Source organism: Ambystoma mexicanum, chromosome 9 (assembly GCF_040938575.1).
Source record: "Ambystoma mexicanum isolate Mex_15411 chromosome 9, UKY_AmexF1_1, whole genome shotgun sequence".
Classification (NCBI taxonomy): Eukaryota; Metazoa; Chordata; class Amphibia; order Caudata; family Ambystomatidae; genus Ambystoma; species Ambystoma mexicanum.
The window spans coordinates 1,198,490,600-1,198,562,688 of NC_090931.1; positions in this window are offsets into that span (position 1 = coordinate 1,198,490,600).

A 72,089-nucleotide genomic window follows, 5' to 3' on the forward strand; every position below is an offset into this window, starting at 1 on the left:
TGGGTACACGTACATTTTTTACACACCCAAAAACACATATTGCAAAAGTTTAAAACTTCAAATGACACAAGGTTAGAGATGAAGACAGGGAATCAGAAAGACATTTAAAATTGTGTGATGTAACATCCACAAAATAATATGACTACTGTACAGAATGTTTTGTCCTAATACGCGTGGCAATAAGCAGACACTTATAGCTGTGTCTACACAAGATGCCAAAATACATGATGCCCATTTGTCTGATGACAGCTGCAGGTAAGAAGGCCTGCTTGTAGCCGTGGGTATGTGAACATTTTTTATGCACTCAAAAACACATATTTCCAAGGTTTCAAATTTCAAATGACATAAGGGCATGGAATCAGAAAGACAAGTAAAATTGTGTCCTGTAACAGCCCTGAGATAATATGATTACTGCACAGAAATGTGCGTCATAATAGCTATGGCTTTCACAGCAGTTATACTCGCGGCTACACATGCACGCCAAAATCCACAATGTCCCATTGGACTTCTAATACTTGTGGCTTTAACAGCCTTTGATACGGCATGACGTTTCACTGGCTGGAGTTAGCTGCGGGCATAAAGAAACCCCTCTGTAGCCGGGATATATGGACATTTCAACACAGGAAGAATCACATATTTGCAGAGGTTTCAAACCATAAGATTAAAGGCTAGAGGTGAGGAGCCAGAACAATCTTGATATGTGAAATTTTGACTTCCAACAATCAAAAAACGAATACATCCATTTGATTGAAGTATCAAGGTACCTGCGGCTATAAAGAAATATGCAATAGATAACATTTTAATTTTCAATGATATTTCATAACTTCTATGAGTGGCTCTTAAAATAATCATTGTGTTTTTGTGACAATATATAATCCAAAAATATCCTTTCATTCAGACAAGTCCTCCTCTCCTGTATAATAATTCAAAAATATATTGATATACGTCTCTATGTGATGCCTTTAGATGACTAATACATTTTATTTTGCCAAAGAGAAAGAATCCTATCCTCCCAGTCAACAATATTTCTCCACAATTTGAGCATGCACGTGTCATTTCAAGTACTCCATCTAAAGTAATATTATAAAACCAGAAAAACGTACTAAGCCAATGCTTTTGATACACATCACCTATGTCCTCAACATCACTATTAGATCCATTCTCAATGAGATTCATCACCAGACAATCCACCCACATAACAAATTGACACAATCGCCTTCTGAGAGTACCTCAATTTCTCAAATGTCCAGTAAAAATAATATCTATATCCTCTAACTCCACAATCTGATAAAAACACATTACTCTCTCAGGAAATACCACATAACTATATAGAAAACATTTAAGATTATAAGGGTATAGAACCTCCACATTAGTTTGTTCAGATAAATGTCACTCAAAAAAAATGACAGGGAGCCTCATTACAAGTCTGCCGGTCTGGAAACAATGGTGCTGGTAGACTTACCGGCACCGTTGTTTGTGGAACAGTACACTGCGGGTTTGCCTGCCAGGGCTGCTGTGCTCGACAGGGAAGACCCTGCCGGACACAGCAGCCATGGTAGGCGAGCCGTCACAGAAGCACGGGCACTATTAATAATGGTGCCGGTGCTTCTGTGGTCCCCATTCCCATAGATTCCCATAAGACTCTATGGGGATGGGGACTTACAAATCACTGGCGCCTGACTTCCCGTACAGCCAGGGTTGTAATCCTCCGATATTACGGGGAAGTCAGGCGCCAGTAATTTTTTTCGGGTCCGGCGGCAACCTGCGGGTATCATCAAAGCAGCCACAAGAAAGTGCAGGGTATTCTGAATTTTGTGAGATTATTCTTTATGATTATGTAAATGTGATATCAAATATCATTCAGCATACAGGAGGGAATGCCTTGGCATTGTAAACAGAATACTATTCTCAGTTATTTAGGTGACAAATTGTTTTGCACTATAGCTTATTTTTAAGCTATACATAACTCTTAATAATAGTGCCAGTGGCACTTAAAATATACCACTGCAATAATAGTAGGAAATATAACAAGGCAGAAAAGATTATTGTTTCAAATAATCTCATGTGGTAATTTAAGTCATTTATTGCTTTGGGATCAATAAGCTAATGTCATATGTTCTATGAACTAATTATGAAAAGTGATAATAAAGAGAATTGTGCTTTTTACTACAATAATGAAATACAAACAGTAATGAAAGTTAAATGTGTCACTCAAGTTATTAGAACTAATTATGTACATGATTTACTCTTAGGCAAAATGTGCATGTTAATATGTGTTCCGTGGAAAAGAAAAAAAAGTCACCAACATGATATGAATAAAAACACTTACTATATACACTTACTGTTTTTAAATGTCTGTGCTACCACAAAAGTACTTTAAATTCAATTATCTCTTCAATTTAAAAAAAAATATTTTAAAATATTTTTTTAACAGATGAAGACGTGATTCAATTATCTAGAAGGATTAAGAACTAGCCACCTGAGGAATTCCATAAAGAAGTGAAAGATACATATTTGTTTTTTTTAAATGATATGCAATTACTGGAAAAGGACATAAAAGACCAGAAACGAAAAATAGATAGTAAAAATGAAGACACATGGGAAGATCTTGTTTTATCTGTAAGGATATTTGGCGTGTTACAGTACAGAGTACAGTAATACTGCACAAGTAGCACATTTTTTTTGCAGCACCACCACCACAAGGGTGCGGTGCATTGCTATATGGGTTAGCAGATTAACAAGGAAAGACAGGCTATTCAGTCAAAAACGATTTTAACATATAAGATGCAAATCTATTTTTACAGTTAAAAGCACACGTGTTCATTTAAAAATGCACACTATTTTTCACCTGAAATGCCTATGGTGCGAGAGACACATTTGAAAATTAACAGCTAACCTATTAACCATTAACCTGACTAATAAAACCTTATTTAATATAACCCACTAATAAAATGTGTTCTCCACTGCAGAATTAGGCATACTCTGAAAACCATTTAAATGTGTGTGCAGATTTTTTTTTCTCTTCTCTTCTCTGCCTGATTCTCCGTGTTTTTGTGCACATAACTGCAGGAAGAAGGAAGTCAGATTTGCAACAATTGCAGATGTATAAGCGAAGCTATTGTTGAAGAGTAGGAGGATGAGAGATGATGGATTTCATTGGGACACGTCATACAGAGGGCTGAGAGGAAAGTTTTAGTGGGCAGTATCAGGGAAAAAGACAGGCAGACATCTTTCTGCACTACTGGGGAGAAGACCTGGCTGTGGGGTCCTGACTGAATGCAGATTCCTGTGTCCTGCTGCAGTCGAGATTGGGGAGAGCTGAAAGAAAAACCTTTCCACTGGCTGAGGCATTCCTATCTGAAAAAGCTGAGAATTCCAGGCAATGACCCCGGCTTGAGAAGGCAAGCGTTCCTTTTTGCTGGAGTTAATCCAAGAGAGCCACATTCACAAAGAGAACAACTAAAAAGATAAGGTAATGAGAAGTGTGGGAGCTGAGTGTGTACGGTAATATGCAGTCAGTGTAGGATTCCTGTGCGTGTCTTAATCAAATACCAATGTTGCAATTTGAATTCTGTTCTCCGCCACGCTCTTTGCAGTGTGTCATAGACAATGCTTTGACTGTACCATTTTATTTATTTCTGTAAAGAATGAGATCGTGTCTAAATGCAGCTTTTATAATACAGAAAATATTTGAAAACAGACGGGTGTTTTATTTTCTATTTACCATTACAATGCCGATGATGTGGGGAGATTTTTAAACAGTGCAATGGTCATTTTAAGACAGATGTGTGCATGTCAGAATCAGTATGAATAATTGTGAGTGACTGTAGCATAGCTTGTTGGAGGTACATGAGCCAACGGGAAGAGAGACTCTCTGAACATAGCTCCCTACCGTATATAAGGTAGTGGAAATTACCACAAGACTACCACATATAGCTCTCTGTCGTAAATAAGTCAGTGAGTTCGCCCATGGTGGCACACCAACACTATCACTGGAAATGTGGTATTCCTAGAATGCAGGTCTGAGGTCTCTCTAGTGATCACACGAAAAATCTAAGCAAAGATAAGGGATTCTGGACATTGGGGCCACAAATAAAACAAGGAAATTATGCTCACCAAAATACCACCAACCACGTATACCAAATATGCAGGTCTGGGTGCTGAAATAATGCATGTCCATTGTATTATTGTTGCACATGGCCAAATCTGAATACAAAGAGTGATTATTGCTAAGTTATTTTTCGGCGGTAATAAAATACCGTCAGGCCCCAAATCTCCACAAAATACCCTACATATCTTAATCGCATTTGTAGAGCGCAACATAGGACCAAAGGTATGTTGGCGCTGAGCTAGAAGGTAGCGTCAATCAACCCAGCAAGACGAAAAAAGTTCTTCAGTGCCCGGCGGAATGGCAGGTGAGACTCAATATTGCGTAAGGAAAGCAGGAGAAGATTAGAGGCTTTCACTGCTGCCACTGAAAAGGCAGAACTGCCCATTCGTACAAGCTTGACCCTCGGGGCTGGATAGTCTTCAGTGCTTGCGAGCGCAGCGGCCTGCCAGTTTTGTAGATACTGAACTTTGTCTGCAAAAACTCTGCTCCTGATTTGTGCACAGGTTTATGCTCTAAGCATAGTGATTTAAACTTAAGAAGCTGCTCCACAGGAAGCCAATGAAGTTGACGCAAAAGTGGGGTCATCCGAGTGCCAGAAGGGGATGAAGAAAAGCCCTGGCTGCTGCATTCTGCAATAGCTGGAGGCTCTGAAGCAGATAGTGTGGAAGAGCAAGATACAGGGTGTCGCAATAATCAATATTGCTGATAACAGCCTCAATGAGTCTCGGAACAATGACATCAGAAATGGTCTTTAATACAGAGAGCGGGATGGAGTCACTGGGTGACGCTGACCTGTGACTTTTAAGAGCTGCCAGCACTTCCCTATCAGAGACACTGGAAAACAAGACCACTCTGCAGTTAAAGCAGGTACAGGGCAGGTGGGGCAAGGAAAGGGTATAGGTTGTGTCTCCTGGGAACAAACCCTATCCATAGCTTTATGGGTGGTGATTATCTCCTCATCAGAGAACGCAGACAAGGAGTTGATGAAGAAGGAAATCCCACAACCTCTTCCACAAAAATGTTTACAAAAAATGTTGTTCTCTCCTCCCACTTGGGGCCCCTTTGCTCTCCAACTGAGTCAGCCCCAGGACTGCCAGCCTCCTCTGGCATCATTCAACCGATCACGTGAATGTCAGTCACTGCCTTTGCTTCCAACTTCATCCCCCCTCCCAACCCTGCCTCTGAGTCTCCTTCTGATGCTGTCCATGCTAACCTGCTCCTCTCCATCTCTAACATCCTCAATATCCGTGCCCCTGTCATGAGGATCTGCCTAAAACCTGCCTCCAAGCGCAATGGCTGGTATGATTCTGATTTATCGTCTCTGAAACATAAGTGCATAGTTGCTGAAAGGAAGTGGCAGACCTCAGTTTCATCCTCCGACAAACTGGCCAGCCACCTGCTCCAAAGGCAATATTGTTCCTCTAGCTGATCCAAGAAGAGGGCCCACCTCAAATCCAGCATCTTCAGAGCCACTAAAAACCCAGCCTTCATAATATGCAAGGAATTTGCCAATCCAACTGCCGTCTCTATCTCTCTCCTTTCTTCCCAGGCTCTCTGTCCCACTTTGGCCTCCCATTTCATTTCTAAAACTAAGGACATCGCGGCCTCACTCTCCTCCACCCCATCTCTGCTCCTGCTCCCCTGCTCTCCTCCCTCCTGCCCATAGCACCAGATGAGGCCTCTAAAGTTGTCTGCTCTAAGAAGGTCTCCTCCAAACACCTGCTCCCCTGCTCTTCCAGAACCATTAAGGACAACATCTCCTCTCTTGCCTGGCTCTAACCGACTTCTGTAACCCCTCCTTTGCCATTGCCTACTTCCCTCTATCCCTCAAGCACTCCCCTGTGCACCCTCTCTTAAAAAAGCTGTCTGCTGACGCCTCCTGACCGGCTAACTATTGCATTATATCCACTACCCCTTCCTGGGTTAACTCTTGGAGAAGTTGGCCCTCCCCCAACCATATCTCTATACTGAATCAAATTCAAGTCACTCTGCATCATCTACAAGGATTCCTGGGGCCTGGGACCACGCTATCCCCAACTTTCCCTCTCTGAAACCTCCATTCCTCTACTTCAAACTCACTGCTGGTCAAATGCTTCCTCAGGTATAGAGTGGGGGACAGGTCTCTCTCCTCTCTCTTGGCTGGTGCGCTCCTTTGGAACAGCCTTCGTTCCCCTCTCAGACTTCAACCAGAACTCCTTAAGTTCTAGAAACTTTTTTCTACCCCTTTCCCTTCTTCCCTTCCTTGCTTATCAACCCACTGCTGCTTAGACTGGTGGCCTGGTCCTCATGAATCACTCAGGATCCCACAGCTTCTACCCAGTTGACACCAGCACCCTTCACCCCCACAGCACTGCCACCTGCGGGCTCCCTGTCTGGCAAATGTGCATCTCTCCCTGGTGTTCATCCACCCTAGCACTTAGCCTGAGGCCTCCTCCCTGGCTCCCCTTGGCACTTCTCTCCGCCTTGTCCACCAGCACTTGTCGATTCCTTCCCCGCTGCTCCCCAACCACTCCTATCTCCTACACTTCTCTTCACTGCAATTGCATTTCCAAATGCCACAAGGCCTAGTAATACCACCATTGTATATTTACTGTTCTTGACAATGCTATTTAGTCCTGTAGTTCCCTCCCCATTTTGCTGTGTGGCTCTTGGAGTCACTATTCTATTGAATAGGAGCCTAACAAATGGCTGAGGTGACAGTAGGGGTAAGATTGCTACAAATATTAATTTTCTGCCAATTTCTGAACTAAGGATTGTTTCATACAAACATTTAGGAACGAGGGGAAGGAGGCAGAGGCCAGGGAAAGAGGTAGCTAATGCAAACTATGCTGGCAAAGGTTCTACCTCTAAGTATGGCGAAGAAGAACATTGTGGTAGAAGGAGGCAAAATGCTCTGTACACTACATTTTAATAAAGGGCTAAGTGTCAAGATGCCAGGGCTGGTGTCTTTAAAGAAATGTTTTTAGATTTCGCTTACCATGTCTCAATAAGTGTAGGGCCTCAAACAACCATAACCTTTGCATGTTAGTGAATTAGAGGTGTCAGGGTTGTGCCTAACTTATTTTGCACTGCATTGTTCATACATATGGAGTAATTGTTTGAAAAGCTCCCATTCAAGTGAAGATATGTTTTGGGTTAAAGATGAGAGGATCTGATGTACAGGATTGTGTCAAGAGATTGTGTTTTTAAACAATCCAGAGACGATTAACCTCATCAATGTTCTCTTAAATGTGTGAATCTGAAGGAATTAAAGGAGCTGTAGAACATTTCTCTGTTGATACATACAGAAAAACAGTACCCCTTAGCTAGATCAGAACAATCAATGCTGGATTCCATTGAAATAGATTCTCAAACTAATTGCAATTCTAACCTAGGCAAAACATTCGATATAACATACATCTTCTGTGTTAAAGAGACATTTGTTTCACGCTCAAAACACTGTTTGCAGTCAGATTTTCATGACCGGTAAAGTTCTCAATGGTCAGACCAGTCGTGCAGAGCAGCACCTCCTAGCAGAACAGGATGCTGACAATGGTCCCGTCATTAACGTACCGGGTCCCGCGAATGGGAATTACCTGGCCCGCAAAGGTCAGAATGGCCTGGTTATTCCCATTTTTCGGGACCTGGACCCGAGTTTGGGGGTAGCCATGCCGCTAAAAACGGAATGGCTACCGCCAAACTCGTAATGTGGCCCATTGTCTCTTCCATTCATATGTCGTTTTGTGCCTTATTTGCCTCTCCATTATTTATAATGTGTGATTCAAATCATATGTTATTGAATCTAATGATATAACATTTGATTAAATTAAGTGGTTAATCTTAGATATGTATCTTTAAATGCATAAGTTATTTCCAAATGCGTTGTTATGTAAGGGAAATCTCTTAATCCTTCATTATCTGAATGAATTCAATTCCTTCACTAGGCATTGCTTCAGTCTAATCTTATATCCTCCTATCTCACTCACCAAATCAGCACATGACTTAATAGATATGTACAGAGATCTGCTCTTCACTATATGTGAACACTAGACATTTCATCGCAAAAGGCACCTAATATTCCCAATATCGAATTTATCTTAAAGAACAAATCTGAGAATTGGGACAAAGTTTGTAACACTGAGGAGAAACATTGAATATTCAAGTCAAAGTTTTACATTAAACACTCTGCGAAATTACTTTACCAAGCTCTGCTTAATTGAACTTAAAGGTTTTATTTTATATCTGCTCTTAGAACTCCTTCAAACAAGGGAACATGTTGGAACATGGGTGGAAGTTATAATGGAGGATAGATTGTGTTGCCTTTGCAGAAAATATATTGAGACAAGCTGCCACACTCTGTCCTCCTGCACTATATTAAAAAAAAAAAACTATTATGTGAAGGTGTTATGGTAATTTTGTTAGGAATCTTGATCAGATTGAATCTGATCAGTTTTGGAGCATGTTGTTTAGAGCTGAATCTGTGGTTATTGTTGCATCCGCCCACAACATTCGGAAAGAAGCTTTAAAGCTGATTGACACTGGCCAGATTCATAATTAGTCTCTATGAATGTTTTATTAATCATTTTGCATGCTAGCCCAGATATGAATTTACGTTTTTTAAATCTTGGGAACCCTCAATTTTAACAGTGTTTTTATACGATATTAATAATTATATGCTAATTATGTAATTGCAATTTCGAAAAATATTTGTAAGCTTTTCCTAATCTTGTATTTTATATTTGTGTTTGTATGTGCTTAAGGCTTGTTTAGTAGCCAAATGCACACAAAAAATAGACATGTATACATGAAAAATACATTTTGACAAATATACAACTAATGAAAATAACCTACACAAAAAGGTTTCAACTTATTGCAAATATTTCTAATATTACTTAACATTCTGAATGACATTCAACTTTCAAAAAATTGAAGAACACACCAAACTATGTATGTATCTTGTCACTTGTATTCAATTCACATACACAGTGGCATACTCATACTTGCACTCATTCACACACTACACTTTGACATATTAATATTGCATATTTTGATATACAGCCTATGTTTTCAAAATCGTGTAATAAAACTACATTTCATGTTTTCTATTGTAATGTCCCATATGCTAATGTGAGCACTCTCATATAATATATTTTATTGTGTTATCATGTATAGTAAAGTTTACACAACATTCTATATATATATACATAAGTAATACAAACATATACATTTATAATCTTAAAACAAGAAATGTAACCATAGTAAACAATATTAAATAAACAAATCGACATATAGCACCAACACCATTTCAACCAAAGCCACATTGCAACTAGACCAACTCCCTCTAATCACCAAGCTTACAAGTTCCATAATGCTTACAAGTTCCATAATGCTTAATCTCTAAGGCACAGAGAGATCTTTAAGTGTGGGTGCAATACCTAGCCATATGCAGAATAATACTAGATGGACTGAGACAGTATTCGTGTTCATGCAATAAGTCCAGAACTATGTTGTTTTAATTGATTCAAGGTTGTGTAATAAATTGCCATATACAATAACATATAAGTCCCCTAACTTGGGGCAGCTCGTGAATACATGTCTCATTATTTCCCTATTAGACTGACATTCGCAAATTCTACAGTGCCTGGTTTTTGATGATAGCGTCCATCTGGATTCCCAAATTGAGCATAAGGGAAAGTGGTTCATTCTCATCAGCAGACGCAATCTGCGGACCTTCCGGATTAGGGCACTGTATAAAATAATGTGGGGGTTTCAAGATGACATGAGTCACCATAGACACTGCTGCATATTTTTTAGTAAGGCCAAATGGTCCAGATTTTTAATCCAGTCCCAGTTGCATAAATTCCTCAGAAAATTCTTTTTGGAAGTCTCGAAATTATGTCCTAATGCAAAATTACAAGCCCAATTGATCCTTGCAAAAAGGTTCACATTGAGTTCGGCAAAGTTGAAACGTCCCAGATTTGATTCTACCAACATGCCGTCCAGACTGCTTCTAATAAAGCAGAAGTCGAATTTAATCTGGCTTTAATATAGAAGAGTCCACGCCCCTTCAGTGCAAGGGTCCCTAGAGATGCAAGTCCTAACTCGAGGCGAAGATATTCCATAAATGGAGAGGGTGGCAATCCCAGAATCTTCTGCGAAGAAAAAGGCTCAATTCGATAAAGCTACCCATAGTCCTTCATCTCGAGGGCTTCAAGTCCATATAATATACAGGGACAAAACCACTGTTTATATATAGAGTTAGAATCTCAAGAATTGAGCAGCCAGCATGTTGTATCGAGAATTTGTGAATCAAGGCTATTAATTGTTTTGCTCTCCTGATTTTTGATTCAGTAATCTTTAAATGCCAATTGCTTCCCAGACCCAGATATTTATAATGGTCTGTATGTTCAAGAGTTGCCAAACCTGAATGAAGCACCACTCTATTCACTTTTTTATGGGAAAACAGCCTTAGTCTAGTTTTTACTAGATTGATTTTAAGTTCATTTTCCATAGTGAAGTTCTCTCATTTGGCAAATAGCATCTTCATGCCCATAAATGTGTGACTGAACAAGATCAAATCATCAATATATAGAAAGGAATTGACTATAATATTGGCAATTTTAGGAGAATGCTTGGCTTTCAGATCTAATCTGCTTGGCAAATCAGCAACAAAGAAATTGAAAAGAAGGGGCGGCAATGTGCACCCTTCTTTACCCCCCTGTTTACGTGCAGCTCATTCGACAGCGCTCCACCATTCCACAACCAGAACCTGTCTGTATGACCACTGTGAAGTGGCACAATGATTTCCAGTAGACCACCCAGACAGCCCATCTTCTTCAACACAGGATATTCCTATTTACCAAATCAAATGCAGAGTGGAAATCAATGTACACCACATAAAGTGGAGAGCTTCCTCTGGCACAAGCACATAGGGTTAGAGCATCCAATAGCCTAAGATTATATGTTGTGCTTTCTCCCGGGCAGAATCCCATCTGAAATCAATGGAGTAGATTGTTGGAAGAAGCCCAAGATTGCAATTCAGCAAGCTCATAGGATGCTGAAACCTTCCCAGTAATATCTAACATATAAAGTAACCTATATTTGCCTGCTACAAGTCTATCACCTCCCTTAAAGACAGGGACTAACAATAATGTTTGCCAGGACTGGGGGATTACTCGTTCTTCACATACCTTACTGAACAGATGGAACAATACCTTGGCCCAACCTTTAGGATATTGCTTCAGCACCACTGCTGCCAGGCCATTAGGTCCAGGGCCTCTTGAGCTTTTTAGCTTCTTAATACTGTCACATAATTTCTGCCAAACAAATGACAATATCCAAGCATAGTTACCAACCTTTGCTGATTCCCAGACACTTAAGCGCAGAAGTTCACTATACATTTTCTCCCTAATAAAACTCTCCCATGTCTGCTTTGAGATTAGGTTAACAACATGTAGTTCTGTACGCCCCTTTGCCAAAGAGAGAGTCTGCCAAATTAACTGGATGTTCTTTTTGCACTAGACACCCACCATATGTTGCCAATTTAGATTACGATTTTCTAATTTATGTCTTTTCACTCGATTATGATACTCATTTTTACATTTCTTAACATCCAGTGTGGTAAATTGCATCTTATGCCCACTATCTTTTATCTGGTTGATTGCTCTACAGAGATTACACTTCCAGACTAGTATCACTGGATCATACGTACCTTTTACTGAATTTGCCTTAAAACCATGCAGCTTACCTTGCCTAATTCCCACTCTATGAGTCATGGCATAGACAAGTTCAAACAAGCTGGGGAGGAAGGGTATCGAATAGATGCTCAAGCTTTCTGAATATTTCCAAAAATGACGAGATGATACGATTGTTTGCATGGTTTGTGCCCACCTCCCCCATCTCCTTGTCTCACAGCCTCATGCAGCAATTTAAATGCACACTAAGCAGTGCATGGTCACTATATTTAGTTAATGTGACATCAAAGTCTTTCACACATTCACACAAGACATTATTACCACATCAATAGTCCAAGGTGGCAGATTTCTGACCCATTCGCCAGGTAGCCTTCCCAGGACAATCACTGCAAGACCTGCTGTTTAGGAATGACAGCTCCCAATCCAACATAAAGTGTACCCACTTAGACCCCAGTACATTGCGACTCTTAAAAGTCATTGAACTTATAGAAGACAACTCCGTAAAGGTCACCGTAGTTGGTGTCATCCCACACTGTGCATTCTAATCGCCCCCAATCAGGATCAGATCTTTGCTATAGTGTATGCCCCAAATTGACAGAATCTCATCAATACAGTCGTGCACTTCCCCTGTCAAAACCCTGCCCTGTGGATCATAGATGTTAATAAGCAGCAGCGACTGCAATGACTGCAATTTGTGGATAGTTACCTCTACTGCCAATGCATTTTTACAATCAATTGTTCAATCCTCCAATCCCCTTTGCCGGCAGGCGAACGCGGGCCAACCCACTAAGGCTACCCAACAAGGTGGTCCTCCTGTCCCGAGCCTGTCCAGAGTCGACAGAGGCCAGGGCCAGAAACGTTGTGCCTTTCATGCCGTGCAGCTACTTGGTAAGAACTATCATGCCTTTAAACCGATGCTGCTTGTGCTTGCTCACGCTAACGCTCTGAACGCTGCACGTGCCACATTACTGCCATACTCCATTGTGCATGGTCTCTACTACGTTCTATTCTGTAGTTTGTGATTGCCTCCTATCGCGCTACGCCCAGCGTTGCTGTTTCAATTATTCAACCTCCCTCTGCGTCGTAATCCATTGCCAAAGACGGTACCGTATAGTGTTTACTTTGTTGCATCGTCTGAAGCCTCTAAATTTAATGGTGCCTATACCTCAGCCGGCAACCTGTGTTCCCACTTGCTTGATGTGACTGTGCCTCACGTTTATACCTTCTTTGGTCCTGTCTTAGTTAGTCGCTTCATTAAAACAAACTTCCCTGTGAAGTTGCTAGTTGTAAGCACTGAGTTACATGCAGCAAACAGCATGCTGCCTTACCCAATGATACACCAATTCTATATTGCTGAATGCGCCAAAACCCCACTGTCCATTTTAGTACCACTTTCTGTCTGGAGTAACTATCTTGCTAGCACTCACAGTAACCGTATGCGCACCACATATCCTCTGCGCATAGTATAACCTATTCTTACGGATGCTAACTCCTTACCTATTTAAATCTGCACTCTTTACCAACTTGAACGCACAGCAAACTAACCTAGCTAACATTAGCACCTGGACATTAACCTCCCTGTCCACACTGCTCCTAGCCTGCTTAACGCAGCCCACTATGCATGCTTTCATTGCAGCCTTCTCAAACACATAGCACTAGCCCGTCTATGACCTCACCAACCACAGCAACTCTAGCCTAATTTAGCTATCTATGATTCATGCGTGCTAGCCCACGGTGAATTATGCTTTTAACCTCACTGTGAATCAGTGTGTCCTCATTCTATTGAATTGTACTTCGTAGCCCACTGTGAATCATGCTTCTAGCCCCACTGTAGACTTGTGCTCTCAGCCCATTGAATTGCCAAATGCTTATAGCCTCACTCTTAATCTGTGCTCTCATCCCATTGAATTGCCCATTGCTTTTAGCCCACTGTGAACTTGTGATTTTAGCCCATTGAATTGCCCAATGCTTTTAGCCCACTGTGAATTGTGCTCCTAGCCCTATTGTGAATTATGCTTTTAGCCCACTGCAAACAGTGATAGGCTAAGTCCCTAACCTAACTATTCTCTGACCGCACACACGCCAACCGGGCTCTGCCCCAGTCCACATTACCCCATCTCCTGTTACCGACATTAACCGTTGCAGAATGCATGTCATTACAACTCTGCTGATATCTGCACCCTTGCTGCTTCTACAAGTAATACTGGTAACCATGGACCAAATTAAACATGCACCTTGCCCTACTTTACATAGAAATACTAGGCTTTGTGCTAGACTCTCCTCCTTCTACGAACCTAAGCTTCCCAGCAACACACACTTAAACCACCGTACCAACCCTAAAAACCCTACTAGGAACATGGTGCAAGCATATCCACAAGTATCTGCTGTTGTCATAGTCAAAGAACCCACTCCAGTAATCTTAAAAACCAAAAGCCTACCCAAAACAACTACAATAGCGGCTGCACTGATCAATGCTTGATCCGTCGTGGCCCATGCCACTGAAATAGCTGATATCCTAACATCAGATAACCTCGACCTTCTAGTCACAGAAACCTGGCTACATTACGCAGCAGGTCCAGCGCTCTCCCTGGCGATACCTAAAGAGTACCAACTACTAAGATTGGACCGTCTCAACGCCAGAGGAGGTGGCTTAGCCATCATTGCCAAAACCAATTTGGATCTAAGGCTATCGATGCTATCCCCACTAAAATCCTGTGAACTACTGTCAGCGAAACTGCCCATATCCCCGTGTCGTACACTAACTATTTATCTCATATATAGGCCATCTGGGCTCCTAGGCTAATTCGAAGAGGACTAAACTAGCCTCTTAGCTAGCAATACAAAAAAGTCATCCCAGATAATGATCCTAGGCGACCTCAACTTAGGGCTTAACGACCCGGATGGCAAACAAGCGCAAGCAATAGCTACTATGCTTGACGAACATGGCCTCACCCAAAAAGTCCTCACCCCTACCCACCACAAAGGGCGGATACTAGACTGGGTTGCCACCTCAAACTGCCCCACCACGATCACTAAAATTACACCCCAACCTTGGACTGACTACTTCCTAATTGATTTCAGTTTAATACTCAACAAGGAAGCAAATAAAGAAAAACCTATGGTACCATCTATCCCTACCAGATCAAGGAAAAACATCACCCCTGACAACATCCTACCCCTTCTCCTTCCAGTAATTAATGCCCTGCCAAGCAACTCTGACCCTGATACAATGGTGGACTTATATAATGGCCAAAGCTTTAGAAACGATTGCCCCACTCAAGAACTGTAAAAGCAAACAACAGACCCACCTCAACACTTGGTTCACCCCCCCCACCTAAAAGAACTGAGAATGGAAAAAGTAAGTTAGAAACTATATGGCAACACTCCCCTATGGAAGAAAATGAACTAAAATTCAAACTCTGTGCTACCAACTATAAGAAAGCAATCATCCAAACTAAAAAAGAAGTTTATAATGAAAGAATTTCCAAAGCATGCTCCAATATAAAGGAACTATTTTTGATCCTGCAAGAACTAGAATCTTCCATACCTCCAACGGATAACGTACCCAAAGACAAGCAATGGTGTACTAATATCCAAAATGCCTTTGAAAACAAAATAAAAACATTACAATCCAAAATTGCAAATAAAAAAGGCTCACTTCCACTCAGTGAAACTCCCATCATTTCCACTCCTATTAACAAACCCAACCTAGCACCTTTCAAATTCTCCAAAGTCTCCATTCATGAAACTGAAAAAATCATTGCCTCACTAAAACCATCTAATTGCTAAGGCGACTATTGCCCGGCCCAAATAATCAAGGATGCAGCTAGAGACTGTTGGGTATTTTTGTGGAGATTTGGGGCCTGACGGTATTTTCTTACCGCCGAAAAATAATTTAGCAACAATCACTCCTTGTATTCAGGTTGGGCCATGTACAACAATAATACAGTGGACATGCATTATTTCAGCACACAGACATGCGTGGTTGGTATGTGTGGTTGGTATGCGTGATTGGTGGTATTTTGGTGAGCATAATTCCTTTGTTTTATTTGTGGCCCCAATATCCAGAACCCCTTATTTTTGTTTAGATTTTTTTCGTGTAATCACTAGAGAGACCTCAGGCTTGCATTTCAGGAACACCACTTTTTCATTTTTAGTGTGCCACCATGGGCAATTTCTCTCTGTCTTATCTACCGCAGCGAGCTATCATGTGGTAGTTTTCACTATCTTATATACGGTAGTGAACTATGTCCCGGGCCTCCCTTTTTGTCGACTCATAGACCTCCGGCAGACTACAACACACACAGTTGGTTATAATTGCCCATACTGAATTACATTGTGCACACAGCCGCAGCCAAATCTTATGTTTAGCTACCTTGAAAATGACAATTGCACTGTCTAAACATCTCCCCACATCATCAGCACTGTATTGGTAAATATAAAACACACCACCCGTCTGCTTTCAGATATTTTTGTGTATTATAAAAGTTGCATTTAAACACGATCTCACTCTTTACAGAAATAAATGAAATAGCACAGTAACAGCATTATTTGTGATACACTGAAAAGAGAGTGGCAGAGACAAGAATTCAATTTGCAACATTAAACATGTGGGTAAAGCACAGGAATCTCCTTTCCTACACTAACTGAATATTCTCGTACACACTCAGCCCCCACACCACAGCGAGATAATTACCAGGCTTATTCAGCATGTAACTTCTTTGGCTGTTCGCCTTCTGGAGGGATTCACCCAGCAAGGACAAGCATCTGCCGTCACTCGAACTTGGACTTGTTGACTGGAAAAGCCAGTCTCTGCAACCGAGTTGAATCTGCTTTAGGAATCAGGCCTCCCAGCTGTCAACCCCGTCCTTCCTCGAGCTGTGTCAAGATGTCTCTCCCTTCTCCCCCAGATTCTGCAGCAAAAACACTAGTCACAGCCTCTAACATGATGCTTGATGTGACGTCCTCCAATCAGAATCAATCATGTTCTATCCTCCTACTTTTAACAATTGCTCTTCTTGTACAGTCGCAACTGTAACAAGCTGATTTCCTGCTTATTCGAGGTCTTTGCTTCCTGCAGTTACTGTGGACAGAGCACAGGAAGGCAAAGAAAAAAAAACTAAAAAAAAAAAAAACTTGAATGTGTGTTTAAAACTGATTTTCAGAGTCTGCCTCTTTTTGCAGTGAAGACACATTCTTTTATTAATGAGTTATAATTATTAGTCTTGTTAGTGAGATTAGTTTGTTAATTACCAAATGTGTCTCTTGCAACATAGGCATTTCAGGTGAGAAATGGTGTGCATTCTGAAGGTACAGATGTGTGCTTTTAACTGTGAAAAATGCATTTGCATTTTATATGTAAAAATCGTTTTTGACTGAATAACCTGCCCTTACTTATATGTCCATGTTACACTGGCAACACATGTCTTGCTGTACCACATTATATCAATGCACCAAACCCATGCAGTGGCGCTGCACTTCAAAAAAAAAAAAAACATGCTATACATTGATCCTGTGCATTGGTGCTGTAATCTGCACCCCCAAAACGCGCTAAACACTCCTACATATACCCTCCTTTTTTTTTAACTTGGCTACGATCCAAGCCAATTTCTAAAAACAAGTTTGCCCCCGTCTTTCTTTTAAAATGTATGTGTATTGAGATAACTTTCTCTTCCTGACGTAGCTACCAGCATCAGCGACATTTTTATTTTTACTGATAGCACAATCAACCATCCACCCATGATTAGCACCAGGACAGCCAAACTCACTATTGAGCGTTCCCCCCAGGTTCCCCAATTAAATCTTTCCACTTCTATTATCCCCAGATTACTAACTGTAATATTGTTTTTTCTCAAATTAATTTTTATAACATGTCTTTCTTTGTGATTCAATAAATATTCCACATCCGGATCTATTGGAAAAGTGTCCCTTTGAAAAAAATCAATATTTTCCACTTGGCTTTCCCAAATATCGTTTGTTACATGAAACAATGTTAACCCTCCAATTGACACAATTGTATCCTTTGGAACCTGTAAATAAAAAAAACATTATATTTCACCTGTTTAACCACATATGTTCCATGGTTCAAATGTACTACTGTCATGTTCTTTAAGCAGGTGCTGACCAACCATTTACCTCTGACCATCTTAACCTGTGCCAGTTCTTCACTCCCCATATTGCTAATAATCACTTCACATCCTTCTGATATACTTGGGTCAGATTTCAAACCACAAATAGCATCTGTGGCATCAGGAACAAACGGTTTACCTGGACACATATCATTTTGTTCTTTAAATTTGACACATGTTTCCAGGTTTGGTATTAAGTAAACCTCAGGTTCCCATGACTGAAATGCCACCACTTCTGGAGTCTTAATCTTAATAAATGTGTCCTCTTGCCAAAATCCCACGTTGTGTACCCACTTCGTTCAGGAGCTACATATGGGATGCATAGCAAAAATCCAATTTCTAGTCTTTCCAAGTCCACATATAATGGCATTGCATTACCCATTTCAAATGCAATTTTTACCTGTACCACATCAATTTCCCTCCTGGTCAATCTTTCTATCATTTGACGAATAATATCCTGCGAAACAAAATACAAGGGGATATGTCCTTGAATCAATTGTGAAACTGCAGTTTGAACTTCTCTCATATAATTCGTTAATAGTCTATCAACAGGACTCATTATGTTCAATATTTCATTTAAAGTTCTGTCATGCTTAAGAATTAGCTTCGTTGCCCGTTGCATCACATCCGCTTGTTCATTTAGAATGATTGCAGTTTCATTTATGAATCTTACTTGTTCATCCAGTCCCCCTCTAATCCCATCTAATGTTTTTTGTATTATTTCTAGGTCAATACTCAGTTGTTGCGCTTTAGTACTCAGTGTTCCTACCGAAATAGCATTGGCTGTTGATATTGTGGTACCTATTATGGCTCCAACTATAGACATTACCAATGATATCGCGAGCATCACCGCACCTCTCTTTCCTCTCCTCTTCTTAATGTCTGCTGAATTCACAAATGTTTTCTCCAATTGCATCAATATATCTCTTATCGACTGCTTAGCGTCCTCTTTTCTTTTTTCCAGCCACTCTTTAGTCTGTTCAATTTTAATTCCGGTATTGTTCAAATGTTTTTCAATCAAAATCTCAGGATTCAATGGTATGTAGATATTTTGGAAAATCATCCTTCTATCACTCATGATGAATCCTGGTGCATCTTCCACCGCGATACCAGATGCTGGTCCAGGTTCAATGACCACCTGTGCTTCTGAATTCTTGAAGATCCCTCCGAATATCATCATCATTAAACATATTGTTGGTGTCATCTTCAATGCTGATCGCTTTGCAGCCTTGGTCTTCACCCCCCTTCGGGGCTTTCCCAGAATCCGTCCAAGTGGGCTCCAGGACTCCATTGTCTCCCGTGGCCTCTGATCCCGGAACCTCCGATCAAATAATGCTAATTTTCTAAATCAAAATAGAAAAGAAACAGATTAAGTATATAGCACACTACTAACCACCCTTTTGCTAAAAATAAAACATTTTTTTTCTGAAATTAAACACAGGTTAAAAAGAAAATAAGCATACATGAAACAACATTTTAAATTCAATGCATTTTCATTCTGCACACTGACCATGAGCTTCCATTATATTTTTTTTTTTACTTTTTATATTATTTATTTATTTACATATATTACAGTGTTTATGTGCCATTATAATAATCAACTTTTTAACTTCTCTGTCACTGCCTCCTGACTGTACCCAATTATTTTATCTTTTTGTGTTCAACGGACTTTCTGTTGTATTGTGTGCATCAGTGGGCAGTAGCCCCAGGGCTTTCTGTTTCTACATGCTCAAGCCGCCTGATCTCGTGTCTGGGATGGCATGGCTTGATCTAATTTACATGGACAAACTGCTCTATCGCCGTTTCACCTTCATTTTTCAAAATTTTATAAACCACAGGAGAGACCTTATCTATAATTCGAAATGGCCCCTGCCAGGCTGCTAGAAATTTAGAATTTTTCTATTTACTTTTTCCAAAATGAAACTTGTACACCTGATCCCCAACACTGTATTCTCTCACTGATGTTCTTTTATCATAGTATGTTTTAGCACTGTCAGCAGCCCTTTCCAGATTTCTCTGCACAAAAGCAAATGCTTCCTCAGTTCATCAATGTACTCATGAACTGTGGATGCACTCACAAGTGTCTGCTCATGTGTTCTGTATAGTAGGTGTTGTGGTAACACCATTTTCATACCCGTCAAGACCTCATGCGGGCTAACACCTGTTGCTTTGGCAGGAGTTGATCTGATTGCCATCAAAACCAGCGGTAAACGTAAATCCCAGCTGGAACCTGCTTCTGCCACGAATCTCTTTAAAATATCCACAACAGACCTATTGCTCCGTTCAACTCCACCTGAAGAGGCTGCCCGATATGCTATATGTAGTTTCCTTTTCACACCCAGTATTTGTCATACCTTACTCATTAGGGTACTTGTGAAATTACTTCCTCTGTCTGACTCAATTCTTTGTGGCAACCCAAACCTTGAGAACACATGGTTCACCAGCAATGTGGCTGCTGTTTGCGCACTACAATCTGGCGCAGGAATACATTCATTCCACTTCGACATCAAACATATCACACTTAATATGTAATGGTGTCCTCTGCTCAACCTTTTTAAAGGGCCTACATAGTCTATTTGCAAATCTGACCATGGGAGAGTTAGGCCTCTTTTCATCAATGGTGCTCTATGCATTGGTGAAGCAGGTTTAAATTGGGCGCATACTAGACATCCCCTAGTATATAATTCCACATCGTGTGACATATGTGGCCAGTAAGCATAATCTTTCAGTATTTCCAATGTTTTTTGTGAACCTCTGTGGCCTGCAGTTATTGCATCATGTGCATGTTGTAGCATTAGCCCTCTGAATGAAAGGGGTACCATCCACTGTATCTGTCCTGTTATGGACTCTCTAATCATGAGTCCATCTTGTAATCTAATTCGTTTTTTATTCTTTAATAGTACCCTCAACTCTTCTTTTCCCATACAATCATTTTCTGTTAAATGGTTTTGTTCAGGATCTATCAAATGATTATAATAGATTCCCAAAGTTCGATCATTAATTTGTGCCTCAATCAAATCTTGGTCTGGCGTGTCATGGCCCCATTGCACCACTGGTTGATCTACCTCCTTTGGTGCTTTAGAACGTGTTACTGCATCAATCTGTATTTCACCCAGTAAATCATCAATAGGTAGCAATTCTCCCATCACAGCCCCAATTTTAGCCAGGTGGTCTGCCCTATCATTTCCCTCCTTATCCTCTCCTGGTGTTTTTAAATATCCACAAATTTTTCTCCAGTATATTGTTAGATCATTCTCTGACACCAATTTGTCTATGGCTTGTATCATTTTTCCATGTTTAAGTGGCCTTTTGTTGTATGTAATCATTCCTCTTGCTTTCCAGCCAGGTACATATTCCACAAAACTATTCCGTGCATAGTCAGAATCAGTCACCAGGACAATATCACTGAACTTTCTATCAACTGCAGTAGTAATTGCTTTATAAATGGCTGCCAATTCCGCCACTTGACTGCTCCTAGATCCAATCCTCATCCCTATACTGGGGACTCCTTCACATTTCAACCCGACATTTCCTATTCCTGACACTAATTGTTTAGTACTGTCATTTTCAATGTGAAAAGCACAACCATCCACATATACAGTTAGCAAATCCTTGCATGTTTTTTCATCAAAAGCTTTGTGTGGTGATTGTTCAAATTCCTGCCAATTAGGTTCCACTTCCATTTCATTTGATATTTGTTCATCTGCGCAGTCATGTAAGTCAGCTAACCCTTGAGCAATTGGGCTCTTTTTATTTTGTCCATATCTCACTTCTACAGGAAAACCTTGTAATGCCAGCGTCCATGAAGTGATTCTGGACTGCGCTAGATTACCTGACCTAATTCTTTTACTCTCTAAAAACTGCAAAGGTTGATGATTTGTTTCAATAATCACCTTTTCTCCCTGAACAATGGGGCGGAAATGTTGTAGCGCCCACACAGTGGTTAATAGGGCCTTTTCACATTCATTAAATTTAGTTTCAACTTGGGAAAATGCCTTACTTGCATAGGCAATTGTTTTGTGATTCAAATCATGTTTTTGTGATAACACTGCTGACATACAATGTTCAGAAAAACCTATTTCTATAAAGAAATCCCTACCTTTTATGGAATATGCTAAACCTGGTGTCTTTACCAGACATTCCTTCAGTTTAGCCACTGCCTCAGACTGCTCTTTTTCCCATTTCCAGGGAGTATTCAGTTTAAGCAGTTTAGTCAATGGTTGAGTGATTTCACCATAATTTTCAATGAATTTTCTGTTATACCCTGTCATTCCTAACAAACTTTGTACTCCTTTCACATTCTTAGGATCTTTTAATCTTTGTATGTCCTCTATCTTCTTCTTTTGTGGATTTAGCCCATGTTCAGTCACTTTATGGCCTAGAAAGGTCACTTTTTTCTTGCACCATTGTGCTTTTTGCAAAGATACTTTGGCGCCTGCTTTCTGCAATTGGCCAAGCACATGTCTCATTTCATCAAAATGGCTTTTCAGGCTTTCATTTTTTATCAGGGCATCATCCACATAAACTATGGTTCCTCTTTCCGCTGCATCTGGCATTGCCTTTCTCAAAAATATGCCAAATTCACTCCCACTATTGATTTACCCGAACAGCGTTCTAAGCCAGGCGTATTGAGTCCTGTCAAATGTGAAGGAAAATAAATTCTGTATCTCCTCTGCCAATGGCACGCACCAATATCCAGAGGTGAGATCTAATGTGGTAAACACTTTTGAACCATGTACCTGAGCTAAGCCCTGATCAATGAATGGCAATAACCATCTGGACATTGTTACTCTTTTATTTAACTCTCTCAAGGCTGCACATAGCCGCCATTGACCATTTGGCTTTAACACACCTAAAATAGGTGTATTGGATGTGCTATGAATGGGCCTGATGATTCCCCGCGATTCCAAATTTTTAATAATCCCTGCCAATGATTCTAAACATGCCAGCGGTAGTCTATACTGGCGTACAAACACTGGACTTATGCTACACCCTTCTGGCAGTGTGGCCACATGTAAATCAGTTAAACCACAATCATAAGCATCTTTTGCAAATACATCCTTAAACTCCATAAATATCTCCCTCAGATTGTTCCTAACCTCATTGCTGTCACACGCATCTGCTAAGGAGATTTGCTCTTCTACCATTTTGGAAAATTCTGGAAAATCTTCTGGTAAGGGAATCTCGGCGCTTTCCTCTAACTGTGTGGCTGTGTCTTTTTGTAAAGCTGCCACTTTTAAATATTTTGGCATATCAGCTTCCACTTCAATGGGCTGCTTTTCTGTTTCATTTTCATTTAAATTCAATATTATGCAATCCTCTTGATGGCAGCACACTGTCTCATTTGAATCATAAGGATACACAGAATTAATTTTAAATATTACTTTGGGCTGAGAGTCCAGGTGTTCTGGCAACTCACCCTTGGCATCTACATACTTTTCAGGGATATTTCCAATCACCATGTTATTTAAATCTGCCGTATAATGTGATTTTTGTATGGCCATTCCTAATGGGGAGTTTTCCTCTAAATGAATATCCTGACAACCTTTATTATTTACCATAATTTGTACAGATCCTTCACCAATATCTACCAATGGAATGTATTCATAATCCAGGCCTTGCTGTTTTATGGATTCATTCAGGCATACAAATGCATCAGAGTCTTTCATCTGCTGTCCATTTTTGCATTTCAGCGTTATTGCAAACTGTTTTGTAAATGCAGGAATAATAGTATCTTTCCTCATTTGTAATTTGATTGCATAAGGAACCAGTTGTGCACAATGATAAGCCCTTCTTTTGTCTTCAAATTGAGGTGCCGGGCCACCCAGGCGTGACCATATTTTTTGATTAAGGAAATCTAACACCATACACATTCTGTGCATGATGTCATTGCCCATGTAAAATTCATTTTGTGCTCCACTCACTATCCATACATTATGGTAAATTGTTTTCTGTCCAATTCTAATTTTAATCATGCATCTGCCTGCAATTCGGTTTTCAAAGTCTGGACTATCCAACCCAGAAACATGTTGGTTTTTAATCCTAAATTTCGGGATTTCCTCCCTCTCCATTATTTTTTGCAACAATTTCTCATTAATGAAGCTCCTCTCCTGTTGAAGCGCTAAAGTGGCTTTTATTGTTTTAAAACAGTCATTTATACCAACATGAACCCATGGTTGCTCATCTTCCATGTGTATTTCAGCAAGAGTGGTAATGTGTTTTTCTGAACCTGTTTTAGAAGCAATATTCTGTTTGATTGTTTTCTCTTTTAAATAAAAACGTAATGTGTGCTTATCTATGGCAGTCTGCCAATTTTTCCTTGGGTCCAAGTAGATTTGTACAGGTAGTCCTTCATTATCGCTCTGCATTTTGTCTTGACACATTAATATAACAGTGACACTAGGTATGCAACTATTCTGGAGATATACCTCCACAGCATCATTTGTTTTGGCAACGATGTGACATTCATTTATGTTGCTGTTTTGTGATTTTAGTTTCTTAGGCCTCAATGTTTTTTTGGTTAAGGACCACAGCACTCCATTCACCCCATCTATGAGAGGAGACAATCTTTTCAGGCAATCTGTCCCCATCAGAAATGGAATTTCACAAATAGATGTGATCAATACCTCTTGTTTCATTCTGTGCTTTCCTATTTTTATGTCAACCTAAGTTACACATATGATGGGCACCTCCTCCCCATTAAAGTAATGCACTGGACCTTGATTTTCCTTCACTGTGATCTGACTCTGTGGGGGTCTCCCTTTATTGATACTCTTTACCAGCTCCTTGGACATAATTGTGGCCTGTGCGCGAGTGTCAATCATAGCAAAGGTGTGGCATTTTTCTTCTACAGTGATGGGTGCATAATATCTGTCCTCAACTTCCTCTAATACACATAAGAAGTGTGAATTCTTACTGATTTCAGGGCTCACCTTTCTCAGGCCTTTTTCACTTTTGGCTAAGCACATTGGTAAATGGAAAGACATTTTTCCCTCCTTTTTACCCATTTCTGCGCGAGAGACTTTATTCATTTCTCTATGATCAGAGGTTTTTTGGAGTGTGGCCACTGTTCGCCCATCCATCTGGGTAACATCAGAGACCACATTACAACCTTCCAACTGAACATGTGTAACCACATCATTCAGCAATTTGTCATTTTTTAATTCTGTGCATTTGTGATCATTTAGTGTGATACCAGCCCTTTCAGCCTCTTCAAAAAAATGTGGCTCAAAGAATTCTTCAGGTGATTGACCCGTACCCTCCTTTTGAGTATTTCCTTTTTCTACCTGTGTTTGGTCATTGTTTTGCTTGCCCAGGGATGGAGCTGTAGCATCCCCACTTACTCCCTGTTCACTGGTATTCCTCATGCATGAGTCATTTTTCTTAAATCTGTCTCTTTGTTCTTTTGGAATTCCAGGTGTTTCTTTTTTATTTGCACAAATCATCAATGTTTGATTTAGTCCTAGGTTAAACCGTACCTCTTTTTTAGAAGTATTTGCATTTTCTGTTACATGTTCATTTATTGGTGCTTTCACTTTTAAATCATTAGGCATCTCAGAGTCATTATGCAAAATTACATCAGGGCAATCTGTCTTTTTGGCACTGCAGGTGTCATAAGTACTTAGTCACTTCTCAGAAGCCCCCCGGTCATTGCTAGGGCCATCAGCCCCCTCTTTAGATGGTTGTTTTGTGTGCTGTATAGAACTTTCCTATTTGCTCAGATAACATTTTCACTTGGGCCTCAAGGCACTGGAACCTTTCCATCTCTCTAGAATCCTCTTTCTGTGGCCTAGGTTGATATTGGTGGTTTTCCCCCTGATTGAATTTATTCTGATACCTCTCAGGTGATTGATGTCTGTTGGGATGGTTTCTGAACTCTTGATTCATTTGTGGAGGGGAGCGGGGTGCACCCATCCTTTGATTATAGTCCCCTGGTGGGGAATCATTGTACTGACGTGGATTGTAGTTCATGTTTTGCCTCATGTCCTGTCTCTCAGATTGTGGGTACTGGCCCCTATGTTGATTTCCATTATCAGTAAATCGATCCACATATCGGGGTCTATCCTGACCACCATATATCATGGTGTTGGGATCAAATCTACTCTTTGTCCCCAATGACTGGTAGGGACCATCATTTCTTTGATCTTGATTTTGTCTCTGGTTATTGTTCATACCTGCCATATCAGGCCGATATCCTACCCAGGGTCAGTCCCCTAAATACCTAGGGCTGATGTAGCTCTCCCTATTACTAGGATTATGTGATTGGAACATTGGTACAGGAAAGGGCGATCTTTGTTGATTACCCCTTTGTTCAGCTGTCACATTATTTTTACCTTGGCTTTGAGCAGACTCAAGGGACATTTTGGCTGACCTGATTTCCATTACTGTGGCTGAGGGTTCTTTAGATTTAGGTCTAGTATCTTTCATTTTATCACTTTCTCTACCCTGACAATAGAGTACCTCATATAGTTTTGTTCTTTGATGTACAATCCATTCAAGGGACTTGTCACGGTCAAATTCACGGACCAATTGGGATATGATGTCTTTCTGTAGCCCATAGAAGTATGCAGTTTTAAACTCATTGGAATTTGGGTCAAAGGATACATCAAAGCGAGAAAATGCTCTTTTTAAGTCTTGTACAAATTGGCGAGGGGATGTATTAGGTCCAGCAGTGATTGTGTAAGCGACTTTCTTTGCCTCCTGCAATGACTGAAAAGGAGAAAAATGACACCTAATTTCTTTTTCAAACTCCACCCAGGTCATATTCTGCTGTTCATTTAATCCCCTTATGATGCTGGCCGTCGGGGCATCTAAAGTTAAATGAAAATATTGTCTGTACTGTTCCTTTGGTATCTGGAGTGCTTTAAAAATGTCATGCACCGCTTCTAAGTGATCCTCAATGCAGCATTCACCTCCCTTTTTAAATGGTTTGATCAGGGCTTTAATGGATTTCATTAGTGTTATGGGGCTACTTGTTGCAATGCATGGAATTGCACTACTTTGTGATTCAATCCTGTTTTCAGGTGTATGAGATTGGTGGCTCCAATGGGAGTATCAAATCCCCCAAGGGCGCTGCAACCAAGTTCAGTCACCGGCCCAGTCACTGGAGCACTAGCAGTTGGGCAGAACTAGAATTCACCTCCACTCCATTGAATGTGGTACCCTGCCGCCTCTCCTGGGACCTGGGAATGCACATTTGCTGTTCTAAGTCCTTACACTTTTTAAGGAGTCTGTTTGCTTCATTTTGCAAATAGTTGTTTTCATTACTCATCTTAGTAATCACCTCCTGCATGTCGCACATTTGCATTTGGCATTCATTGAACTCTTTATTTCTCTTGTCTCTTTCTTGAGTCATTTTAATCATTTCTTGTTCTGCACTCTGGAGATCACATTCTTTTTCACAATGTTCTTTTTGTAAAATCCACATTTCTGAAACAACCTCATCTTTATCCTGTCTAATGTGGTCCACTAAGGCTTTTAAGTGTACCAATTCTTGCTCACTATCCTCAAATTGTTTCTTGCTTTTGGATAACTGAGCATCAAAGTCCCTGCATTTTAATTGCATGTCTTTTTGGCATACATCCAATTCTGCTCTTAACATTTCCTGATTTTTACTTGCCCCATCTAATTCAGTCTTTAACCTGTTAATTAGCTGGGTATCATTTTCCTGCATTCGCAGGGACCTATTCAAAATAAACCATATTTTGCCGGATAGCCGTATTAAACAGTCTTTCTCTGCACTTTCTCGGCTGCATTCAATAATCTTGTAAGGCAGACCTGAATTATGCTGCTTTCTGCAAAAATATTGTCTAGTTTTTCTTTCTGCACCTCACCCTGAATGTGGTCATGCCATTCTAAGGTACTGTTCGACGACCACGTCCCATGTGCAAACAACTTTGCCTCTAAATATTGCACTAGGTCTGAAAATGTGGTTTCCCTTTGTGACATTCTGAAATTCGTTTTTAGTGGCACACTGCTATTAAAAAATGGGTTCCCTTTAATGTGCAAATGGCAGTGTGAGACACGCTTGCCACGCCCAGTAGGTACTCTATGATCACTTTCCTGGCCTGCAATGCACCATAAATATGTTGGGTATTTTTGTGGAGATTTGGGGCCTGATGGTATTTTCTTACCGCCGAAAAATAATTTAGCAACAATCACTCCTTGTATTCAGATTCGGCCATGTACAACAATAATACAGTGGACATGCATTATTTCAGCACACAGACATGCGTGGTTGGTATGCGTGGTTGGTATGTGTGGTTGGTATGCGTGATTGGTGGTATTTTGGTGAGCATAATTCCTTTGTTTTATTTGTGGCCCCAATATCCAGAACCCCTTATTTTTGTTTAGATTTTTTTCGTGTAATCACTAGAGAGACCTCAGGCTTGCATTTCAGGAACACCACATTTTCATTTTTAGTGTGCCACCATGGGCAATTTCTCTCTGTCTTATCTATGGCAGCGAGCTATCATGTGGTAGTTTTCACTATCTTATATACGGTAGTGAACTATGTCCCGGGCCTCCCTTTTTGCTGACTCATAGACCTCCGGCAGACTACAACACACACAGTTCGTTATAATTGCTCATACTGAATTACATTGTGCACACAGCCGCAGCCAAATCTTATGTTTAGCTACCTTGAAAATGACAATTGCACTGTCTAAACATCTCCCCACATCATCAGCACTGTATTGGTAAATATAAAACACACCACCCGTCTGCTTTCAGATATTTTTGTGTATTATAAAAGTTGCATTTAAACACAATCTCACTCTTTACAGAAATAAATGAAATAGCACATTAACAGCATTATCTGTGATACACTGAAAAGAGAGTGGCGGAGACAAGAACTCAATTTGCAACATTAAGCACATGAGTAAAGCACAGGAATCTCCTTTCCTACACTGACTGAATATTCTCGTACACACTCAGCCCCCACACCTCAGCGAGATAATTACCGGGCTTATTCAGCATGTAACTTCTTTGGCTGTTCGCCTTCTGGAGGGGTTCACCCAGCAAGGACAAGCATCTGCCGTCACTCGAACTGGGACTTGTTGACTGGAAAAGCCAGTCTCTGCAGCCGAGTTGAATCTGCTTTAGGAATCAGGCCTCCCCAGCTGTCAACCCCGTCCTTCCTCGAGCTGTGTCAAGATGTCTTTCCCTTCTCCCCCAGATTCTGCAGCAAAAACACTAGTCACAGCCTCTAACATGATGCTTGATGTGACATGCTCCAATCAGAATCAATCATGTTCTATCCTCCTACTTTTAACAATGGCTCTTCTTGTACAGTCGCAACTGTAAAAAGCTGATTTCCTGCTTATTCGAAGTCTTTGCTTCCTGCAGTTACTGTGGACAGAGCACAGGAAGGCAAAGAAAAAGAAAAAAAAAAACTTGAATGTGTGTTTAAAACTGATTTTCAGTTTCTGCCTCTTTTTGCAGTGAAGACACATTCTTTTATTAATGAGTTATAATTATTAGTCTTGTTAGTGAGATTAGTTTGTTAATTACCAAATGTGTCTCTTGCAACATAGGCATTTCAGGTGAGAAATGGTGTGCATTTTGAAGGTACAGATGTGTGCTTTTAACTGTGAAAATTGTATTTGCATTTTATATGTACAAATCGTTTTTGACTGAATAACCTGCCCTTACTTATATGTCCATGTTACACTGGCAACACATGTCTTGCTGTACCACATTATATCAATGCACCAAACCCATGCAGTGGCGCTGCACTTCAAAAAAAACAAAAACAAACATGCTATACATTGATCCTGTGCAGTGGTGCTGTACTCTGTGTTCCCAAAACACGCTAAACACTCCTACAAGACTTAGCACCCTTTATCACTGAACTCATCAATGCATCCTTCTCATCCAACACCGTCCCAAGTAGTTTAAAATAATCCAGGATTCTACCCCTGCTTAAAAAACAAGCCCTAGACCCCTCCATCCCCACTAACCATAGGCCTATCTCAACAGTCCCATTTCTCCTGAAGATAATTGACAGAGTGGCCTATTTTGCAAATCCAAAAGTACCTTGAGACCAACCATTAGGCACTTGACAATCTGGGTTCATACCTCAGAACGGCACAGAGAGTGCACTAATAGATCTAAAGCCCAAATCGATGAGCTCAATGACAAATGAAACACAGCTGTTGATCACATTCGACTTAGTGGACCACGAAGCACTTTGCAAACACCTAGCTTCAGCCGCCCACATCTCAAGTGAAGCTACAGCCTGTGTCCAATCCTTTCTCGACAATAGAAGCATGCAAGTCTTCTCTACCCTAGACGCAGCAGTCCCAATTCAAACAACATGTGCCTCGTCAACTATGTGTAATATCTTTACTAAGCATTTATTCGACAAATTGGACAGACTGGGTGTCACCTAAACAAATTATGCTGATGACACCCAGATCCTCATTCCCCTCTCTGGCAATTTCTCTGCGGATACAGCTTTAGTAAACGAGATTTACATCCTCATTCAGGCATGGATGGAAACCCATGTCCTCTGCCTGACTGACAAAAAAACAGAGATCCTCATCCTAGGCTCTCCCAACAACCTAAAAAAACGTGATACTAACTATAACGCCTTCAATATCGACACCAATATAATCTCAGTCGCCAAAGAAGTGAAGACTCTTGGCTTCTATCTGGATTCCGCGCTGTCCCTAAAAAAACAAGTAAACTCCCTGGCCTCATCCACCGCCTACACTGGCAAACTTATTAAAGCATAGAGACCCTTCCTTTCACTAGCAAGCTGCATTATTCTAGCTAACGCCCTCATCCTATCAAAACTGGACTACTGCAATGCTCTGTATGCAGGAGCAAATAAATACATCATCAATAAACTACAAACTCTGCAAAATAAAGCGCTCAGAATGGCCCTGAACCTCCCTACCAGAAAGCATATCTCAAACGTTAGAAGAAACTATAACTGGCGAAAAATCAGCGATAGGATCCTCCTCAAAATCGTTAAATTAACGTTCAAATGTCTAAATAATGCAGTCCCTCCAGACCTTAAGGAAAGAATAATAAGAAAAACCTCTGCATGGCCAACCAGGACAGCCAACTCCTTTTGCTTCCAAATAACCAGATTCCGACTTAAAACAACAGGAGGCAACAGCTTCCCTGTACAAGCAGCTCAGCATTGGAATGCATTACCAGTTTAGCTAAGAAGGGACCAGCCTTACAACAGCTTTAGACATAATACCCACACCTGGCAATTACACAATGACCTCTCCCTTATGCCCTGTCCTCATCTTATCTATTAACTCTTGTTACTGTGTAACTGTGTCTGCAAAGATCCTATGCACCTGTCTATAACTGCATGTAACAAATGTATATAATGTATATACTGTATATAATGTACGTAACTAAGCAAACTGTAACCACGCTTTAAGTATTCTTTATTATGCTGTGCGCCCCGCTACCTAAGGGTTTCGGGCACCCTATAAATAATAAAAAAAAAAAAAACAAATTGGATCTAGAATTACTTTTGACGTTAGTTTAGCACTTACGACTATAATTAGACCCCCCCAAGGGATGATCCACCGGCCCCTTTACTGCAAACTGTTGGTAAACCGCATATTCATCGAAATAATAAGGAGAGTATAGCCATGTCTCCCTTAGCATAATCATCTCAAATTGAACAAGCCAAGCCAGAGATGGACCACTTACAAAATGACCATTTACAAAATGAGAGTTGCCCCTGGTATTGCAACAAGCAATATTCAAAGATCATTATGGGGTGGCCCCCAAACACTTCAGAAGCCGCTTCAGCCATCTCCACCCTTTATTATTATCAAAGGCCTCTGAGTCATGTTTGGCTACCTTCTTGTGCGATGGGACATCTAAGCCATAATTATTCATACCCCAGGTAAACAATAGAATCTGTATGTGCTCTAATCAAAGCAGCAGTCTCTGGAAGAAAGCAATGTATCTTAGTTGCAAATTTATGTGACAGACCAAGTGGCTGAATAAAGTCCAAATCACATGTATGCTGTGTAGAGATGGAATTTTAGACAACAATTTTACGCCTCAGAATGATTGATGTTTAAACGCTGAGATGCACTTGTCATTTCCACCATTAAGGTGAAACTAAGGGGGTCCAAGCAAGCCTCCTCATTTACCAACGTCCCCGGAACCACCATATCAATCACTCCCCTACCTAGCCCCTTTATGGTAAAATGTCCAGCCATAGATCGTGGGACTTCCTGAATACGGGCAGCAGAGATAGCCAATGCCTGGATACTTGATTCATCCAGTTCACCACATAGAGATGTAGCATTTGGTAGATTTCTCTGGATTACCCAATTAGCAAATGGGCCATACTGTTTCCTCTGTCTTCTTTGCCTTTTGTTGGCCCTTTTTAAAATGCTCCTCACATTAGGATGTTCCGCAGTGCTTGAAAGGATAGTGGAGTTCATGTTATGCCTGTCGTCTGGCATACCAGCAGCAGGGCCAGTGGGATTCGGTTGATATACCAAACATCGAAGTCTCACTACCGTCCGCTGTTCCTTACGCATAGGATAAGTTAATGGAGAAGTTAATGGAGAAGCCAATGTAATGTCGGGCAGTGCCTGGATGCTACTAGACTTCTCAAGTCCTGCGATTCAGTCACAATAGGTACCAAGTTGCTGGCAGAATTCCAGACGACTGGCATTCCACCTAGCACCTTCTTTCCATTACCAGGCCTGTTCTGTTGCAGAATAACGAGTTTTAAGAGCTCACTTTATTTCAGTAAATTCTCATGTATCATCCCACAAAATTTTAACAAGATATTTACGGCAAATTTGTCACATGATTATTAAGTGCTGGTTCACAGTTAGTCAGACTGGATTTCACTGTCGCTGCATTACTAGCATCAATTTCCCCATCAGGAACCAAGGAGGAGGACACACAAGGTCACTACTCACTGTCTGCCACTAACCACCACGGGCCACTTCAACTCCAATTCCGCTCCACGCTCTGTGGGTTTTGGAGAGTGGTTTTGGAGAGTCAGAGTCCTTCGTAGTGGGAGGCATTGATAGAACACACCTCCAAACAATGGTAGCAGAAAAAAGACTCTGGCACAGACCGGCTCTCCATGGACCACATCAACTCTACTTCCGCTTCGTGTTCCGTGGGTTTTGGAGATTAAGTGTCCTTCGTAGTTGGAGGCAGTGATAGAACACAAATCCAAACAACGGTAGCAGAAAAAAGAATCCTGCACAGCATGGCTTTCCACTGACCACTACAACTCCACTTCTGCTCTGCGTTCCGCAGGTTTTGGAGATAAAGAGTCCTTCATAGTGGGAGGCAGTGATAGAACACACCTCCAAACAATGGTAGCAGAAAAAAGATTCCCGCACAGCACAGCTCTCCACGGACCAAATCAACTCACTTCCACTTGAGTAATCTAATGGTCTACAAGTCTTGTCTGACATGCAGAAAATAGTTAATACCACTTCACTTTTGTTTCACTAGGTTTCACCAACCTACACCTGAAATCTTTTCTTATAAAAATAATCATGAACATAGTTAGCAAACACCAGCAAACCTATGGTGGGGTTATAAAGGCTTGGGAAAGAAAATCTTCCATGTGAAATAAGAAAAAGTAATTTGAGCCAATTTGAGCCAAGTCACACATGCCACTGTGTTTCTCAGTAGCCATCACTGAAAGTTCCATCCCATTAAGAGCCACGTGAGCAAATCATTGTGGGTATGCAAATTAGCCCAAATGCAAGCCTTTTGCTCGAGAAAATTGCTTTGTCTTACAGTACAGTGTCATTTTATATATTGCTAGAGCAACCCAAGACAGACATGTCTCAAAGCTGTAGAGAACTGCATAGTTCATATCTAAAAAATATATTTCTGTTGTAGTCTGTATAGTAGCAAATTAATATACTGGCTCGGCTAATGTAAACACTCTTGAAACTGCATAAGAGTTTCTTATGTGCTTGTTGAACCATGAACATATTGTCTATATATCATTTTGCAACCACGATCTTATGTTGGAATAAATTCATATCAATTGATGTCACTTCCTAATTTGCCACGTACATCATTGCCAGACATGGGGAAGATACTGCCTGTTACCTTGTCATTAAGACAATAGTTTTGGCCTAATTTGGATCACATTTTCTTCACTGCTGTCTGTACACTGTGACAAGACCTGTGCCCTGGTTGTGTCAAGAGAGGATGGTAATCCCCCTCAGCTGAGGTGGGAGGCCTACTAGGGAGTAAACCAGTGACAGTCCTACCAGTTTGCAGGCAGTGGCAGTTTACAGGGTACCAATTCTAGCCTCTCCCCACTTTGACGCAGCATGTCTTTCTGCAATCTAGATCCAACTCAAACCATGCCTTCACTGCAAAATGCCTGCCAGTCTTTCTCTTTTTCTTATAGAGAAACATTTTCTAGGGTGACAATCCATTAGTGAAACAACGAGACGCAGTGACCAATGCCACTGGCCTCTGCAAGCAATGGAGAGAGTGCAAAACACAGCAATGAGCCACATCAGATGCAGTAGATCGAGGAGTTGCATGGTGCCACTGGAGGCACCATTCAGTCTGTTCAGGAATAGACAGTCCCACTAGATGGCCAGGGAGCAAAGGCAAAACAATCCGATTACTCCTGCATATACTGTACCTTGGGAACCATCACCAGGAACACAAACTTGAAAGTTTAGCAAACCAGGCTATATATTGGGTACTTAATTACTTTGTCAGGGTCTCAATCAAAGTTGGCATATGTGACACCTTCTGGCTCCTATAGAATCTGGTTTTTAAAATGTAGGCTTAACTGTTTACACACATTGGAAGGGATTGGCCCTGAACAGGACTTCAAGATGATAACAGGTCATGCCAATTATGTAAAGGCAAGGTGAAAACCCTTTGCCATATAATTTTAAACTGTCCTTACTTAATACAGAGGCATTCATTTTTCTTTGATAGATTTATTCACCCTCCATCCGCTGTTCTTTAAGACAATCTTTGGAAGTGTTTGATGAATGGCAAACGACTATCTCTGTCTATTCCCCTCATTGCGTTTTAAAAGGGATATTCACACAATTAGGTGATATCCCTATTTTAACAGACCTCCTTCTGAGTTTACAGCATTCCGTGACATTTAAATTAGCTAATTTAGGGGCTGATTAATGGAATTTTGGCACCGAAAAAAAGGGATTTGTGCGCCATTGTGGCTGCAAATCCTCATTTGTTAAACAGGGATTTGCGGGCGGAATGGCGCACAAATCCCTGTTTTTCGGCGCAAATAATTTCATGAATCAGCCTCAAAGTTTGTTAGGTGACATTTCATATCTTTATAAGATGGTCGTGTCGGCTATATAATCCTCTGTGTTTCTTGTATTAATGTCATATTTATAATATGTATCAGTTAATGGGTATTATATAAATGTATAACTCAGATTACGAAATGTTTTAATGATAAACCACAAAACAATAATAATCATTTATGTCTTCTTTGTACTTTTTGAATTGTTGGTTCTCTGGAAATTATTCAAATTCCTCCAGCTCTTTTTTTGCTAGTCCGTCATCGATCCTTTATATCTGACATTGTGTCATCCATAAAGTGTTTTCTAGAGCATCCTGTTCCACTTTCACCTTATGCCCAGCAGTGGAATTTGTTGAGAACAGATGTTCCAACTGCATTTTACAACAATATGCCTAACATTGAGCATACATTTATCATTATCCAGGAAGATACAAGGTTCATTATGTAAGTCATAGAGCCCTACGGGCACCATTTTAGATTTAAGTTATTAGAATAGGAAGCACCTAAGAAATGATGTAAAGCAGAGATATATTTTTTTGGTCACTGGATACCTTGGCTTGTGATGTAGGTGGTCCACAGCCAAGTCAAAGAACTAAAACCTTTCAAGACATCCTATAGCTGAGCCTCCATGTAACTAATGAGTGATTGACACAACAAAAAACTATGATACATTTTGTATTCAAATTACACACAACCATAACAAATTCTAATACATAATGACAACAACATTTCAACAATGAATAACTAATTAAAAAGTATATTACATTTAAATCTGTGATGCCAACTCGCTGTGCTGCGCCATCAGCACTTTTAGGATACAAAGATGAGTGGTCTAGATAAATGTTCACCATCAAATGTTCAATTTTGTGTGTTGTATCTTCTTCTGACCACAAAGTAAAGCCAGTAAGAACATGTGAATAATGATACATACTGATCAAAAATGTATGTTTATTTATTTATATTTGTTAAGTTATGTATTGATTTGTTGAGTAGGATAGCAGGAAATACAATTGAGGTGAAAACATCTTTAGTGAGAAAACTCAATTATTTCCAAACCCACTAATTATGGCATACAAACGGAAGACATATGTGCAGAACCAGTTGATTCACTAAGACATAACAATAGCACCCGAAAAGAAAGGTGCCTATTCATGTCTAATTTGTATAACCAGTAATAATGAAGACACAGCTTTCTTTCTTTCTTTCTTTCTTTCTTTCTTTCTTTCTTTCTTTCTTTCTTTCTTTCTTTCTTTCTTTCTTTCTTTCTTTCTTTCTTTCCTTCCTTCCTCTCTCTCTCTCCCGTATATTGATGCTACTTTCCAATTTTGTGCTGCATTGCAATGGAGGTAAAGTGCGTTTAAAGAATATACTAACACTGTTTGCAAGTCATAATACTTAGATGCTTAATAATGCATATAGTGCTCTTTGATTTGCAAATGTATCTTAACAAAAGGTATTGCCATGCATGTAATCTTGGAATAGTAGGGAAAGAGAGAGAGAGAGAGAGAGAGAGAGAGAGAGAGTGTGTGTGTGTGCGTGCGTGCGTGTGTGTGTGTGTGTGTGTGTGTGGCATGAGTGGCAACTTTTAGCTACATCTAATAATAATACATTATGCTGCAGGAACCTCTCTATATTGTCTGCCCAATTCTTTGGTGTGGCTGAATATCATGTAAGTGGTTACATGAACAATGAACACCCAGGTTGGGGCATGCATGCTAGGTGTTTTTCAAGTAGGGCTGCATAGGAAAGAAGGAGCTTGGCAAACAGGAAGGCAGTAGAAGTCGAAGGATCTAAATAGGGCTACCCTTTTCAGCCCTCACAAGATGGGTATCTACATCTTAACATGTTCATGTTTTGTGATATACACATCTCTCATGGGGCTTTGTTTGTGACCATGAAAATCAAAGGAAGGAGAAGTATCATATAGCAACAAACTAAATGGTAACCATCTTGACCTGGTGCGTTTTGCTTTAAAAGGAAGGATCGTCACTCAAATGGCTCTGTATGCCTGCCCACGTGTACACAAACCTTGTGCTTTCTGCATGCATTGTGCACTTGGTTTAATTTTGATGAAGGGACATTCATGTCTCTTCTTCTGGTCTTTCACATTTGCTCTATTGAAAATGAATTACATAAAGCATACAAGGTGGTGTCATGTGAAGATTCAAATAGATATTACCAGGCAGTGTACATTAAACTATATTGCATCAGCTGCTATGATTTGTGAAATCATGAGTAGAGCTACACTCGTTCATGTGATCTTTCATTCTGATAAATATCCCTTAATGTGAAAGGGTCAGGCTGTTTGCCTGGGTAACAGACAGATTTAGCTGTGTCCAGTGCATGGTAGTATTTATTCACACCGGCCTTTTGCCATTAGCCGCTGATATTTGTATATATAATAAGGAATGCAGTATGCTATAGCAATCTATTTGTATGCATTTTACGGCTCCATTATTGTGGAAATTCCTATTTATTAAAGCAGGCGCGGGGTGTGGTAAGTACAATGGGCCAATTAGAGCACAGGCGTTGTTTGTGGGAGCACATACATTAAACATGATTGAGCAATTGATTTTAAGAGGAGGTAAAGGAGATTAACCGTCTCATAAACACACATTATTCATTGTATCTTTTGACACTCTGCACCTGTTCTCTATAGCAGAAATGCACACAGAATGTCCATAAAGATAAACATGTGACAGATATCAGCCAGAACCAACGAGGTATACATTCCTCATTGTAGACAGGCCTGACAGATCAACTTCAAATATGTTGAGAGGCCAGATGCCAGCCTTCATGAAATTCAGAAATGCGCAATATGAAGAATTTCAAACGTTCATATAAATGAAGAATCCCATTTAAATTCCAAACAAATTATAATTTCCTAGTTAATGTACTAGGAATGGTTAATGGAAATCAGGAACACTCCGGGTTGCCAGATGGCGCAACCAAGGGCTGACCTCCAAATAAATAAGCACGTACACAGACACAGGACGGTGTCACTAATACATGATCAATAAGATAGCTCTGCAAGTTAAGTGCTTGCAGCTGAGAGTTTTGCATCATGAAGAGGTCACACTTTCAAAGGCTAGCAGTGTTGACTTTTCTACTTTAAGAAGCTGGTTAAGTAAGTATCAGATTTGATTGGATCAAAACATAATATCTATAAAATACCTATGTAAAGCACTGGATAAAAGTGCTACACAAATTCAATAGTATTATGGTCACCACATTGACACAAGGCAACATCTACCATTCTTTATTCTGAGGTCGAAAAATGTAGAACCCTTGCATTGGTAAATACAAAAATGAAAACTGAAGTCAGAGAAATCAGGCATGAAGCATTACAAAAACGAGTATATCGCAAAGCCCATATATTTGGCTTTAAACAAGTAGTACCTTTTCTTAGATGTGGATACATTACACAACATGCATACTCTCTACAAAAACACACCTTTACACGGATTGTTCTACTTACCCTTCCTTTCTCTTAATGAAAGTTTTCAATCTTTCAATTTGTAATTAATTTACTTTAAAACTTGTCATCGCTGTATTAAAAAAATAAAAAATAAAAAAAAAAAGAATGCGTGAAACAATTGTCAGAACCGAAAAGGCCAAATTATCACCCACTGGAAATAGCAGTTACTAATTAATGTCACGCTTCATTGAAACCCTTTAATGAGCATGCTTTTGTAAGAGCGACTGTGGTCCCGTTCAAATGGATGTGAATAGATTTTTGTTTAATGTAATAGGAATAGGAATATAAACTCCATTTCTTTAAAAAGGAGAAAGACCATGTTCACCTTTGCCAACTATGCAGGTATGCATTGTGCCGAAAGAACAAAACAGCCAGTGATTCACAGTGTAGTAGCTCGTTGCCAGTAGATTCCTCGCAATTATGTTCACTGGAGCCTAATGAACACTGTCAGATGTGAGCGGCACACCAGTAATTAATTCAGAAAGTTGCCTGGGCACGGGTGAACTGAAGGACACTCCGGATCAAGCATAAAGCACCTACTGCTGATCTCTCCTTAATTAGAAGTGAACAATTAGCATATTTACACAAACAACATGATGTTTTGAAACCAATAAAAATTAACAAGGACTGAACACAAAGGAGTACATTATGTTGACAAAGGTTAAGGAATGTGAGCCGGAAATCAATGTGTTCTTCATCCAACAAAAGAGTAATTAAAATACAGAAGATGCGGATTAGGCCGTCTCTCCCACCAAGAAAAAACTCCTGACAATATGTTAGAATGTTTTACTACTTATCTCAAACTGATTATGTGTACTTGTAGGGGGAACATTAAGCCAAGCGGTCCTTCCAGTGCTATGGGTCTGCTCAAAACATTCATGTTCTTAACACTGTATAGTCAGAACAATGAGTGTATTTCTTCAGCTATGTATATATGCAACCACAATAACACAATTCAATACAATAATGTGCATACCATCATTAAAACATAACAATATGAATTACATGAAAACATCAAACACTTGCGTATGACACTCCCAGGACCTGATACAATATGTTCCTCAAATAACATTCCCAAAACCAACCCCTATAGTCCAATAACCCATTAAAACGTTGCAAACAAAGGAAGAAGCTTAATGCATCCAGGTAACATTGCATACTATGCATGCCTCATAGTCCTGCCTCCCAACTGGTACAGGGCAAAACTGCATCTTCCATGCTTTTCAAATCGTTTCACAAAGCTTTATTCGACAGAAGTCTTCAGCTCATACATAACGAACTTTAAAATAAATCGCCCACCAAGAGGCCAAGGATAAACACAGTTTTCATATTAAAAAAACTAACCAAGGAAGGAATAGATACATCTCAAGAAACAGTCATAATGAAAATTGAGAAAAAAATAGAAAATCCCATTAACTAATTAATTATCAGTGCATTTACAGAGCATCATTGCTTCTTCTGCACAGCGAATGTGTCCGTTTTCAAAAAAGGATATCAGATGCATTGCCCTCAGGTCCTTAAAACCATTTCAGGAAAACATAACGTGCTTTATAGTGTCCTTGCCGTTGCCGCATACAGGAGAAGTGGCCGAGGTATATCACTGCCACTTCTCTGCACATTTTGCAACCTTTAACATATTCGCTCTGAACTCAAGGAAAAGGGCGTTGCACATACACAGGGGTTACAGTATCCAAGTATTCTTCAAACCTAGTCTCATGCTTGAGTGCCAGGTACTTTGTCCTCAAACTTAGTAGGGGAACACACACCCTCCAAAATTCTCCTCGAGTGAGATGAGGCTGCAATTTTTACTTCACACCGGCTTCCACTCGACATAGTGGACGGATTATAACACAATCTATTCAGATTCAAAGATAACAACTTTTGCTTAACTTGCATCACCCATGGAAGAGATCGACAACCCTCATTTTCCAGTATTTGGGTTAAAGCCTCCCTGTAGTGTGCAAGTCTGGGAATCTCCCAAAGTCTAACTCACTATAGTACAGGCTTAGTACCTACAGAATCCAATATAGGGTTCATGACACATTCCAAGTTGAGTGGGGTTTAGGGAAGCTCTTCAGGAGCCTTAGCAAAGATTTCAGAAACGTGTTCCCTATAGTTGCTGTTAGGCAGAATTATATTCTGTACCCTTTGGGAACACCACACAAAATTAAGACTACAAGTGACAGTACAAATTTACCCTTGGTACAATCCCTTACTACACAGTAAAAGTGGCAGCGATGGCTGAGCAGCCAGACTTATCTCAAGAGTAAGTGAGCAGTATCAAATAGTTACACAAAGGACAGCAATTACTATGATTCAAACAAACACTGACTCAAGGATTCTGAGTAAAAGAATATACATTTATTTACACATCAGTTGTATAACATTTCTCTAAAGTAAAGCAGTTGAAAAATAACGTTACCAATACAACACACCACTCCCAATAGATTCTGGACAAGTTTAAACTCAAAACGAAGTGTGAGCAAAATGGCACTCCAGCAATTTAAAAAAGTAGGGTAAAACAAAGTTAGGCTAACTTTGAGCAGCACTGACAGGTAAGTAAGCAGGGCAATCTAGAAAGAGAAACTACAGTGATGGAATCAAAACAAATAGGCTTAGGGCCAAAATCAATAGGACAAAAGTATTTTGCTCAAGATCACACAGTTCAGGGTAGTTTGCGGTTAAGTCTTTGCCAAGAGTTCCAGACGAAGTTGGTCGGCAGAAAAGTTAGTTTAAAGAGAAGAGAAGGACAAGCCCTCGAATTGGCGAAAGGTTTCACATACCTTCACCGCGGCTGAACGAAACACACAACCGGATTTGCACAGTACCTTCAAATGGAGAAGAAGCTGTAGCTGAGGCGGACGTTCCTTGCATGTCCTGCAGGCTCACGGTTCCTGAAGTGACTGTCGGACTGACATGAAGTAGGAAGACTGGAGGGTCCTGCACTACTCAGGGAAGAAACTGGCAGTAGAGCAAAGGAATGAATAAAAGGTGCACTCCTTAAAACCCAAGCAGGGTCTGACCTTCCTGGCTATCCGGCCCTCTGTAGCTCTGTACAGAAAATTTGACCATAGGAAGGAGTCCTGGCTTGCAGTTTCGGCAAACTGGTTGGTCTCACTAGCTATGGGGAGGTAGATTCCTGGAGGATCCTCTCTGTCATTGGAGTCTGAAGATTCGGACCTGCAGCAGGGCTTGACCGGGCAGTTCAGTCATTGTAGGGGTCCTCTTCTGTCAGCTTCTCGTCGGTTCTTTCGTTCCAGTGGTGACTCTTCCTTTCCAATTCCAGAGATCTGCTTTTTATGCAGTTTTCCCCCATTCACACAGCCTGGCTGTCAATCACAAAGCAGGGTGGCTGTCCTGGCCGGACAGTCACCTATCCAATCAAACAAGAGTGCGACTTGGATTACCAAAGGAACCCATGGAAGGGGTCATAAAACCCCTCCCTCACATCCTGCCTACCCAGACTTTCAGGCGCCTAAGGTGGGCTTCTCTGTAGAAGCCCGCAAAGAGACGGTGAAAAAAGGAACCTAACCTGGTTTGGCGCACAGAGAAAAACACGAGAAAGACATTTTCAAAAAGAAATGGTAAATAAACCCAGCCGGAACCGTATAAAAATGTATATGGTCTAGCGGGTTTAAGTTCGAGGCTACCAAGATAGCCTAAAACAATATCAAGGTTATTTAAGATAACTGCGGTAGGAAAAATAGGGTAGTTACCACTGCCACCAGCCAAGTCTTGATGAAAAGGGAGCAAAACAATGCTCCAAGAGAAACAGACAAAAAGGGATAAGTATTAACCCTTTCCAGTACTCCATGTAAGATGGTTTGTACTGGGTCTGTGGGTTTAAAAAGACTAATAAAGTCAATGGCAACATTACATGTTCTGGGAGACAGTAGTCAGTGCCAGAAAATGGAGTCTGAGTTGGGAAGTCTAAAAGACAACCCTGTGTCACTGCACTGAAGGTGCTGTGTAACACACAGTAAAAAGATGATGCCTGTGGAGTAGGTGAGGCGCCACACTCTATGAACACAAAAATGTTAAACACACACAGCAAAACACATGCAAGAGTGGGAAAAAAAGGCTCACACTCTTACCAGGTGAAATAAATATATCCTAGAAATCCAGCAAAGCTGCTGAGGGATTCAGTAGGTAAGGGAAATTAGCCATTCTTGAGAATTCTCCCTAACAGTTGCCAAAGTCTGGCAGATAATATAACCCCACAATATAACCTCACAACTCAGCAACTTAAATATTTGAGGGTAAGGTTTGCAAATTATGCATTTCTAAAGTGGATGTAACTGCTCGTCCTCCATGTCTGGCAGAGAATGTCCTAACACCCCCACCCCCACTGTTCTTATCCAGGGTGGCAGATGACTTACCAAGTTGGGCGGGTCATGAACATTTAAGTCTAAGAACCATGACTATTTTTTTGGCTTTATTCAAGTATACCCCAACCTGGTTACATGTGTGTAAAAGACAGTTCAGGGTACGCCTAAGGACCCTGGGTTTGTTGGCTAATAGTACTGTGTCATCTTCAAAAAATGAATGCTGAAATTGCTGATGTAGATACAAAACAGGAGTGGGGCAAGGACACAGCTCTGCCTTACTCCTCTTTCTACATCAAACTAGTCAGTTACCTCCCCTGCAACACCCCAATGCACAACCCCCTTGTTTCCAGAATGCAACTGGTGGATGACATCCATCAAATGGGTAGGTATATCCCTCCTTTTGAGTACCTGCCAGAGTAAATTTGGTGGTACATTATCAAAGGCAATTTTCAAGTAAAAAAAAAGCTGCATAAAACTTAACTCAAGACAGTGTACTTTTGCAAGATCAGACAGAGACAAAAACACTGATCTATTGTAATCATGCCTGGCTGGAACCCCGCCTATAAGTGATTGATGAGAGCACTTGAGAGAAACCAGTCCTGCAGCTGTTTGAGAATTGCTTTGGCAACGATCTTACCTGCTGTCCCAAGTAATGAAATTGGCTGGTAATTGCCTGTATTCTCCCTCCCACCTTCTTTTAAATATTGGAATTATCTCAGCTCTATGCCACAATTCAGGAACCATGTTTATTTTAATTACCACATTAAATAACCTCCATAAGAATGGTACCCACACAATAGGCATATCCTTAAATAGACCAACAGGAACCCGATCAAGGTCAAGAGCTTTCTGCCCTGTTGCTTTACTAATAGCTTCTTCAACCTCAGCCATAGAAAGAGAAGAAAGAGTCAAATTCCTTACGTCCACTTCAATAGATCCTCTGTTTCAACTGCCAGCTCCGCTACAGCAACACTAACATCTTCAGTGGCTCCATATAGTTCTTGAAAGTGGTCACGGCATGTACCGTGTATTACTGGACAAACAGATCATTACATTATTTTTGACACTCTACATTCTTCATCAAACCATCTCAGTTTCATGACCTCAAAAGTTGGACTTGTTAGGAAACGGAACACATTATTCAATAAATTGTCAAATTCCGCCACTAGACTCTCATCTGTACGTGCACCATTACAGATATTCTCTATATTACCCATAACCGCCTAATATGTTTCATTCCTGCTATCAGAAGATACTATTTTAGCCCACTTAACAGAACGGCGAGCATGTCCAGTTGCTATGGTATGTGTAGTCTAAGATGCATCATGGAGCTTACGTTTGATTGGCCCAATGATCTAAGAAAAGCAGATAAGGGCCTGTGATCACTTTCATGGGGCTCGAGCACTATAACATTATCTACAAGTTCCCAATCTCTAGTTAGAACTAGGATGTAATCAATCAGAGAATAATTCCCATGTGCATAGAAGGTTTTGCTTGTTGGTTGATGAAGGGCAAAACGTCCATTGCAAGCCCTCACATTGAGCCCGAGGAGGAGCCTTGCAGAATTGCTGGCCTGGCTATGTGTTCTTGTAGGATAATCTGCTACTAGTGTGGGAATCCCCCAAGCTAAGTCGTGTTCATCCCATAGATCCTTGAGTTCTTTTAGGGGCTCAAATTGTAAATTAAAATCTCCTAAAGACAGGACAAGAACTCTACTAGTATCATAATGATCCCACCTTTGAATTAATTATTGTATTAGGGCCAGCGTCCCCAGGGGGTTGTTTCCATATGTGGCTTTCAATATAAGCAAATAATGTCCACCACTAAGATTTACTATTAAGTGCTGGGTGTCTAAGGAGCCCACTTAGCCAATCTCAATTTCCCACTCTAGGTCAGTTTCAACCAGAGTTTGCAGCCACTTGGCCTCCCCTTGACACCCTTTCTTGCTGGTACATTAACTAGCTGGTACACTAAAAGCCCTTGTAACATGATAGGGTTCACAGCCCAAGTCTCATTAAAACATACAATGTCATAACCCTGGATGAAATGCATTCATTCTGGGACAACAAAATGTGTCTCTACACCCGCGATGTTCCAGGTCAATAACTTACAAGCTTTGGTGTTAACACTTGAAAATGGCCATGGGAGCAACATTTAGTCAACCTACAAATTCCATCTTGGCTTCAGAGTTGTTTATCTCCTCTCTGCCTCTAAATGACTTTGAAGCCAAGGCCCGACTTGATCACGTCCTGAGGGTATACAAGGCCTTAGTGTTATTTTTGACCCAACAGGTGGGTAGGATCTGTATTCAAATGCCAGAAGTCCTTCAACAAAAGACCTATCTCTCGGGGTCATTTTAATGTTGTGACCAATACCAGTGGACATCCTCCCCCTTTTGCAATATACAATGTTGTCTCTAATGATGGAAGGCATTTAAAAACCACAAAACCATGATTAGATATTATTAAAAAGTCCACTGGATGGCAACCACAGACTTTATAAACAGTCTGTATGTACATAATGTGAGTAATGTAAAGGTTTGTCGATATTATTAAAAAGGCCACTCGATGGCAGTCACAGACTTTAGAAACAGTCTGTATGTACATAATATGCACGATGTAAAAGGTATGTCGATATTTATTTAAAAGTTAATCATGTTGCTTAATAAATGTGCTTAGATGTGTTGGGAGTGATAAAATCACATATAACCAGGCCTGCAGCCCCCCCCCCACCACCCCCAGCTGCAACTGCAATTTGGTTAACAGGTGTGCTACCTTGATCCCTCACTACAGGTTAGTAACCACATTAGCACCTTTATTACCATTAACATCCGAGTGAACTGAAATCTTACTGTGCTTAAGGGCTACATCCTTTTCCGGACCTTCCAGTTTTAAAAATAGGCTATTAACAGTTTCTCTCAGCTTCCCTATCTCTTGTATTATTTCATGATGACTAACGCCCAGGTGACATTTACATTCTTTTGACATTGATACAGGTGCTAGGCTTGAGGTCTCAGCCTAGGGGGCTTGAGTGACCTGGAGAGGTCTGACCCATAGTACATTTCTCCTGCAAAGGGGAGAACCTGTTTGACAATGTAATATCTGATACAATTTCAACTTCACTAGTGTCAACTTTATCAGTCGTAGAGGGAGAGGGATTGTCAATCACAATATTACTAACCTTAGGAGAGGCACTTAATTCCTCTTGTGGAGCGTCCATGACTTCCCGCTTAGCTCCCAGGGGCACATAAACTTCAAGAATACTACAGGCAGAAGAATCTCTTGGCCCCACAGAGGAAGCTGGGATTTAAAAATTCCTCCCCCCTCTTGCCTGTAGTTCTCCCTACTTCATATTCATCCAGCGGGTCAATGACCTGGCCCGCTTTGATCAGAGGGTTTTCACCAACTCAAGGGGTTTGTCAGCCACACAGTTGGATCTTATGCCCCTTCCCACACTCTTGCTCCACCCATCAATATTTTGCAGCAAGTCCCATGTCAGTGATCAGGATATTAACCCCTTCAATTGGTTTACATAACTTGTAAACCTTCTTTGGGCACCCCCTCCCCTGGGGAAATAGATTTTTTAGCATTCCTTTTAGTGATCTGAGAAATTAATTAAAAGTGAAAATAACTTGTGCAATAAGCTAAAAGTATCCTAAAAATACATGAATTCCTAAGTGCCATTATCAAAGATCAGCAACATAAAAATATGGACAAACAAGATGGAACATTTTAAAACTTAACCATGAAACTTAAAATAATATCAAACAGCACTGCTGCATTTAGTCCTATAAAATGACAAATTGCCAAAAACGTTCATAACAGTTCAAAAAGGATGAGCGGGGACGCTTGACTGCTAAGAAGGCATCCAGAGTCTGTCTCCCTCTCCCTTCTCAACCTAAAAGCCTAGGAGCTCATTCCGGAATGCTGGCTGAGTAGGCAGCAGGCTGAAGTGAAAGCTCCTTGCCTCCCCGATCTTGGATATTGTATGTATATAATTAATTCAAAGAAAAAGATCAATTCCCTTGAAAACCCTGACTCCAAAAAGACCAAGGCTGACATGAAGGAGCCTCCAAGCATCCAAGACCTTTACAAGCTGATGTTAAAGCTATCCCGGGACGCGGGGAGATGAGAGCTGACTTGAATGGTAAGGTGGCTGGCCTGGATAACATGGTTGGAAAACTGGAAAAAGACTCAGCTGGCTTTGCTTCTGAGATTTCTGGAAGCTATAGGGCCTATAATGATATGAGAAAGGACATGGAAGACCTGAGACTTACAAACATGGTGCTGGACTTAAAATCCAGAAGCCATAACCTTAGACTCAAGGGTCTTCCTGAGGAGGTTACTGCAGATGGAAACTTGGAAAATACCATAATCAAAATGTTATCAGATTCATATGGCCAAGGTATTCTCTCACCAGATGACTTGGACTATGCCTTCAGAATGGGAAAATTAATTAGTGCTAAGCCGAGACAAATTTCTATGGTGTTCAACAAAATAAGTGCTAAGGAGAAAATTCTTAGAGGAGCCAGGAATAAAGGTCAGGCAACATACAATACTTATAAAGTGCCAATTTTTCCAGACTACCCAAAAGACATGGTGGAGAAAAGGAAATTTTTTCAGGAGGTCAAGAAGTTGGCAAAAGATAGGGAAATAAAGGCTATCCTGGTCACTCCTGCAGTTCTGAAGTTATATTTCCCATCTGGTTTGAAATCTACTGAAGACCCAGAAGAAGCAAAGAAATGGATCTTAGATTATAAAAGCACTAATACCAGTAATTAGGTTAGCTTTACCCTGGGAAACTTGTATTTGCAGGTGTGAGTCTGGTTGAATGGGTGCGTTTGTTCAGTTGGTCAACTGGAAAATATTGTGCTTCTTTAAATAACATAGTATAGTAATTTCTCTCATTAAGTTCATTTTTTAATAATATATATATAATATATTAGTTCAAGTTTAATGTTATGGTTATTATACAGTTGCCGTTCAACATATCGGAGCGTTTATCTTTGAATATGGGCGGTGGTATTTTGAAGGCGAGGAAGATCTAAGTCCTTTCCTCTGCTTTCACTTTGCTGCCGTAACGTGATGACAGCGAAGAGACAGGGCATATTGGTGCGTGTTAACATCTCACTATGGCGGCTGCGCAGGCCTGTGCCAATGGCTGGGCTCACACGCATTAACATAGAAGGCTATGAGGTTAGCTTCTGGGGCTCACTGACAGGGTCTTGTCAGGTGTTGCAACTGTTTGACCAAGAGCAGGTATGGAATGGAAATGAAAAGAGGGGAGGGTGTTCATATTTACATCAGTTCTGTGAAATCATCACGCGCTGTCATTTTTGAGGTGGGTGGATGGAGCTGAGTCAAGGGGGACATTACTGTTTATGTGGTAGCTCATTAGTGGGGTCTTGGTATAGGAACGATGGAATTACTATGTGGATGTGAAGCGGATCGGAAAGCTACCTGTGCATTTGATTAACATGTTATTCAGGAATTAAATAAGATGTGGTTGTATTTAATATTACATTGTGCTGGGGAGTTCTTTTTAGGAGGCATATTGAATTCTGTCTTTATCACGATATTTAGGTTTACACCTACTGGCGCAACACCATTCTCTTCGTCGAGGTTATGGGCAATGTTGACTAGACGCCCAGGCTTGTTTGTTTACAAAGGCCCTGCAAAAACTAACTTGAAGCATGTTACTTTCAGCACCTCCACTCCCATGCGTGCATGTTTTGGAAATTGTGTGTGCATTTAACCATCTTGGGACACCCAAGACAAATATATCAAACAAACAAGCTATATCATATGAATCCTGTATGAGTATGTCCTCATGGCATCTTGGTTCATCCCATTTAATAAGACTTCACCATATGGGATCATGGAAACTCCTCATTTAAGTAGGAAAGTTAACCTCCTGGGGCCAGCGACAACTACATGAATGACAGCAGTGAATATCGAGTGAAGGAAGCTTGGGGGTTACTGTGCACTCTACGGATCATCAGAGTTCTCAAACATGTGCAGTCCGGTTTATGGGGATGTTTGTCAGGGTGATGCCTAGACGTTTTTTTAAAATAAACTCAGGAACAAAATTCCGGCAACTTGGCCTGGTTTATGGTCATAAACCAAGCAAAATTAGTGTGAGGTTAAGATGTGCAAATGGGCCAATCAATCAAATGGTCCTGCTAGGTCATCTAGTAGGGTGAGAGTGATACTAATGATTTGAGTGGATATGAAACTTCTAGGGTATACATACTCACAAGAATTGCGATATATTTCTGGGCTTAGGATGTTTCTTTTTTATCTATTAGGTGAAGGGAAATTAATGTAAGCTTCACCGATAGGGCTAATTTAGTAGTATAGATCGCTGCAATAAGTTAATAGATAATGGAGGTGAGCTCTCTCATGGGTAAGTGAATAAGGGTTCTTAAATTCTTGTTCTAGCTCTCAGTGCGGCTCCGCATTGTGTTATGGTTTGATTTGGGTTCAGTTTCGTTACATTTTCTTGTTTGTTGTTTTTAAGAATTTTCATTTTTGTTTTGTTGATTTTGGTTTTTTTAAATTAAATTTGAGAAGGATAACAATTTGTCAGAGAGAATTGCAAGGGGGAGGATGAATTCTAGCAGTCTTAGCAGGGACTGTTTACAATTGATCACTTGGAACGCCAATGGACTAAAAAATAACATAAAGAGAAAGAAAGATTTGACTCATTTGAAACAATATAGAGCAGATGTGATTTTATTGCAAGAAACACATTTTACGGAGGAAGAAGCTTTTGCATTTGAGAAAAATTGGCAGGGACTTGCTTTACATTCTTTGTATACATCAAGTTCTAGAGGGGTGACTATTCAGGTCAATACACATTTTGAAGGGGATGTCCTAGATTATAAGGCAGACAAATTAGGGCGATGGTTATTGGTCAAGGTCCAGATACAGGATTTAGTGTTCACTGTGTGTAATATATATGCACCTAACATAAATGGGGATGCATTCGTTAACAACCTAGGCTGATGTCTATTGGATTTGGGTAGTGAGAATTTATTGGTGGGTGGAGATTTTAATCTGGTAGTTGACCCCTATCTGGATAGGAATAGGCAGGTAGTCAGAGATGGTAGGAAGAAGGATAGAGAGGCTTTGATAATGTTAATGGATGTTTGGAGATTAGAGAACCCCACAGGGAGGGAGTACACTTTTTACACAGATGCGCACAAGATATACTCTCATATTGACAACGTGCTTACCTCAGGTGTGGTACCAAGAATGTGAAAGGCTGTGAAATTGGGAGTATAGTCATTTATGATCACGCTCCAATAAGTTTGTATCTTTCACTGAGTTATTCATCAGAAAGGACACGTTTGTGGAGATTCAACATGGGAATTTTGAATGATGATGATCTGAAGAAACGAGTAATTGATGAAGCGTCCAAGTATTTGAGCAGACACTTGAATGGAGAGGTTGCGATTCAGACTAGCTGGGAGGCATTTAAGGCATTTAAGGGAGGCATGAAGCTGCCAGGGATTAAAAAAAGGAAAAGGGATGCACATTTAGAAGAATTGAATGCTTGGTGGCTTCTTTAGAAAAGGATCTCATGAGTCAGTTCGATAGTGAAAAACACATTAAACTAATGAGAATAAAGTATGAACTAAATAAGATCCTTAGTGAAAAGGCAGAATTTGCCCTGTTCAAATACTATGAGGGTGGAGAAAAATGTGGAAGGTTATTGGCTCATAGGTTAAGAACAAGGGAATCCATCAGAGCGATAGGCACCATAAGAAAAGATAATGGAGTGACCAGGAACCCAGGTGAAATAAACAAATTGTTTATTTCACAAACTGGTGTTTGTCAATATAAAAAAGGTTTCCATGAACATAGGTGAGCAGGACCGCCAAATAGAGATTCTAAACAGAACATATTGGACCCCAGTGCGACTATTCAAACATGGCATACGAGACTCAGACATTTGTTGGAGATGTGCACAAAGCCATGGCACATTAGAACATATGTTGTGGAGCTGTCTCAAATTAAAGAACTTTTGGAGCGGAGTGGTGGAGGTGATGATCACTGTTTTAGGTGAAGAATTGGAATATGAATTTGGAACACTCATCCTTGGTGAGGACCTAAGTATACAAGAACAATAACGCTATCCAAATACGAAATGCGAAACACTTGTTTGATTTGTATTAAAGCAATGTGTAAAGAGTGTAACGTTAAACTGGAGGATAATAATGTTTGTTAGTGAATGTATTAAAAAAGTAAACCGCATGCACAAGATATGTAAATTAGGAGCGAACCTGGCGTGACCCTAGCCCAGTACATGATTAACTTGAAAGAGGCTGGACATCGTTATAACGAAAATGTATAAATACGCCGATGTCCAGCTAGCAAATCCTGCTCACTGCTCACATTGAACCCTGCTGGTGGTCTCTGTGATGTATTGATGGCCAAATAGCTATTTGTGTACTTTGTTTTATAACTGTTCAGTTTTGTAATAAAGATTCTGGGAATCTTTACAAGCCCGTGTCGGTGTATTTTCCTTTGCATGGTGTAAAAGCCTTAATATTGTATTTTTCTGATTCCAAATCAGTACTCTGTATGTCATAAGTAACGGAAATGTATAAGGACCTCCTGTCCCTCCTCATTACACCCACAGAATCATTTGTGAGGATCCAAGGTCCTATATTATCCTACTTCTGCACTATGGGTTAAAGTGCTGATCCACAATCTAATGTATAATTACCTCATTCCCAGAATCACCAACTCATCTAGGTAAGCTTCCAACGGTCTTACAGTTTTCAACTCAACTAGACCATAAGCCTGGGATTCAAACAAGCCCAAGTCACTAGCCTGGAATCCTATAATTCTCAATGCACATCTCTAACCATCTGTGTATCTAAGCATGTTTTCTAATCAGGCTCCTCCAACAGGTGGCTGAGTGGAAGGCTGAGCAGCCAATCACCAACATACTGTAACCAGAATAACCCACCCAACCTCCCATTTTCCATAACTTGAGAGATTCTTCTTATTAACCGATGGTTCCTGTTTTGATGGATTGGTTGGATTGTGCCTTTAGAGACATTGATCCTTCACCCCAACTCCTCATGAAGCAGGTCTGTAAATTCACTGGCAGAAATTAAAAGGTTATTTAAGGAACCCATGTTCCTTTACGGATAGGGAACCTGGGTCTCCATGTCCCCAAAACTCAGTGATAAATGGTACCCACAAGCACTTTTCACTTAGTGTCATCTAGCAGCGCTTCACAGAATAGGCTGAACACGTTCTAACTAACATAGTCAGTCCGCTGCTTCCTGTTTCAATTAAGTAGCACATTAGCCTTCAAAGGTTTTATGCAGACCTATAAGCACATTTCTCGTCTTTGCTCTACCATGAAGCCAATTATATTACTAACATTCCCCAGTTTGTCTTGAAATTCAAAGGAACACTTTGTAAATAAATGTTTGTATCGTTGAAAAAGGCCTGTTTATAGGGTAGGGTTTTCTGTGGTAGTGGGGATATGGCTGCTGAGTATGACACCCTCAACAGAGTTCTACAGACGGATGGTTTGACCATCACGCGAAATAATCTGTACAATCCTACTTAGATTTACAAAGTCTACTTATTGGTTGATTAAAATGAGTTACCGAACTCAACAAACAACTTAATCATTTTATTTCTTCATTTAAAACTATGAGTGTTCACATGCAAATCCATGTTAAAAATGTTGGTTATTAAAACATAAACCATAAACTTTTGATTTGGTAGATAAGCCCCCAGTACAGCATTCTCTATAACACAAAGTATTCATAACAAATAACATGCAAATACAATGCCAATTAGCACCTAAACTAAGCAGGGTGATTGATGCACATTGCATAACTGCAATAGCTACGTCTATCTCAATTCACTTCTGGGTCTTCGTTTTCCTCAGTTTCTTTTCTCCTTCCAGACATTGGGAGGAAGGGGTGACTTGCTTCTAGGTATGTTTGTCATTTACTGATTTCATCACAGTTGCGCTCTTGTCCCACTCCCTACCTTTGTAACTGTAAGGTGCTGATTTTTTTAATTTAGTCTTTGGTTTGCTTCTGACCTGCTTCTTTAATGTCCTTTTCATAGCATGGAATACAGTTCTCTAATGTTGAGGTTCCTTCCTACACCCCTCCTTGCAGGATGGTCAGTGAGAGCAGCACCCCCCAAGGTCCAGCTGACCTGCTGCACATGTCCAGACTGTTTGGTGCCACCTTCCGCTGATCTTTCTTCACAAACCAGTGGACATCCATTTCGCTCCATCCACCAGGTTTACCAGACTGCTCATCACTGCTAGCCGCATTCCAGTGGCTGCAACCAGAAAGGCACCAAGAGGGGGCCGTGTTCCTCATTTTTTTCACCCCCATCAGCCTCAGATGCCCTATTTCAGCAACATCGACAAGCAGCCCCAAGGCAAGGTTGAGGGCTGTCAACCACTCTGCTGCAGAAGCTGGCATCCTGGATGAACAGTTCCTGGCCCATTGTGGTGTTCTCTTGGTTCCACAGTAGAAGCTTGGGATGTGTGGTCATTAGAAGATCTGGGTGGACATCACGACTGCCATAAGCGCAAAGTGGGTGACAGTTCATACAGTGAACCATGAAATGAAGCGCTGGGATGACCTTAGGGTCCCGAACAAGGCAAAGGCGGTCTTTGAGGCAGATGCTTCATTGGAAGTGCACTCTGCAGGTTGCCATTGGGTGTCTTCGCTTCACCTCCAGATCCTGGAGAGAATCAGCCCAGAGGACCATGCCCAGGTCCTAGACCTGCAGGCATTTACCCAAGCAGCTGGTGAGTACTCAGAGGCTGAACATTTCCACAGGTTTAGTATGTCCTGCATTGGTATGCATGAATTGAGCAAGTTATTGGTTTTCATGGTATGTGTGTTGCACAATGCTTAATTGGTATGCAGCCTCATGCAGATGCTGGAAGTATGGAATGGTACACATCTGTGAAGTGGACAGGTGTCGGAATGAGGTCAGTCAGCTTTTAGTGGCAAAGTATACTTGTGTGCATGCAATCTGAGATGCCGACAGCAATGTCTCTGACAGGAACAGTTGCCAGATTGCGATTTTGAGGGCATGTGAGGTACATTAATGAATGTTCCTCTATAAGTTGTTCAATTGTTTAGGATGATTGCATCATCTACACTCAGCAGCTCAGACTGACACATGTGTATGGATGTGTGGTCATGGCATTTTAGTGCATTTGACTATCCGGATCAACATTGGGACCTGTCAGGCCCCTAAAAAAAGGGGTACATATGGTATGTCATCATGAAATCTGTTCCTGTTGGGATTGAGAGCGTTGCTGATTGATCTTTAGCAACAGGAGCATGTACATGTTACATGCTTTCACGTTCGACTGTCGGGTGGAATGTTGCTAGATGTGGTTTGATGGAGATGTGCCTATGTTGCTATGGACACATCTTGCCAGGTGCCCTTTCCACGGCCCTGTATGCAAGATACAGCTGGGTCACTGCTTTATTGTTATCATGATGTGAAATAAGTTTTTCCCATGTGTAGTTGGCCAGACATCAATGTGCTAGATTGAAATGTGCATGTCTCATCATTGTGATTTGTCATTTTGGCTTCAGTTGTGAGACTGGATTTTATCTGTTTTCCACGCGTGGGCCTGTGTGTGTGAGGCAGTTGCCTGTTGACTAATGCTGATAGCATTTCTCTGACACATTTGGAGAGAGTACACATGCATTTGCATTTATGATTTATTTATGATTCCTATGTTCTTTTTTCCCTTTTCTGCAGTTGCAGCAGGTGTAGAAGAGGGTATGACCTGTGTTGTGGAGCTACATCCCAAAGGCAAGGCCTCAAGATGCAGGCACACACCCTGGACACGCCTGGTTATATCCACCTCCTCTGTGCCTGGGGGAGCATCCCATTGAGATGGCAATGCTGCTGAGGAGTAGTTCCAGAATCCCATTTTTGTGGTGGGCACCTCTGCAGCATATGTACAGGGTTGTGGTGGTGGTGTTACCACACAAAAGCCCGAAGTTATGGAGACTTCATTGGAGGCATCTAAGTTGATGGAGGAGAAGAAGAAGGAGGCCATTTTAGACCTTCTCACTGTGTCCGATGGGGGCACCGTGGGTATGTGCAGGCTGCACACCAGGCCCTGAGACAGGAGCCTGTAAAGTCCACTGTGGAGGGGTCAGCATAACCCCCTGTCCCTCCCAGGGCCATCTGCTGCAGCACTACCCACTTTCACTGATACCTCCATCCAGACAGATCCTGCACTTCTGGCCGATGAGGTCATATGAGATTCAGTGCTGCTGCTACTGGTGGGTGGTTTGAGGTGGCAGGCATCTATCAGTGATGCTGTGCATGCAACTTGTGACCTGCTGTTAGAGCATCACAGTCAGATGGGCCAGCTCTTGGTCCCAATTGGCAACAGTGCTATGAAAATGACCCTTCAATGACCCCATCCTCCTTCTCCTCATGTGTGCCCAAGTCAACCTCAACTAAGGCCTCCATGCCAGCTATCACCATAGCCACCTTAGCCACTATCCCACCATTGGCCAGTCTGGATGTCCCAGTGTCCCTGGGGAGGTGGAAGTCTGTACTGTGGCAGATGTGTTGGTCAATGAGCCTGCCCCGGTACCTACAGGGGAACATGCTATGGAGGAACACAGGCAATTGATTGCAGTGCAGGTTCTGTACTCCCACAATTCAGACTGTCATCCCTTTGGAGGGGGTATCTGCACTGCACACACCTTGCCAGGCAATAGATATTGTTGGTGAGGAGTCAAAAGCGGGATGGCATGTCAAACAGGAGGAGGAAAGGATTTGCACACATGGTGCAAGTGAGGCAGGAAGCACTATGGCCTACATTCACTGGTGTAGTCATAGGTGGATTTTGTGAGGCGTCAGGAGGAAGAGAGGTAGTGGGTGCATGATGCACCAATTCCCATGGCCAGGGCCAACATTGCAGAAAGGACGGCGTGGACACAGTATGCCCACCTGGAGGATTCTTGCAGGGCAATGGATGAGATTTAGTCTAGGATGAGGGATGCCCTTCATGCCCTCTGGCAACCAATGGAGGCCCACCTGCAAGAGGCAAATGTCGGTGGGGAATCAGCCTTGGATGTGGCCTTGTGCGAGATTGGCATGGATAAGCCCACTGACATTTGTATAAAAGTCACTAGTTGCAGGTTTCCTTTTGGTTTCATTATCATTTCAAAGACTACTAGTTTCCATTATTATACATGGTTTTACATTCATACATTTATATTTATGTTTGATTATTCAATACCACCATTTGCCATCTCTTTGTGCCATGTGCAGCATGTCTTGGCTTGCTGGTGTAAGCATGCTTTGGTGCTTTTTTGTCCATTTGCACCTTATGTTTGAACATGAGATCCATCTAAGTATGTCCTATGGCTGTCATGTGGGTTTAGGGCACACTCTGGGTCATATCAGTAATTGTATATTTGCTGGGGAACATGTGTGTATGCTTCAGGTAAGTGTGATGCTTAGTATGATCCATTCATGGCCAATTTATCTAGGTGCACAATTGTAGATGATGGGAGATTACATGTTTGGAGTATCACATCTTTGTCATACACATCTGTTGCTTGGCTACTTCCATGCTTTGCAGTACAGGCATGTTGATAATTAATGTACTTGGTGTTTGTGAGTGTGTTTAATATGTATGCTGTGGTTGGCATGGCAATTCCTTTGCAAATGTTTTTGCAGGTGTTGAGTCATGTTGTGGTTATTTGAGGTAGGCATGGTGGCATTGCTTTGATTAACTTGCCCATTTGGCTGCATGGGCATGTGCTTCCCAAGTAGGGAAGGGACCATCACAAATGTGAGAGTAACAAGGGATAGTCCCAATTGTCTTGGGTCGCATGTCTTCTTGCCACAAGCATGTATAAGATCCAGTATTTGTAGTTTTTATGTATTTCACAATGTTCCAACATAGCATTATATTATGGCTGTACACCTTCATCTGCACTCATTTGAACTACGGCAGGTTAGAAAAACATTGTTACTAATTATAATTCTAACTTATTGCCAAAATGTCCAGTCTGGGGGTGGTTGGGTGGGGCATGACAAACCTTTTGCATAGTTTGTTGTGTTAAATCTGCACAACTTAACTCAAATCAGTTGGTGTCCCTCAGTGCTGTACACCTTCATCTGCACTCATTTAAACTATGGCAGGTTAGAAATACATTGTTACTAATTATAATTATAATTTATTGCCAACATGTCCAGTCTGTGGGTGGTTGGGTGGGGCATGACAAACCTTTTGCATAGTCTGTTGTGTTAAATCTGCACAACTTAACTCAAATCAGTTGGTGTCCTTCAGTGGGTATAAGGAGATGAAGAGAGCCTATCACAGGAGATGTCGAAAGCAACATTTCTGTTTCAAATGATGCTTCATGGGTGTAGTTTGCTGGGTATTTAAAATCATATTCGTAGGAAGAAGGGTCTTTTGGGGAAAACAGAAAAGGAAAATAACCCATTCCATTGGAGAAAAGCAGACAGGGATTCCAACAGGAAGAATCTGATGGCAAATATACTTAAGGAAAATGTTTCCCAAGACAGAACCAGATTACCTGAGATGGAATTTATGAACTGGAGGACAGACTGAAAGGGAAACATTACCTGGTGGTGCTCCCTACTTATGGTTGATGTCCCCACCTTCTATGGCCTGGCCTTTGAAATACGAACCGAAAGAGAGTAAATATTCCCAAGAGTAATAATAAACAAATCCCAAGAATTAATTAAAGTCCATATAGCAATTGAATGTATTTTCGGCAACCCCTATTTACTAGCTGTTTACTAGCTGTTCCATTAAAAGTGGAACATTGTACAGGTTCTACATGCTTTTTGATGTATCATGTATTTATTGAATATTAGCTCATTACAAGCTTTTCACAAACATATCGTATATAGGTATATAAAATTACATATACAATATCTAAAGTTCACATAAAATAGCATATAAAAGTTAATAAAGAAAAATAGAAAAATGTTCTCATGAAAAGAAAACATCAACTATCATAATAAAATGATAATAAAAAACCTATTTTATATATAAAATTCTCAAGCCAACATAAGTCATTCAAAATGTAGGGACTGCTTACTCACCTCCAACCAAGGCAAGCTAGCTAGTCAAACTATGGACTGACAGACTGTTACGCCAGAATATATCCTCCCTAAAATCATACAGACTGTCAGCAAATGCATATAATATCTAACACAGTGCTTGATCATGCATCTACAGGCTATACAATCAGGCCGGACCGATTCAATGACACCGTCTTCTTTACAAAGGCGGCAGATTTGTTCTGTAATAGGGATACACAATGAGGCCCCTTTGACCTCTGTAACCGGCAATTTATTGAACCATATCTGCATTAACAGTCTGTCTGTCAGGCTAGAAAATTGGTATGAAAAGAAAAACATAATCTCAAATACATGCTTAACAAAGGGAATTTGCCAATGTGTTCATGATTACATGCACAGTCCCATCATTCATAGGCTTACTTTTTAAATGCCCCCAACAGGGGATCCAGGCCTTCAGTCCAATCTGGACATGATGACACCTTGGTAAAGAATTTGTGAGCCTAAATTCAGAAAATGATATACATGTACCTCAAGTTATTCCCACTCTAAGTAAACTTAACACTGAAGATGATTCATCACACATTGCTTTTATAAATAGATTACCCCATTTCATGTTAACACTCGTGCTCAGGCAGGTTAGGCCTAGTTCACTTCTTATAGCCTGAAGGGGTATTGCCTTGGAAAGGTCCAGGATACGGCACCAAATGCTCCCCTCCAGCGTATTGGCCCATTATTCATGTTTAACTTGCACACATTCCAATGGATAAGAACAACTGGTTACTAGTTTTTGCTGATAGTGTAATTATTCCAATCAAACTATAACCTGCACTGGAGCTGACAAATTTCTTTACCAGCAACATTATTACTGTGGCCTTAATATTGTGCTTGTTTAGGGCCAAGAACAAATCTTGATGTTAATTGACCCCATATCCAAGATAACTATAATTGAAGACATGTTGCAGCATGCCACCTGATTTTACAATCCTGGCATTGCCATTCTTTACATTGCCAAAGTGCATCAATTTGCATTAATCCAAATTAAGAGCCAATTTATTTACCCTGCATATTTAATCATTGCTTTGGTACTTCTGCATAAAACAACATATGTAGAGTAGAACATGGTGAGGTCACAGGCATCAGCCACGTCTAAAACCTTCAAAACCCTCGATTTTGAAAGAACATTATTAATATCAGATAGGACCTCTCCCACATCTGACATTAAATGATTGAACAAATCAGGGGCCAAAATGCACCCCTGTTTTACACCTCTGGCTATGTCTATAATTATAATTGTTATTTTATAAGACGCTTAATACCAGGGACCAGTTTCTAAGTACATGCCTGGGATTCAAACTTGTGTTGCTATATGTTGTTTTGCTTCCAAGACAAACGCTTCGCCCCTGAAGAGAATTAACCCTTGCCATTCAATTTTACACAGGCAGTGTTGTTTCTATGCAGTTGTTGGCACACCAGGAGTACATCATTTGGCATATTCAACTTCTTCAAATTCACCCGTAGTAATGTGCGATCAATTGTATCAAACACAGAGGCTACATCCACAAATAATATTTAGAGAGGTAGGGAGGCTTTAGCAAAGGCTTGTTTTACTAAGAATTGAGACAAAATACATTATAACCTGCTGATAGGCCGTTCCTAAAATGTGTCTGGTAATAACTAAGGATATGATGTTCATCAATCCACCTTCCAATGTTCTGTAAGAGACATTTGGCAAACATTTTACTGGAACCATCTAAAAGGGACCCAATCCAATAATCTGATGGTTCATGACAAACACCTCACTTGTAAATTGGAATAATGTAGGATTAATTTCAGGAAGTCAGAATTTCAACCAATTCTGCAATTTGTTTAAACAGAGTTAATAAAATATCTGCCCAGAGTTCAGGATTAGCTGTCATGACTAAATTGGACACACCATCTGGGCCCAGGGCTCTCGATTTCTTTAGCTTACTTATAATATTAACCAAATGGTCCCTATCAAATGACAGAGCAAGTGGACGAGGAAACAGGGTGGTGGAATTAACCTTATCTGCACATTTATTACCCAGGTATTGTTCCCAGGTATTACTGGCGATGGAATTAGCTACCACAAACTGGGATTGTGGCTTGTAATTATTACACAGAGACCACAGGCGTTTGGAGTCATGGATTTGAATTATTTCATAGCGGTCCCTCCAAACTTTAGTATGACCAGAAATGCAATACCACTTGAGCTACGAGTGATAGCTATTCTTAAGCATCTTGGTCTGAACATTACATTTTGTAATATCTATTCCTAGATTTTCACTTTTCTAATTTCCTGTCTCAAAATTTGTTTTTTCTGATTTATACATTTGTCATAACAGTGCATATGGTTAAACCCCACCTTGAATAGGGTGCCCTTCCTTCTAGAGAGGAAGTGTTTGGTGATCAATCTAATCCAATCTACTGTTTGATTTGGAGATTGAAGATGTGTATAAACTGCCTCTCGACCACACATATACCTTGCTATAGTGGCTATATTTCTATCTGACCAGCCTATTCTATTTAAACTGTTATTCACTTTCACCTCCCTTAACCTTTCTTGTTCCGGCAGTTTCATATGGGGAAAGTCTGTCTTTATTTTCAGTATTGCATGATCACTAAAGTTGTTAAAGACCGCAGACATATCATAAGCATTATTATATAAAGCAGAACTTCCCAAAAATAGGCAATAGTGGATTGGCAGACACCATTATGCCAAGTAAATCGCCCTTTGTGGACCCATTAAACATATGAAGCCCCAGATAAAAAACAGAATACAGCGCACAGGATTGCCGAGCTATGTGATTTAGCACATTTATTACCTTGTGTCCAAACCAAAGCATCTCCATTATCATCTACCAAATATTCAATACAAGGCAAATTAAAGTCTCCACCAATAATTAAGTCAGTTGCCTGATGGTTCTCAGAATCAGAGATTAAGTTTTCATAAATCGCCAATTGAGTTGCTTGAGTAAAATTGCCCCCTAGAGAGTCATAAAGATTTATGATCAATATTTGGCAACCATCATATCGCTCAACAGCCACCAACATAATAGTAGGATTGTCAATGGTTATTTCCCTTGCCTTTTCTACTGTGGAGATGGAGCAGAACATCAGTAGACCTCCATACAGCCGACCCATATCACCTTTTCTGGCAAATTTAGAAAAACACATGTAACCATCAAGAATTGCCTCTCACAACAGCCAAGTCACCTGGAACCACCTTATGAAAATAAGTGGTGGTGGCCATGTCTATTCCAGGAACAGAATTTAATACATTTTTTAGGAACAGTGAATTGGGGCAGGCAAGAATGAGACAAGCCACTCCAAATGAAATTTAGTTATTGCATCAACCAAGGCAGAAAGGGCACCAGATTTAGCTATCTGAGGTGCAACCCTCCTCAGAGGAACATTGTTGGAGGTATGTTGAGTATCAAAAAGAAAAAAGATATGTTCCCTATTAAGGAACTCCTGTCCCCTGCACACTATCAAAGGCTAAGGCAGCCAAACATTTTCAGGTAATGATTTTATACATTGTAAAACGTTCTTTAGAAGGTTATTTTTGTAGCACACATATACGAAAAAGCACGTAAGTAGTAAGAACAAGTTATCTGATTTAGTGCAGAATATATTTATTATTCACAAGAGGGTAATATGCCCAACGCGTTTCGAGATGTGCTCTCTTCTTCAGGGGCCAATACAATTTTGGATTTTTTCAATCTAATCCAAAAATTATCAAACATATATGTGATTAGAAATCAACTGATTTAAAGAGTATACATATCAACATTCAATAATGGCATAAATCAGGATATTTAGCAAAATTTCCAACAGGCATGTTGAATAGAAAATTATGAGTTTGGAGAAACGGTCATTCATGGGATCATCATGATATAACAGATAATATCTTAAGAGTTTGTTGATTCATAAAGCTAAAGGTGATTAAGGAATACATATATCAGTTTTGCAAAAGGAAGTATAATGTAATTCTTACCTTGTTCGTGTCTAAAGGATACACATAGTAAAGAGTGGCATGTGTATTCATCCACAATAGTGGCGGCTTGGATCTACAAAGGAAAGTTAAAGGATCCAGATCAGGGATGTTACAGTATTTTAGGTAAAGAACATATTTATAAGTAAAGGAAAAATAACCTACCAACACAGGAGCATAGGTGCTTATAAGAAAGATCTGGCTAAATCATCATCATCCATCAATCAAGAGAGTGGTAGGTTGAGTATCAACAGATTTAGGCTAGATATGTTTCTTTTCACTGATGACTAGTATATGGTTTATGCTATAACCCCATTTTTGCAACAAGGTCACATTTTCTCTGACCAAAATGGAGATTTCTGTGTCTTTACAATGCACCCTAGAAACCGCAGAGCAAAAGCCCTCCATCTGTTCTACGAAGTTAAAGTCGCTGCTTTGTAATACACAGAGAGCTGGAGAATGTCAAAAGAGGTCTAGTACAACACGTTGGTTAATAGGAGAATGTCCATCCTCAAATAGTCTACAAATAGTAAAAGCATTCAGAGGTAAACGATGAGTCCCAGAATCCGTATTTGGCTTCTGGCGCTCTTGCATTGTAATATAGGCATCCTTTAATGGGACCCCCATTAGTGGGGGCTCCATTAAAGTTATCACAACTGAATCCTCCTGCGGAAGATTCGATTCATCCATAATATCCTCCTGGATAGGTTGATCGATATTTTCTTGGATTGTTCGCAATTGGCGTTTATTGGTCTCACCATTTAGCAAACTATGAATTTAAGTTACCCTACTTGATCTAATTCAGTCTTGATCTTCTTGCAGCTTTCTTTCAAGCCTGTTTTTGGGAGGGTGCAATCTTAGCTATAGGACTCATTACAAGTACACCGGTCCGGAGTTAACGGCGCCGGTAAAACCATACCGGCACCGTTTCCACGTCCGCCCAATCATGACCCGTGGCCCCGGAAATAGCACCTCCCCCAACCGCCACCGCGGAGTTAAGGTTCCCGTAAAGTCCACCTGCACGGAAACCCCTCCGTTACCGCCAATACGAAACACCGCGAGCAACACAACTAGTGTGGACACTGCCAGAAAAATGGCGTTAAAACCGTGATCACGGTGGCGGTACCGCCGCCACCGTGAACATGACGTTAAACAGCGCCTGCTGAACTTAATCAGGGCACAGGTGCACCAAATCAGCCCAGCTGGACCCAGCAGCACACTGGGAGCCTACAAAAGGGCCGCACCCAGCCCAACACAACACAGAGCCATGCAGGCAGCAGCTCTAGTAGCACTTGGACTGGGCCTACTCAACCAACAGGCAGCACTGCACATGATGGCAGTAATGGTGCAGAGGAGGAGGCGGAGGCGGAGGAGGCACAGGCACCAACCAGCCAACCCTGCACCTATGGCAAACCCCATTGTCCAGCCAGCACAACCCCACAGGCAGCCTGCAGTACCACGCTTCAGGGCCTCACCCTGGAACCTTACCCCAGGACAGATCCACACACTATACCGGCTGGAACGTCCAACAATCCTGTACATCACTGCCATGATTGAGGACAACATCAGCAGCCACATAGACACCCCCACCGCCATCCCCCCCTCCTGAAGGTTGTGTCTGTGCTGCATTTCCTTGGCACTGGCACCTATCAACACACGGTCAGTGAGCTGCACGGCATATCACAACCCTGTTTTACAAAAATCCTGGTACAGGTACTTGATGCCCTGTTGCGCCATGTGTCGGAACACATAGCTCTACCCCGTACCCTCCCCGAGATCATTGCCACCAAGTTGGCCTTCCATGCCATAGCAGGCATGCCAAATTGCATAGGTGCAGTTGACTGCACCCACATTGAGCTGACAGTACCACGTGCAATTGAGATGGTGTTCCGCAATTGGAAACAGTATCACTCGTTGAATGTACAGATGGTATGTGATGCCACGCTACTGATTACACACTGCTGCGCACGTTTCCCAGGCTCAACCCATGACTCAATGGTACTGCTGAATTCCACGTTGCCACGGTACATGGAACGCTTTGCTGGACAAACCACATGGCTATTAGGTGAGTACAGCTGACAATGCTCCGACCCTGTTGAAGTGGTGTGTGTGTCTCCAGGCCAATGAGCAATGTGAGTGTGCCGCTGTGACCGCACATGTATCACCCCCCTGCCATCAACCAAATAGACAGCGGATCCCAAACATCACAAAGGAATACATGACAGGTCAACACGGTGTGCCCATACACACCCTGCCACATGACACACACAGCCGATACTATCACTGTCCCATACACCTTGTGCCACTGCAAACACCCACCCACAAATGGAACACTGCCCTCCCAATGCACATGATGCCTGTAAATGAGACGTCCTGCATTAACTACTTCATTACAGTGGAGTGACTCTGCCATGTGTGCACATCACTGCACTATGCCATACTCACAATCAGATGTCACCCGCAGGGCAGAGTACACATGCAGGTAAATGTGTAGGTCAATATCCATTTGGCTACATCCACTGTGATGGCCAATAAACACTTCCAACCACTGCATGGCACTCATGCATGAATGAACAATGATACAAGATAGCACAGCATCAGATGAAGACATGATACCACAAACAGTGACATGTCCCCCATCTACATCCCATGTAGGTGATGCTGGATATGCACTCACGCCATGGATGATGACACCTGTACGGAGACCAAGGAACAGGCATGAAGAGGCATACAATAGGGCACATGTCCGCACACGTGGAATGATGGAGAGGACATTCGGACTGCTGAAGGCCCGGTTCTGCTGTTTGAGCAGATCTGGCGGATCACTGCTGTAAAGCCCAGTGAAGACGGGTAAAATCACGCTCGTATGTGCCATGATGCACAATCTCGGCCTGCGCAGGAACATCCCAATGCCCCCAGACGCAGATGAAGAAGATGGGGATGGAGATGGGGATGGGGATGGGGATGGAGATGGGGATGGGGATGGGATGGCACCACCTCCCCCTGGGGGTCCACTTGATGGCCAAAGAGCACGGGATGGACTGATTCACATTTACTTTTGAGACACAGCACATTCACAGCAATGCATGGACATGGTGATGGCAATAAATGATTTGTTGTACTGACAATGAAATGATAGATGTCCACACATGTATGTTTTGATTACAAATGATGATATATTGATGAATTAACAACAGGGAAGGAGGTGCAATGGTTAGGGAAGCTGTACACCCGTGTCCACCCACCACCCAAATGAACCCACCCCCACCCAGGCCCCAATGTTCAAACACCCAAAACAACCTCCCCCACCACCCAAACATACCCACCCCCACCCAGGCCCCAATGTTCAAACACCCAAAACAACCTCACCCACCCCCCAAACGTACCCACCCCTCACACCCTTCAAGTCCACATCTGTCCTGCAGTGCCCCACACACATGCCATCACTTCCGTGTGCGCTTCTGTGCCTGCGCATCCTTGCCCGAGAGCCCCGCTAGCCGACTCGAGTGCCTCCTTGGACTGGCAGTAGTGGAGCTGGATGGGGTGGTGGTATTGGGTGGCACAGAATCAGGTATAGATGGCATACGTGCAATATTTGCCTGTTGCCCAATCAACATGGACTCTATGAGCCTGGAGGTGTTGTCATTACCTTCCCGCACATGGCATTCCAGGGTGAAAATAGTGCTGGCAAAGTGTCCAATGGACCTTGATAGGCGACACACTGACGTGCTGTAGCACTCCCTCTGCAGCCTAGATTCCTCGAGCTGCCTCTCCAACAGCTGGGTGAGGGTAGCCTGCTGCTCCTCCATCTGTTGCATGCAGGAATTAAGCTCTGCCATAGATGGGGTGGGTGACCTCATGGGACTTCGGAGTGATGTGGGGCTAAACTCCAGCTGATGGAAGGATCCCAGGTCATCAAATGTGGGCATCTCCCCCTGTGGCCCAGTATCAGAGTGCTCTGCCGGGGCACTGTTGTCACTACAGACTGCCTCCTCTGCAGTGCAGCTGCCTTCTGTGTTGGTTTGGGTTGGCATGATGGGTTCCCGTGGCACCTGTGTTGCCTCAGGCAGCGTGGAGACGGTGGGTATGTTGGTGGTGGTGGCCGGCACATTTGTTGCAGTTGATACAGGGGGCAGAGATGCCGAACTGCTGGCAGCATACTCTTGTGCAGGGCGGTGGCTTGGACACGTGCCGGTGCAGATTGCCTGGCCTGTTGTGCAGTATCACTGTCACTTGATATGGCTGTGGGGACACAGATGACATGCAATTAGTGTTGTGGTGGTGGCTGATGGGTGCATCACATGCATCATACAGGTTGATCATTCAATATTGTTAGTTACATGCATCTGATTGTTGGGGGTATGCATTGTTGTGATATTGGTTGCCATATGGATCATGATGGGTCCTTTGGCCCAGTCATCCACTGCTTGGGGGGGGTTGTTAATGGGCCCTTTGGCCCAGTCATGCACTGCTTGGGGGGGTTGTTAATGGGTCCTTTGGCCCAGTTATGCACTGCTTGGGGGGGTTGTTAATGGGTCCTTTGGCCCAGTCATGCACTGCTTGGGGGGGTTGTTAATGGGTCATTTCCTTTGGCCAGTCATGCACTGCTTGGGGGGGGGGTTGTTAATGGGTTCTTTGGCCCAGTCATGCACTGCTTGGGGGGGGGTTGTTAATGGGTCCTTTGGCCCAGTCATGCACTGCTTGGGGGTGGGAGGGTTGTTAATGTGTCCTTTGGCTCAGTCATGCACTGCTTGGGGGGGGGGTTGTTAATGAGTCCTTTGGCCCAGTCATGCACTGCTTGGGGGGGGGGGTTGTTAATGGGTCCTTTGGCCCAGATATGCACTGCTTGGGGGGGTTGTTAATGGGTCCTTTGGCCCAGTCATGCACTGCTTGGGGGGGGTGGTTGTTAATGGGCCCTTTGGCCCAGACATGCCATCAACATATTCTCATGTGGCATTCATGTTTCACCACTTACCAGCATCTGCAGGTGGGCTCACTCCTGCCTCAGCCTCCCCGATCCAATGGATGCCCTAAAGGTGAAGGACACTGCTGCAACGCTCCTCCCATGCTTGCAGCCTCAGTGGGGAAGGGGGTCCTCCACCTGTCCCACTGCTGCGTTGGCAGTGTGTGGAGATGAGGTCGTCCCACCGCTTGTGGCAGTCCTTGACACTCCTCACAGTCACGCCCACAGCGGTGCACTTGCGTGCTGCTTCCGCCCACACTGCCTTCCTCTGCTGCTGTGTGTCACGCCGTTGATCGGCACTGAACAGCATCTGTGCATGCTCCACTATATGCTCCACCAGAACAGTTAGCTCCGCCTCACTAAAGCGCTGTTTGCGCTGCCTCTGAGCTGGAATCCTGACAGACATGCTGGTGGTCCTTTTTGCCTTCTCACAGTGTGGATTCTGCTTGTGCTGACTCTGGATGGCAATGGATTGTCCTTTATATGATGGCCGCCTCTCTGTTTCCTGTTTTGGCGATCATGGTATTTCCGGTTCCGTGTCCGTGGCGATGGAGGCGGACACGGTTTTTCGGTACTTGTGGCAGCGCTATGTCCATTTCCGTGGCTTTTTCCTGGTTGGCGGTAACAACGTTTCTACGTCCGTGTGGTGCGCACGACTGACAGCACGTAATCGGACGGTCTTTCCGCAACCTTGCAAACTTTGTTACCGCAGTCACGGAATCACCGCGGTCCAAACCTGACAGGTTGTAATGAGGCCCATTGTCTTTGTAACTTTTTAAGTCTTACTTGATCAATTGGGGTGGCATTGATTACTACCACCTTTAGTTAACCCCAATCGTCTGCATCCCTCTTTTCTTGACATAATGAAGTCATGGTTAGACATGCTTCAACTAATTGTACTTCAAACCCAGTAGATGGTATGGCCATTAAAAGTTCTCTAGAGGCAGAATTTCCTGCAACAGATACTGGGCCTCATTACGACCCAGGCGGTAAGTTACCGCCTGGGTCGTACCTTTACCACCATGGCGTAAACTACGTTTACGCCATGGTGGTTGGCGGACTTACCGCCCCATTCCGAGGTGAGTGGGGCGGTAAGTCCCCATTAACCCATTTACCCTTCCCCATTCCCATTTTTGCCCCATAGGGCATAATGGGAGTGGGGAAGGCATTAATTACGCCACCGTAAATTACGGTGGCATAATTAACAACAAGGTCCCTTAGCGCCATGGATTTTAACACCTGCTAAAAGCAGGTGTTAAAACCTCCATGCCGCTAAGGGACCTCGGAATCAGGCGGTAAGGGTCGGCGCTGTTTACGCAGCCGTAAACCCCTTACCGCCTGGGTCCTAATGAGGCCCACTGTCTCAGACAGAATCAGAGGTATCGAGGCAATATTTTTACTGAAATGTTGCCAGCATGTTTGGAAGTTCTGATTGCATTGTTTCTGCCACCACAAAATATTGGTTCCAAGAGATTGGTCTGTTTCTGAGATTCATTGTAAATAGAATTGCAAAGTTTCAGTAGTAATTTTAGGGCACACTTAAAAGCTTCACTCTGAACTACAAGGCCTTCATTATCATTTGCAGTAATTGATCCATTATTACCGACTATATCATCATCCATCAGGCTCTGACTGTCTGCCTCACATACTGAGGTCTCAATTAGCAAAGTTAGTCACGGCGAGCAAGAAAGTCTCTGACTAGCATCTGTAGTGAATTCAATTTACCCTGATACATTTTCAGCTAACCCAGTAATGGATTCTGCAATAGTCATGGTAGTCTATGGTAGCTGTAATACTTCTGATTGTAATGATAAACATAGGTTTAATAGTGTATTATTGTTGTCAATCTCTGTTGATACACTGGCAAACCTTAGTTGTGAATCTTGCTCAGAAGCATGTACAATAACAATATCAGGGGTGGCATTCCCAGGGGGTATTTAAAAAAAAGAAATTTAATTTGTGTTGGCTCGTGGGCTAAAGATGGCATCGAAGCCAAAGACTGTACATCTTCTGTTGCAGTAATATCTGAGGAATCGTGTTTAGGACATTGCTTCCCCTTTTTGTTTTTACCATGTTTTGCCCCTTTTCTCTTCTGGCATAGGTTGTATATTCTTTTGGGAGGCATTTAATGGTGTATATATGTGAAAACAAAGTAATTGATATGAGGCCGGGAAGCCCAAAGGAAACACACCGACACAGGTTACAAAGAACATACCAAGTGCTTTATTCAAAAGCTACAACAGTTACCAAAAAGTCAGTTGACAAACGGATAGTTATTCGGCTCTCAGAGTAACAGAACGAACTTCAACGAGAGTTCAATGCGTTAGTGAGAGAGAGCGTACATTGGGATACTCGTGTTTTTATACTCTTTATCCTGCTCTGGCCAACCCCCTCGCGGGTTAACCATTCTTAGGACCAGGCCTAGGGTTCCTTGCCAGGTCAATCCCATAATGTATGCATTTTGATCAGTTCCGCTGATACAGTTGTTCATTTACACATGGGTCAGGGATAGGACAAGGTCTCAGTCCGCGACCCCAACAAGTGGCCTGCAGGCATATTACTTATTCATGTGTGCGGAGGTCACAACGGCCAGAATCTCACTCGAAATGTCATTCGGCCTCCATTTTGGTGTTCAGGGTGACTTCCACATTACAAGAGAACCTAAAATGGCGGCTAAATCCAAGATGGCGATTTACACAGTTTTCGTTAAGGTCAAGACCTTGCCGCGGAATCTATTTACACAATGTTTTAGACAACTTGGCGTAGGCCAACACACATTCAAACAATGCAATAGGAGGTATAATATTATTTCGATTCCAACAGACCCTCCTTTTGGCCTATGCCAAGTGCTAATATCAACTCCATGTGTTATCATCCATAGATTCCGAATCATTGTCTGTAATGTCTGTAGCCATTAGGTCGTTCATCAAAACCTCTTGTAACATGAATTCTTTAGATGCTGTATCCGGGGCATATATCTTATGCCCTATTGTGCTCACTGCTTGGGCACAACATCCCCCTAGCATTCCACATATACTCGGGAGGCATTGAAAACAGCAACAAAGGAATAGCAGGATCCCTAAAATAACCAGAATAACGGAAAGCACCTTCCATTCCCAAGATCGTAAAGAATCCCAGAACCAAGTGCTAAGATTCCAGTCTCCTACAGGGATATGTACTTCAGAACTGAGAGTATGCAAGTTCTGTATTGCTTTAAAAATTGTTGGCGAGGAGTCTGGTACGAAAACACAACAAGCGGACCCCACTAATTTGCATACTCCACCTCGTTCTGCCAAAATGACATCTAATGCCATCCGATTTTGAAGTGCTACCAATCTTATTGCTTTTTGTTCTAAGGTCATATTGTAGAGTATGTCCGTGGTCCGGTTGATCGTTCTCTCCAGTACCCTTGCTAATCCCCTAATGTTCTCTGAGTTTGTTATTTGTCCCCAAAAGGGCACAACAAATTTCGCTATGTCTCCCAATACTTGCCCAGGGGTATCTCCATTCTCGTCTCGCCGTGGGCGAGCCTCAGAAACCTCTAATGTACTTGCTACAAATACCCCGGGTAACAATATTCCTAAATAACAGGTTCCCTGCCAATCCTTGGGCAACCAGGGAAATGCTAAACTACCACAAACAAAATAAACAGGCCCCCTACATACAGAGGCCTGTTTTCTCCAGTCAAATTTACAATGTTTTTACAACCTTCAAAATCTCCCATTGGCCTAGTGCCATTTCTCTGTACACAGAAGGGAACCGAGTCAGGACTATGATTTATAGAATAAGAAGGAGGTACAGCGTCCTTATTGCCTATCGGAGCCATTTTAAAGGAAATTAGAGTTTGAAAAGGAAGAGATAGTTTGTCAGACGGCCTAATAGAAGCGACGTTAGGTTTACTTCTATTTGCGAAAAGCGAGCATCCCAGGGGAGTCAATTCACGTTTCTCGAAATCATTCAGATTAGTTCCATCAAAGTTCCCTGAGATGCTATCATTCCAACGGCCAAAGAATAGTGCTCTAAGAGAGGCATAGCAAGCAGTCGTTAAAGGTAGAGGATGTATATACCATCCCAGTCCCTTGTTCCCATGTTGCGGTAAATGAGTACAAATCCAACAATTACTCTTATTAAAAATGGCATGAGTAGCATTCATTACTATCATCAGAGTGTTATTATGATACTTTTGTCTATGTTGGGAGTCTCTAGGGGACAGAGTGTGAAGGTGTACAGAGGGAGTCAAAACAGTTGGTACAATCTCGGTCGGTAGTAAAGGTTTCAGAGGATAGATTTCTTCAAAATACCAAAGTCCTACAGCAGCAGTTGCAAAAATAACAATTATCATTATCAACACACAGCAGTACGTTTTCGGGGCCCAGGCACATTGTTCATTGTCCAATTTGGTCACCCCCTAATTCACAAGTCCAATGCGGGGGGCAGCAGCGGAGGTGGCAGGCATCGTAGTTCCTCAATCGATGACCCCAATGTTCGTTGCTGGCGACGCTACGTTCGCGCGATTTCTTAGTCCTTCCAAACCCTAGCCAGCAGAATCCCTTTTGTTCAACAGAACTTTCTCATAAAAAGAGAATTTCCAATCACTTCCTTTTTCCAGATGCACGAAAATCTCGTGCCGTAGTTCTATTTCCTTCGTCGAAGGTTGTACCTGGTGGTACCCAAAATTGTCTGGTCCGGAAGTAAAGTGTCGTCACTTCCTGAGGGAAGCGACGTGTCGGAGGCGACGGAAGTCGCAGAGCTTGAAACAGTGTTTTCCGGAAGTGATTTTTCAAGCGAGTGCGGAGACGAAATGGACTGTTCCCCAAGCTCCTCAGGCTCAGAGAAATTCTCCGACGCACTCACAGCGCTGTTTGCTACTCCAAGATTAGAGACTGTAGCATCAGCGAGGGGTACTGCTTCTTCTGTAACGTGTGGCGTCGGGTGAGGAAGTTTCTTGACGTGCGTCGCGTGAATCCAGTTCTTCTTTCCAGCCACCCGCACTGCTGTCCTGGTGACCAATAAC